The sequence below is a fragment of the Hyaena hyaena genome, unplaced genomic scaffold, assembly GCF_003009895.1.
Source record: "Hyaena hyaena isolate Hyena2069 unplaced genomic scaffold, ASM300989v1 scaffold_24, whole genome shotgun sequence".
NCBI lineage: Eukaryota > Metazoa > Chordata > Mammalia > Carnivora > Hyaenidae > Hyaena > Hyaena hyaena.
In genome coordinates, this window is record NW_024080656.1 from 2064579 (window position 1) to 2131478 (window position 66900).

The 66900-nt window shown below is 42.1% G+C and overlaps 1 protein-coding gene across 1 annotated transcript; it reads left to right on the forward strand.

Annotated features, from left to right (window-relative positions):
- The first annotated feature begins 25136 nt into the window (after positions 1 to 25136).
- Positions 25137 to 59759, forward strand: KLF3 (Kruppel like factor 3). Its single transcript, XM_039226979.1, has 6 exons — positions 25137 to 25542; positions 40111 to 40206; positions 47849 to 48335; positions 49005 to 49155; positions 54159 to 54319; positions 55775 to 59759. Exons 2-6 carry the CDS (start codon positions 40150 to 40152, stop codon positions 55954 to 55956), a joined length of 1038 nt encoding a protein of 345 aa, XP_039082910.1. The 5' UTR covers positions 25137 to 25542; positions 40111 to 40149; the 3' UTR covers positions 55957 to 59759.
- The last annotated feature ends 7141 nt before the right edge of the window (positions 59760 to 66900 follow it).

The following is a 66900-nucleotide window of genomic DNA, read 5'->3' on the forward strand; positions in this document are numbered from 1 at the left end:
GACCATCAAACCTCGCGTTGAGCTCCACAGCAACCTCCTCTCTGACTCCCCCATAGCCTCTCTGCGATTCTCCCTAATCCACTGTCTGCACTTTAGCCTGAACTGTCTTTTCATTTCAGCATCGCCCAGGTGACACCCTTATCAGGGCTCCTCTTTGCTCCTGGCCTAAAATGCCAGCCCCTTAACGCCTGACCCATCTGGGAGCTACCTAGTCGGCCCCGCCCACCTCCACGGTAAGGCTAAGCCCCTCCTCCTCACTGCCTAGGCCACACCCACACGCAGGCATTCTCTCTCCCGCTCCCCGGCCTAAGTAATTCTATTTCTCCTTCTAGAGTGTTCTTCCTCCCCTCTCTTTCACTGAGTTCACTTCTACTCAGCTTAAAAATCACTTCCCTGACCTCACAGCCCAAGCACTACCGTTTCAGGCTTTCAGAGCACCCTGTACTTTCTTTTTTCCTTTGTAGGTTCCCAGATTTGCAGTTACGTAGCTCATTAACAACTGCTTCCACTCTGGCAGGTGAACGCCAAGAAGACAGAAAAGAGGATCTGTTCTGTTCTCTGAAATCCAAGTGCTCAAAGCAGGGCTGATGGGGAGCAGGTGATCAACAAACACTGTTGAAGGGAGGGACAAAAAGGATGTGATTAGAGATCGTTCCTTGTAGGTCTTGATTTTCCTCTACACTTTCCTTCAGATTTGAACACGTTGAAATTATGTCCTGGATACAGAAATTTGCTCTTTCAGGTCATGCTCATAATTTGTCAGGAACCTATTGTGAATGGACTAAGCACTTTTTCAGGAAGAGGGGCGTTGGATGGAAGGAGTGGGGTGGGGGAGGGGCATGGAACACCACAGTGAACGAGGCAGACCAATCCTCTCTCTCCTTCAGCTTAAGTTCCAGGAGGACGAAACAGATAGTAAACATACCAGATGAGTAAATTATACAACATATTTAGAAGGTATAAAGAAGGTATTTAGAAGGTATAAAATGCTAGAAGAAAATCAAGCAGGGTAAGTTGGATGGCACAATTAGGTTGGGGAGACCAAAACAGAGGGGGGTTGAGTGCTCTCATGAAGTTTAAAATAAATCTGAGAAACACCGCAGGAATAGACTGAGCTGCACGTCAGCCCCTGGAACCGCTTCCGCCTTGTGAGAGAGCCACGTAGAGCAGCCTGGAGGCTGCTTGGCAATATCTCCTCTGACGCCATGATGCTTCCGCGTCTTCCTCAAGAACTTCATATATTTGAATGTCACTCTTCTCCCCGGAACCCTTCCTTCCTCCCTGCCAAAGTTGGTGGACCCTTCTTCCAGGTTCCTAAGCCCTTTGTCTTTGTACAGTATCACTCATCTCCTGTCAGGTGCGTTTGCCCCACCAGAAGACAGGAACTTCTCAAGGGCAGGGACCACCAGCTCCCAGCACCCAGGATCTGATCATTCCCAGCACTTGTTAATATAGAAAGTGCTCCAAGTATTTAATGAATGAGTGGATGAAAAAAATAGATGCTGAATGAATGAAGAGAAACAGAATAAGTGTACCTATGGGATTTAGAACCCCTTCAGTTTTCCAGAACTTCTCCATATTTGTGTACGCTAATGTTCAGTGCTTCTGGATCTCAGAAATATTGGAATGGTTACACAAGACTTTCTTTAGAAGGAATCAAAATACTTAGGTAGGAATCATTAGAGGGTTACAAAATCAATTTAATAGATCCTGAAAAGCATTTTATAATTAACTAGAATACATGACAAAATAACAGGATGTATCAAAATAAATAAGGTTAAGAGGTTCTTTGACATGTGACTCCGTTTTCCCAGAACAACTCTAGTTTATTCCAGTTGGATCAGCAGTTATTACCTTCAAAAGTAATAATTTTCCCGTTTTTCACCATAAATTAGGGGATCACTCATTACACTTATTTATGGATATAATTATCCTACTGGTTTACAAAGTGATTACTGTGGGCACTAATGAAAAAAGGTTTGAAAAAGGCTTTCCTGGAGAGGTTCAAACCTCTGAAACTCTGAAGAAGCATCATGAAGGAGAAAAGTCTAGGGAAGAAAAGAATACTGAGGCACACCTGGATACCTTCCTCATCCTCACACTATTCTGACCCAGAGGCAGAACCATTCCATTTTTTTTTACAAATCTGAAAACTAAGGCTCACAGGGCTTTAAAGACCTTGCCCAAGTTCACATGCCATTAAGTCTTAGTGCCAGTGTTGAAATCTAGGCCTACACATTGGGAGAGGAGGAACATTTTGTTCTACACATAGAAAAAGGAAAGTTTTTTGTTTTCTTCCACTTCTTGGAGATCACAACTTTTTTAGCCACATAAAAATGTAGGAGAGGATAATGGAGTACATCACCCACGCTAGTATCGTAAATTTTATAATTTACTACACATCCTTTTACTTTTGAAGTGTTTTGCATTTGGAACTACTTAATATTTTGACTCAGATGGAAGTTCTTAATTACAAACTGAAAAAGTGGGTAAATGTTTGGGAGTGTTGAAATAAGCTTTGCTAGACTAAAGCACAGAAAATGAGCAGTTCTTTGTAGAGTGGTGCATTAGCAAACAGTGCAGGATCTGGAGACAGATAATCTAGGTCCAAATCCTAATAGCTAGGGGACTATGGTCAGTTTTTTAAGTTTCTCTCTGCTTTAATTTACTCATTTATAGAATGTCTACAACCAGAGTACCTACCTCATAGGGTTCTTGTAAAGACTAAACAAGAGACTTCACATATAGCTCTGAACATGCTTCCTAGAATGTGGTAAATCCCCAGAAATGTCAGCTGCTAGAAGAATGAAAACAAGACTACTGAAGCTAAAGATGCTCCCTTTTTACTCTTTACTTCCCATTGGCATGCAGGTGTGTGCCACCTTCAAAGGTCTTCCTCTAGTTTTTCTGACGTCACTGAAATAACCCCCCACCGTGATGCATTGTTTCTTTTAGAGATTGCTGGACTCAGTTTGCTAGTACTTCCCCAAGGATTTCTGTGTCTATGTTCATGGGTCATATTGATCTCATGTTGTTGTTTTTCTTTTTTTCTCTCTCTTGTAACATCACTGCCAGATTTTCATATTAAAGTGACGCTCATGAATTGGGAAGTATTCCATCCTCCTATATTCTTTTTTAAAGATTTTTAAAATGTTTTTATTTATTTCTGAGAGAGAGAGAGATAGCGTGAGCAGGGGAGGGCCAGAGAGGGAGGGAGACACAGAATCTGAAGCAGGCTCCAGGCTCTGAGCTAGCTGTCAACACAGAGCCTGACGTGGGGCTCAAACCCACCAACCGTGAGATCATGACCTGAGCCGAAGTCAGATGCTTAACCAACTGAGCCCCTCAGGTGCCCCAAAGATTTTTAAAATGTATTTTTTTAAATTTATTTTGTGGGGGAGGGGCAAAGAGAGGGAGAGAGAGAGAATCCCAAGCAGGCTTTACACTGTCAATGCACTGTCAGCAGACAAACCATAAGGTCATCAAAACCGTGAGATAAATCAGGAGTCAGATGCTTAACTGACTGAGCTACCCAGGTGCCCCATCCATCCTCCTATTTTCTTAAAAGCGTGTGAGACATTGGTATGTTTCTTTAGTATTTAACAGAATTCATAAGAGAAACCTTCTGGGCCTAAAGTTTTCTCTGTAGGAATTTTTTAAATTTACATATTTAATTTATTTTGGACATATAGGGCTTATTCAGGTTTTCTACTTCTTCAGTCATATTTGGTAAATTGTATCTTTGCCCATTCATCTAAGTTATTGTATTTATTGACATAAAATTATTCATAATATTCATTTATTATCCTTATGATGTCTGCAACATCTGTAGCGTGTCACTGATATTCATTATTTGTGTCTTCTCCCTTTTTTTTGTTAAATGAATCTATCCAAAGGTTTACAAATTGTGTTGAAAATTTCCAACTAGCTATTGGTTTCAATGATTTTCTCTATTATTTTTGTTTTATATGTCACTGATTTCTCTTTATCTTTGTTATTTTCTCTCTTCTATTTATTTTAGGTTTAATTTGGGTTTTTTTCTTGCATTTTAAGGTAGAATCTCAAATTATTGATTTTAGACCTTCTTTTCTAATATTAACATATAATACTATACATTTCCTTTGAGATACTCTTTTAACTATGTCTCATAAATTTTTATATGTGTTTTCATATTCATTCATTTCAAAATATTTTTTTAAATTTCCTTATGATTTCTTCTTTGGCCCATGTGTTGTTTAGAAGTGTGCTATTTGATTCCTAAATATTTAGAGATTTCCCAAATAGCTGTTATTGATTTATAATTTAATTTCACTATGGTCAGAGGAAAAACCCTATGAATTTAATACTTTTAAATTTGTTAGAACTTGTTTTATGACTAACATATGGTTTCTCCTGGTTAATGTTCCAGGTGAACTTTTTAAAAATGTATATTCTGCTGTTGCTGGGTAGAGTACTCTATGAATGCCAATTAGGTACAGTTGATTGATGGTGTCATTTAAATCTTCAATATCCTTGCTGATTTTGCCTTCTTTCTTTATTGATTAGAAATGAAAAGCATTGAATACTTCAACTATAACAGTGGGTTTCTTAAGTGTCCTTTCAGTTCCATAAGGTTGAGTTTGTATTTTGTAATTTCACATACACTTTTAACTATTTTTCACAAAATACCAATGATATATGTGGGTTGTCTTTATTTTACAAGGGAGTAAACTTTCCCTCACAGATTAAATGATTTTCCCAATTCCACACAACTGATTCACTTCAGAGAATTTAAGTGACCTCTGACTCATTCTGTCAGGTTTTGCTTCATGCTATTTTTTTTTTAATATTTTTATTTATTTTTAGGAGAGAGAGAGAGACAGCATGAGCAGGGGAGGGTCAGAGAGAGAGGGAGATACAGACTGAAACAGGCTCCAGGCTCTGAGCTGGCAGTCAGCACAGAGCCCGACGCGGGGCTCGAACCCACGAACCGCGAGATCATGACCTAAGCGAAAGTCAGACGCTTAACCGACTAAGCCACCCAGGCGCCCCTTGCTTCATGCGTTTTGAAGTTCTGTTACATTTAGGATTGTCATATCTCCCCCAATAAATTGAATACCTTATCATTATGAAAGATACCTCCTTATTCCCAGTAATATTTCTTTTTATATTGCATACTTTATCTGATATTAATATAGTCACTCCAACTTTTTTATAATTTATGTTTGCATAGTATATCTTTTCCATCCTTTTAGTTTTAACCTGTCTTGTCCATATATTTGAAGTGGTTTGCTCATACACAGTATGTGATAGAATCGTAAAATTTATCTAGTCTGTCAATCTCTGACTTTTAATTGGAGTCTTTCGACCATTTATATTTAATATAGTTATCAATATGGTTGAGTTTAAATCTACCACTTACTATTGGTTTTCGTTTTGTCTCATCTTTTCTTGTTACTTTTTTCTTCCTTTCCTGCTTCTTTGGAATTAATTGGTACTGCTCGATATTTCATTTTATCTCTACTATTGGTGAGATATATTTTAGTTTACTATTTAATTTTAGTGATTCCTCTATACTTTACAATATGCATTTTAACTCATAATTTACATTCAATAGTATTATACCATTTCATGTGTAACATAAAATCCTTGACACTATAGACTTTCCACTGCTTCCATTCTGTCTTTCAAGCTATTGTCATATGTTTCGTTTCTACACATTTGATAAACCTCAAAAATACATTGTTATTATTTTTGCTTTATACAATTAACTTTTAAAGGAATTTTAAAATAAGGAAACATATCTTTTCCATTTGTCTATATATTTACCATTTCTGGTATTTCAGATTTACATTTTGCTTTTGCCTGAATAATTTCATTTAACATTTCTTTCAGTAGTATATAGCATATATATACTGGCAACAAATTTCTTCCAGTTTTGTTTGTCTGATAATGTTTTTATTTCATCTTTGTTTTTGAAGGTTATTTCCACTGGATAACGAATTCCATGTTGACTTGTCTCTTTGAGCACTCTAAAGGTGTTATTTCATTGTCTTCTGGCTTGCTAAATTTCTGAGGTGAAGCCTGTAATCATTTTTATATCTATTTCTCTGTACTTAATGTGTGTTTTCTCTACTGCCTTTAAGATTCTTCTCTCAACCCTGGTTTTCAGTAATTTTATTATTATGTGCCTTGATTTTTTTCCATGAGTTTTTAAGCTTCTCAGATCTATGAAATACAGTATTCACTGAATTTTGAACTGTTTCAGCCCATTATTTCTTTAAATGTTTTTCTGTCCCTTCTTCTTTCCTTTCCTCATTATGGTAGATCATTTGATATTATCTCACTGATCACTAAGCCTCTTTTCATTTATTTTTTTTTCAACCTTTTTTCTCTTTGTGGTTCATCGTGGATCAATTTAGTTGCTATATTTACAGGTTCACTAATGCTTTCTTCTGAAGTGCCTAATCTGATATTAATCTTATCCAGTGAAATCTTCAGTTAACATATCACAGTTGATTCTTTTTATATCTTTCATTTTTCTTCTGATTATTTTTATATTTTCCTTTAAATACTTATACATAATAATAAAATCTATCTTAACATCACGTCTGCAAATTCCATTATTTTGTCATTTCACTGTTTCTCAACTGATTCCTCTCCTTGTTGTAGCTATTTTTTTCTTGCTTTTAATCATCTCTAGTAATTTTTTATTAGATGCTGATATTGTTATTGTTACATGATCAGTGTCTGTATAGTGTTATCTTCCTTTAAAGAGCATTGGGCTTTGTTTTGGCAGGCAGTGAAATTAATTTTTCCATCAGTTTGATTCCCCCTCAAGATCTGTCTTTAAGCTTTACCTGTTTTTTTTTCTTAAATGTTTTATTTATTTCTGAGACAGACAGCATGAGCAGGGGAGGGTCAGAGAGAGACGGAGATACAGAATCTCCAGGTTCTGAGCTGGCTGTCATCACAGAGCCCGACGCAGGGCTCGAACCCACTAACTGCGAGATCATGACCTGAGCCAAAGTCGGACGCTTAACCGACTGAGCCACACAGGTGCCCCTCTTTAAGCTTTACCTTAAGCTTTACATACTGACTACATGTGGCTATTAAAATGTGACTAATCCAAATTAAGATGCGCTATAGCATAAAATATACAATAGATTTTGAAGACTATCAGAAAAAGAATGTAAACTTCCTCATTAATAATTTTTATATTGATTACATGCTGAATTGACAATAGTTTCGATATATAGGGTTAAGTAAAATATACTATTAATTTTACCTACTTCTTTTTCCTTTTTACTGTTGTTACCAGACATTTTAAATTACATATATGGCTTGCATTATATTTCTATGGGACAGTGCTGATCTAGAGCAGAGGTCACCAAATTACAGCTCACAGGCTGCCCACTTGTTTTTTCTTAAAGTCCTATTGGAACACGGCCACATCCATTCACTTAGTATTGTCTATGGCAGCTTTCACACTGAGTAATTATGATTAAGACCATATGACCTACAAGCCAAAAATAATTGCTATCTGTAAATTTAAGAAAAGCCTTCCACCCCTGGTCCACAGTATCTCACTCAAAGAAGCGTTCAGACCTATTACTAACATATGATTACTTTAGAATTGCCATTGAATGTTCCAAGGATGAACAAGGACTCTTCCCTTTGGCTAACCAAACTTTCTCCCAGCCCATATGTGCCCTGAGATTTATTCAGCTTACAACTCACCAGTCTTTTCTGTCCAGCCTTGTGGACAGAAAAGACTATACACTTGTGTCCTGGTACTCAACAAAGACTCAAGAGATTCCTATACATATTTCGAGAGTAGTTTTTCTACATAGGTCCCTCCTCCCAGAATTCTGTCCCACTACCTCTAAACATCTCAGCTTCCTCAAACCCTGACCTCCATCTTATGAACTCAGCAAGGCTGCCAACATCTGTCTGAGTCCCCCCTTCCTGAGTCCACAGTCTAGAAATTGCTTCCAGGCAGAAAGCCAGGGGAATTACTGAGCTCACTTGTTTGTATCTCTTCATTCAGTAATCATAGCCCTATGCAGACTAGTGTCCAATGTCTGAGGCCGTTGTTTCATATTTTATTTGGCTTTCTAATTATTTATGGTAGGCATTTAAGTTTGGTCCTCTTTGCCGCATCATGCCTAGAAAGTGAAATTCCCTCTACTTATCTAGAACTTTCTAGATAGTGCACTCTGGGTCTTCCAAAGGAGGTTTTCTGACATAGAGAGGTAAGTGCATGACTGCCTAAATAGTTGATGATACACTATATTATTGCTGACCTGGGTTTTTTATGTTCAGGTTATGACAGAAAGGACAGAGATGACTTTATAGGAGAAGCTGAAAACAGGCTAATCTTGGGCTGTGCGTTTCTGAATTCACTTGTGCATTTATATCAGAGGTACATCAAACATACTAGCAGGCCCATAAAGGAAGTGCTCTGACTCTTTTAAAAGCATATGAAAAGCTTAAGAAATGATTACCATTAGCTCCAGATGCAATATTAAGTTACACAGATAGACCATCCATCTCCAGAAGTTTGTCATTAAAAGAAAGACATGATCCAAAATATAGACAGGTGATACATATAGGTAGGTAGGCAGAGAGAGAAAGAAAACAATTCCAAAAAGTTTGTTTTTTACATTAATGGTATTCTGGGTTAAGGAATAGAAACACCACGTAGTTGACAAAAAACAGAACAAAATAAAACCTCATTAATTTTCAGCACCTGATTATAAAAATTGCAGAAAAATGTGAGGAAAGAATCCATTCGTTGAAAACAGGATGAGAAATGATAGTTTAGCCCAAGAGAAGGGAAGTGACTGGGCTGGGAAAGGCATAACATTGAATACGTGAGTCAAAAATAGATTCAAGAATCAAATAAAGAGGAAGGAGGTTAGAGTAATCAAAAGAGAAAAAAGGAGAAGAGAATGAAGATGAAAAAGTAAAGGACTCAGGGCACAATAGTGCCAGGCTCATAGCTGATGCTCAATGATGAATGGAGACATAAACAAATGGATGGATAGATGGATGAATGGATGGGTGGATATAGTAGAAAAGAATAAATGTGGTGGATGAGGGTAAAATTTGATATTGCTGTGGACAAAGAAGGAATCTAGTGAAAATAGAGGGAACTGTAGTGATGGATTTTGTAGGATGGCAATTTATAACTACTTTAAGTGTGAACGAGTTTTCTTCTAGCTAACTCATGCTTAAAACCTCAGATCAAAGGTCACTTCCTTAAAGAGATCTTCTCTGATCACTAATCTAAATTAACTCACCTGTTGGGTTTTTTTTCCTGTCATGGCACCCTATGTTTTTGCTTTATAATACTGATCAAGTTTGTAAACATGTGTTTTTTTGGTATTTGTTTAACATTTGTAGGCTCCACGAGGGAAAGGACTAGATGTTATGCCTTTATTGCTAACCATTGTGTCCTCAGGACCCAGTATAAAGCCTGGCACATAGCAAGTTCTCAATAAATGTTTACTGATTAAATGCACAAATAAGTGCATGAATCCATGAGCCAATGAGTTTGGAACATGTGTAAATGCAGAACTGTGAGGCCGATGCAACCTCCGGAGGACTGAAGCCTATTCATCCAAGGAGTGGGTGTAGTGCAATATAAAATACCCCGGAATAGGAGTCAGAAAGACTGAATTTAACACCTGCCTCTGCTATTTACTTGCTGTGTTAACTAGGGCAAGATAATTTACCCAAACTTCTGTTTTCTGGACTCTTAAATGAGGAAAACATACTCACATGGTTGTTATGAAGGTTGAATGAAGAAAACGTTCAGAATTTTTCAAAGGTTTTCTCCCGAGATGCCTCCCCAAGTGGGGCTGTCTGAAGGAGAAGGGCAGTTTCACATCTCTGTTGAACTAAAGGCACTCTTCAAAACAAAAGCTACTTCTTTAAAATGGGATTTATCTTGAAAGTTCATATAAATTTTGCATTTTATACTCTAGCATATACTTACATTGTTTCAACATTTAAATTATGTTTTAAGCTATCCACTGGTTACCTTATGTAAAAAAAAAAAAAAGAAAAGAAAGTTAAGTACTTTTTTCCCATAGAATAATTGAATAAAATTGATGCTCAATAAAAAAACACCATAATATCTTTTGGTTTTCCATATGTATGAAATGGATAGATTTCCATGCAATGGGCTGCCACATAACAATAGGTCTTCCATAAAAGTGTGCTGAATCTCAATCTGTCTGCCAGAGGGACACAATGACTGAAACAGACCAAGCAGGTAATATGAGAAGGATGCCTTCCATAGGAGAAGGACCAAGGCACTTCCTAGTCTGGAGATGAATCAAAAGGTACAGGTCAGAAGTAATCTGGAACTTTATTTGAATCTAGCCAATCCAAAGGAAGTGATCAGTGCTATAAAAAAAAAAAAATGTAGGATTTATTTCATAGACAGTTGTATATTTACTATAAATAAGTATGGTTATCTATAATAATGTGTTATTATACATAGTAAGGTAATTATAAAATAATGTATTGGATTATTTATAGAGAGAAAAAGATAATCAAAGATTACTTTTATCTTTGTTTTTTTTTTCCTTAGAACCTAATGCATTTAAAAAACAAAAAGTTCCCTCTCTACATTAGCATTCAGAAATTGGTTCTGAATCTGAATTAACCACCAGCATATACCCTACACATGCAGGCATGGCTCAATTTTCATTCTAAGGCTTTGACCACTGAAACATTAAGCACAGTCCCACTAAAGCAAACTCCCCTAGGAACTAATGAGGTCTGCCCTCAGTTTCCTCATTGCAAAGTTTGGATAACAATACTGACCTCATGGGCTGGTTACAGCACTAAATGCAATGTTGCACATGCACATGCCTGGTGCAGGGCCTGGCACGCAGCAACCAGGATTCCCCAAGTTCTAGACTTTATTCACTAGTTTGTCATCAACACCCACTTGTTATGGGCTGAATTGTGTCCTTTACAAAATGCATTATGTTAAGTCCTAATCCCCAGTACCTCAGAATGTGACCATATTTGCAGATAGGGTCTCTACAAAGTTAAAATGAGGGTGGGCCCTAATCCAATATGACTCGTGTCACTATAAGAAGAGGAAATTTGGAGGCACCTGGGGGGCCCATTCGGTTAAGTGTCGACTTCAGCCGAGGTCATGATCTCACGGTTCGTGAGTTCAAGTCCCGCGTCAGGCTCCATACTGACAGTACGGAGCCTGCTTGAGATTCTCTCTCTCCCTCTCTCTCTCTGCCCGCCCCCCACTTGCATGTGCATGCTCTCTCTCAAAATAATAAATAAATAAAAATTTTAAAAAAGAAGAGGAAATTTGGATTCAGATTAGTATAGAGGGAAGATGAGGTGGAGACACAGGAAGACGGCCACCCACAGGCCAAGGAGAGGGGCCTGGAAAATGTCCTTTCCTTGCGGCCCTAACGAGGGACCAGCTTGGCTGACCCCTTGACCTCAGATTTCTAGTGTCTATATCTGTGAGAAAATAAATTTCTGTTGTTTAAAACCATCTGTAGCTGTCCTAGCAAGCTAATACACCACTAGAACCAAAGCCCCTTGAGGTCAGACATTCTTCTCATGTTCTATGTTGTGCCCCCAGTACCCCTATGAAATAGTTGTTGAAACATTACATAAATGCTCAGTCCTGTGCTTGGCATGAGATATACAACAAATATTTTTAAGACTGAATTATTTTAGTTTCCAAACATCAAATCCAGGTATCATTTGAGAAAAAAATAGTTACATAAATATATTTACGTAAGCGTTGTAAAACTTTAAAGAGTAAATCACACTTGACAAACACCTTAATCGGAAAGGGCAAAATCAGGGCGCCTGGGTGGCTCAGTCGGTTGAGTGTCCGACTTCGGCTCAGGTCATGATCTCGTGATTTGTGGGTTCAAGACCCACATCAGGTTCTGTGCTGGCAGCTCAGAGCCTGGAGCATGTTTTGTATTCCATGTCTCCCTCTCTCTCTGCCCTTCCCCCACTCATGTTCTGTCTCTCTCTGTCTCTCAAAAATAAATAAACATTAAAAAAATATTTTTAATTAAAAAATATATCACTTAACTTCCTCATTCCAATTGCTATCTTTGTGTAAAGCACTGCCTCTGGTTTCCATTTCAGACTAAAGTTTGTGAGGACAGGAACCTTGAAAAATACTTAATTCTGCCCCTATGTAAGTAGGGGTCTGGCAAATATTGTAAATACACTTTTAATAAAATCGCTAGAAGACAGCATATCAGCAGTCGCACCCGACGACAGCCCTGACACTATGAGGAGCCAGAGAAGGCACTGGCAAATCCAAATCTCTTCTAACAACTTGGGCACAAGTCCACCGCAAGTGGGAAATAGAGAATGGTAATGACATAGTAGTGGTAACTGGACCCCCAAAAAGTATAGCATCTTCACTGAAATCAATCTTTATAATAAACATCCTATTTTTTAATAATGCCTATTTAATTCATGCTGGGAGTCTCTTTTCCAAGGATTCTTACTATTCTTTCTTCTGGATGTTTTTCGTTTGAATAGCCACCTACCTCAGAAAACCAAATCAGCAGCAGAATGCGGAAATTTGTTAGATCTCTGCCACTGTGGGCTTTGGCAAACAGCTCGAGTGTGCTTGTGTCATCCCAGGGAAAAGAAATACTGTACAGAATTAATTACTTGTTGTTGCTGTCATTGTTGTTGCTTAATGTCAGTGATTTTTCGGATTCCCTTGATACAAAACATGAGCCAGTATAAGGAAGTCTTTTCTCTCGATTTAAGGCAAAGCCTTTAGGAAAAATGAGTGTGATATTCCTTAAGTTGCTTTCTGATCACATGGTCTCATCTTCATATGACCTTTAAATATCCTATTGGATTCAGGCAATAATGGTAAATACAGATCATTGGAAGAGGGTCCTAATCTCACAGATAAGCATGGATGTCATCATCTTAGATACTTTCATAACCATTCCTTATTTAATCCCCTGTCTAACTTTCTCTCCATTTTTATGTAATCTAAAGAGGGCATTTTGAATGGAAATTTTAATTACAATATTTTAAATATAATATTAATTATAATATTTTCCCTGAAAAATTAGGCTTAATGCCAAATACTATCTTAGCAAAGCTTATATTTTCAGGAAGATAACTCAAAGATACTAAAGCAAGTAATATGTAATAAGGTATAAAATATAAAATTCAAATTAATACTGTATAAATCAGAGTATAGGCATTCTTATATAGACAAATAAGTTCTAATAAGAAAAAAAGTCATTTACGTTGTCAAGGAAATTAGTTGTTGGAATAATATAGAACTGTCTGGTAAGTATAAAGGGTATATCAGGAGCTGTGAAAACTACTTAACAACTACTGGAATTCAAGCTAACTAGAAATACAAATTGCAAAGGGAATTTGGAGGCAGGAGTGGTAATTCCAAAGTATAAAAACAATTTTTTAAACTTTTTTTGGAATATTTATTTATTAGATTCAAAAGGAACATTTTAATTATACTCCTTTAAAAAAAAAAAAAAGCCTAATAATACAATACAAGTTTTCTTTAAAATAAGCTAAACAAAGTTTGCTTTCCTTCCCTAGTTTTTAAAGACCATGGAACAGGAAGGCTGTTATCTAGACTTGAAATAACATAATCAACAGTGTTATTAGGGAGGGCATCAGACATAGCAATCACTGTGTCTGAATTAGGCAATGCACCTTCGTCAGGTCATCTGTACCAAATGGTTTAGATTAAATCTGGGATTTTTTTTTTTAAGGGTATAAGTGTACTTTTGCTTGAAGTACAGAAGTAAAAAGAAATGCATTAAGAAGCATGACAAATGTTGTCATCCAAATGGCACAACTCATTTGCTACTTCAAAGTCCTGAGGACCAGACTTTTGACAAAGTACTTCCAAAGGCAACAGAACAGGGAACGCCTTGAGATACTTGAGGGGAGGGCTGGGAAGCATACAGAGATTCTACCAAAATCATCTCTCATAGGACATGGTAATAAATCCTCATCAAGACCTTCCCTGTCAGCACTCCTGGGTGGCTCAGTTGGTTGGGTATCCAACTCTTGATTTGGCTCAGGTCATGATCCCAGGGTTGTGGGATCGAGCCCTGCATTGGGTTCCACACTGAGCGTGGAGCTGCTTAGGATTCTCTCTCTTTCTCCCTGTGCCCCTCTTGCTCTTTCTCTAAAATAAAAATGTAAAAAAAACATTTTTTTAAAAGACCTTTCCTGTCTCCTCTTGAATCTTCTTGGGATCTTCTTCACGATGCCCTCATCTTCTGGGGCACCTGGGTGACTCAGTTGGTTGAGTGTCCAACTCTCGATTTCAGCGTGGGTCATTATCTCACTGTTAGTAGGTTTGAGCTTTGCATCAGACTTGGAATTCTCTCTCCCTCTCTCTCTCCCCCTACCCCACTTGTGCACTCTCTTTCTCTCTCTCTCAAAATAAACTTAAAAAAAAAAAGATGACCTCATCTTCTTAGCATTAGGTAAAAGAAAGCAAATTGTAGTTGAGAAATTGGCCAAATAAGCAAACACGGAAAGGAGAAGAATTGTGTGTGAATCTGGGGTGATCTTAACTTTTCAGACATCTACAAAGTATTAGGAGAAAGGAGTTAAGGAATATACCATCACCAGTTTCTGATTCTTTTGAGTCTCTGTTTTTCTTATGTTCAGTACAGAAAAGGAAATGGATTAGATAAATTAGTGTGGAGCAAAAGTTGAATTCAATCAGTTGGAAAGTGTTTTCCTCCTTTTTTAAAAAAACGAATGTTCTCTCCTGTGAAGATACTACGACTAGGCAGAACTATATATTCAGTGGTACAGAAGACTTTTTTATGGTGCTATTCTAAACATTTCTTTAATGCTTCTCCAAACCTGCAAGACTTAGGTGCTGGATTCCAAAGTGTTTAACAGCCAATAGGCCATTTGCAACAATACTGAGCAAAACTGAAATGCAAGTCTAAATAGTTCATATAGAATTATTGACAGGCCAAAATGTTCTTTAAAATTAAATGAGCTAAAGATTATACCGGTGTAAGTATAAACATGATATACATTGTAGATTTTTCTTCCTATCATAACAAAATAATTTTCAATAGGCAAAGATCACCAGAAAAAGTCCTGTACATAAATTCAAAGCTGCCCATATTTTCTTGTACCTGCTCTACTCTTTCAAATTTCCTGGAAATACAGGGTCTTCAAGACAAGGTAGGGGAGACACACACTGGAATGCACATGACACACACTTTAAAGGTATTTGCAATAGAAGAAAGCACAAATCAATGGATAAAAATGCAATATATGGCATACGTCCTTTGGTATAAGAACACATAAAAATAGAAATTTAAAATTAACTGACTGAGGGAAGAAAAACATGGCTAGAAGCTGAGAGGGGGTGGGGATGGGGCGGGGGACAGAGTCAGGGAGACAAACAGGATGCTGGGACGTGAGAAATAAGGGTGGGGAGTAGTGGGCAATCTCAAGAGGAACTAACAAGGTCTGTTGCTTATAGTTACCCAGAAAACTTTAAGAACAATAACAGACAAACAAATGTAGCTTAGAAAGAAATCTGAGAGGAGCTAGAACCCCAATAGCTGAAAGGACACAGTGTCCCCTGTGATGATGGTGCTTCGAGAAGCTGAAGACAGCCTCCCACATATTCACATCCAGTACAACGGCTGACACTTCTTTTTCCCGCTGAATCAACAGGTCCTGGCAAAGACCATGGCGAGAGGGTGAGTGGACCTTGTGCTCCAGGAAGTATGTTTCTATCTCTTGAGAAATAAGAACTTGGGCTCTACTCAGTCCAGCTTGCTGGGTTTTCTATTTTTATTTTTGTTTTTAACTTTTACTGTTTGGGGTGGTTTTATAAGTAAATACATATTATTTTGAGTACGGATTCCAGTTCCAAGAGCCTGCACAGGTCCAGCTCTTCAAGCAGCAGTTAAAAAAGTTAGAGTCAATAAAAGGAGCTGTTTGCCTTCTCCCACTACCCTCCCCTCCTAAGAGCTCCTCCCTTCTCACCCCACCTTCCTTCAAAATTCACAAGCCCAGAACCACACCTCTGGGTCCGGGGCACTTTCCAGAGCTCCTCCTGCTAATTGTGCTTGAGGGCCCACATTTAATCGTATACAACTTGCACATTTCTTTCTCGGCTCATTTCAAAAGCACACTTCTTTCTTATCATGGAAGAAATATATGTTCATTAAAGAAAAAAAAACAGAAAAGTATTGAAAGGCAAAGAAAAAATATCACCGTACTCCCTACCATTTTGATAGGACCATTATTATGATTATAATATTGTCTTCAGATAGCAAATCTTTTTTTGAATTACAAGGGTGATAAAGAACTCTCTACTGTTTGTACGCTCCTACCATATGCTGACTTCTCCCCACAACATATCAGCAAAACTTCTAAAGCATTCATTGGTAAGGGTGGACTGGCTTGCCGACTTGAAAGGCTAAGGAATGAAAGGGTGAAGTCTTCCTCCGTGGGCAAATTCTAGCGAAATCTGTGTAACTGTGCTTTGACACGAGGGAAGCGCTTCAGTCTTTGGGGTTTGGGGTGTAGACATGCAACAGACTTGGAATGAGCAGAAAAAGGAAGGTGGTGAGGCCACTTCCCTAGAACGTAACTCACACGCCCTCTCTTTGCTAGCTTGGCTACTCCTGCACCCAATCAGACGTACAGTAAATGTTTAGCCCGTACTTACTGAACTAACTTAAATCCAGGACTTAAATGCCAAGAATTTTTCCCCCGAGAGGAGAGGGTTGGAAACATAAAGAGCCAGGCTCATTCCAAAACCAGCTGAAAAATGGCAAGTAGTTTATGTTACTTTGTGGGTCCCCCATTCGTTACTTACTCTGCCTCCCAACAAGGAGAAATCTAGGTAGTCCCCAACTTGGAAATAAGTTACATTTGGGGCGCCTGGGTGGCTCAGTCGGTTAAGAGTCTGACTCCTGACTTTGGCTCAAGTCATGATCTCATGGTTCATGAGATCAAGCCCCACATTGGTCTCTGTGCTGACAACGCAGAGCCTACTTGGGATTCTCTCTCTCCCTCTCTCTCTCACCCCTCCTCCAGCTCATGTGTGCACACACTCCCTCTCTCTCAAATAATACTTAAATAAACTTAAAAAAAGAAATTACATTCCACATCTTTATACGTGTAGGTCATTGATTTGGAAATTACAATTCATTTCCTTTGAAATAATGTAATAAATAATATTTAAAATCCCTGACAACCTCCCAAAGGGGGATTTGAACTCTCAATGAAGCAGGAATAGTATATTTGCAATAAAAAGTAAAAAAATGAAACTATTGACATATTTTACTAGTAAAATAACCAATAAATGATCCAATACAAATGATTATTTTTAACTCAGAATAATAATGATTGAAGGAAAGCAAATTTAACAATAGAAAAAAGAACCTGTATGTAATCATTCTCTCTTGATTGCCATCATTCACCAGTTTCTTAAAGTCCTTTTCTCACGGAATGAAGATGTGGCCTGAGGGCCGAGGTCTTACTCTTGACCCTGTGTCTGGCCATAATTCTGAGTAATTGCAGGCTTCATGAACCTGCTCAGTACCCCAGTCATTCTTTCCCTTGATCTCACCACCCTCTCTTGTCTCCCTTCCCGAGGATATACCCTGAGCCATACCATCTCTGGTACTGTGCCACTTTTAAATGTTAGGGCCACATGTCCCCACTTCCTGCTTACCTCCTAACCTTTCAGGTCATTCACCATGTTATTCCCCATACACCCTCTCTTCAACCTATTTGAAATGCCCAGTTCACTTATCCTTTGGCTATCTCTCTAGAGTCCTCTTCTGTTTTGCTCTTCAACTTAGATCCCAAGATCCAACATTTCAACTATTTTCATACCACTGTCTTTCAATTGCATTGTCCTGCCAAACATAATGCAGGACAATTCCAATTGCCCACCTGTACTAGAAATGCTGTGAACTCCTGGAGGGATGAGGAGTTGGGGGTGAGGGAGGAGATCATACAGCCAGTTTCATATTTATTATAACTCCTAGTCACCTGAGTCCACCTCAATACTTCCTGGCAAACTGAAATTGAATGAATGGATGGATTGATGGATCAATGGATAGATAATATTGGTGGAACTTGTAGAGAAGCCAAAGAAAGTCTCTGGACCCTTTGTAATGCTTTTGAGATGGATGACCCTTAGTCTAGCATTTCTAATTTTATTTCAAAACATATTGTTTTGCAATCCTGAGAAAGAACAAAGTTAGAGGCATCACAATTCGTGATTTCCAACTATCTTACAAAGTTATAGTAATCAAAATAGTATGGTTCTGGAATGAAAGAGACGCACAAAGCAGTAGAACAGAAATGAAAGCCCAGAAATAAACCCACACATATATGGTCAACTAATATTTGACAAAGGAGCCATGATAGTCAGTGGGGAAAGAAGAGTCTCTTTAAGAAAAACAATGTTAGGAAAGCTGGATATTCACATGCAAAAGAATGAAATTGAACCCCTATCTTAGCACCTCTCATAAAACTTAACTTGAAATGGATCATAAACTTAAATGTAGGGATGCCTGGGTGGCTGTTAGTTAAGCATCTGACTTTGGCTCATATCATGATCTAGGGTTTGCCAGTTGGAGCCCCGATGTGCCCTGCTGTAGGTGAAGAGCCTGCTTGGGATCCTCTGTCTCCCTCCCTCTCTGCCCCTGGCCCTCACTCTCTGCCTCTCTCTCTCAAAAATAAACAAACATTTAACAAACAAACAAAAAAAAAAAACACTTAAATGTAAGACTAGAAACTGGTAAACTGGTAAAAGAAAACACTGGAGAAAAGCTCCTTGATCTTAGTCATGGCAACAATTTTTTGGATGTGACACCAAAAGCACAAGCAACAAAGGTAAAAATCAACACACGGAACTGCATCAAACTAGAAAGCTTCTTCTCAGCAAAAGAAACAATCAGCAAAACGAAGAGGCAATATACAAAATGGGAGAAAATATTTGCAAACCATCTATTCATGAGGGGTTAATATCCAAAATGTATTAGAAACTCATATAACTCAATAATAAAATAAACAAACAAACCATCCAATTTTTTAAAAACGGGCAGAGTCACCTGGGAGCTCAGTTGGTTTAGCGTCTGACTCTTGGTTTCTGCTCAGGTCATGATCTCCCCGGTTCATGAGATGGAGCCCCACATTGGGCTCCATGCTGACAGCTCAGAGCCTGCTTTGGATTCTCTCCCCATTGCTCGCTCGCTCGCTCTCTCTCTCTCTCTCTCTCTCTCTTTCTCTCTCTCTCCTACTTCCCCAACCCCTCCCCCCTCAAAATGAATAAATTTAGAAAAATGGGCAAAGGACTTGACTTGAATAAACACTTTTCTAAAGAAGACATCCAAATGGCCAAGAGGTATGTGAAAAGATGCTCAGCATCACTAATCATGAGGGAAATGCAAATCAAAATCATCATAAGATGTCACCTCACCCCTATCAGAATGGCTATTATAAAAAAGACAAAAGACAAGAAGTATTGGTGAGGGTGTGAAGAAAAGGGAACCCTCCACACTATCAATGGGAATATAAATTGCTATAACTGCTACAGAAAACAGTATCATGGTTCCTCAAAAACTTTACAATAGAACTACCATATGATCCAGCAATCCCACTTCTAGGTGTGTATCCAAAGGAAATGAAGTCACTATCTCAAAGAGATATCTGTACTCCCCTCTTCATTGCAGCATTATTTACAATAGCCAAGATATTAAAACAACCAAAGTGTCCAGTGACGGATGAATGGGAAAAGAAAATATGACTACATTTTCCAGCACTCATTTTCCAGCCATTAAGAAAGAAGGAAATCTGGGGCACCTGGGTGGCTTAGTCGGTTAAGCGTCCGACTTTTGCTTAGGTCATAACCTCGCGGTTTGTGGGTTCGAGCCCCGCGTCGGGCTCTGTGCTGACTGCCAGCTCAGAGCCTGGAGCCTGTTTCAGTCTGTGACTCCCTCTCTCTCTGACCCTCCCCTGCTCACGCTCTCGCTCTCGCTCTCTCTCTCCTAGAAAAAAAAAAAATTAAAAGAAAGAAGGAAATCCTTGGGGCGCCTGGGTGGCTCAGTCAGTTAAGTGTCTGACTGTGGCTCCAGTCAGGATCTCGCAGTTTATGGGTTCGGCCCTGAGTTGGGCTCTGTGCTGACAGCCCATGGAGCCTGGAGCCTGCTTCAGATTCTGTTGTCTCCCTCTCTCTCTGCCTCTCATCAGCTCCCTCTGTGCGTGTGTGTGTGTGTGTGTGTGTGCGTGTGTGTGTCTCAAAAATAAACATTTAAGGTAAAAAAAAAAAAGAAATCCTACCTTTCGCAATAACATGCATAGACCCTGAGGGCAACAGGCTAAGTGAAATTAGTCAGACAGAGATAGACAAATATTGTATGATGTCACATGTGAAATCTAAAAAAGTCAAACTCATAGAAACAGGCAGTAGAATGGTGGTTTCCAAGGGTTGGGGGGAAATGGGGAGACATTGGTCAAAGGGTACAAACTCCCAGCTACAAGATGAATAAGGTCTGGGGATCTGATGTACAGCATGGTGAGTATAATTAGCAATTTTGTATTAGATACTTGAGAGCTGTTAAGAGGATAGTTTTATATGCTGTCACCACACATACACACACACACACAATACTAATTATGGGAGGGGATGGAAATATTCACTAATCTTATTGTCGTAATCATTTGCAACATATATGTGTATCTGACCATCATGTTGTACGCCTTAAACTTCCATATGTTATAGGCCAATAATATCTCAATAAAGCTAGCAGGGCCAAAAAGAAAAAAGAAAAAAATTGTATGGTTTTGTTATCCTTTAATGTAGATGTGTCTATGTTGCTCATCATTTCTTAAGCACATGACACTTTCCTGTCTTCATAACTTTGTCAAAGGAAAAGGAAAAACTTTCCTGGGGGAAAGAATGGGAAAGCTCGGAAAGAGAGTGGGAGAAGGAGACGGAACCTCAAGAATATGTCCGTGAGGAGTGGAAAGAGACCTCCTGAAACAGAACTGAGGTTTCCAGTGGCTGGGGTCCACCAAGCTCTGAACCCGTTGCTACACGTTGCTATGTAGCTGTCGGCCCCGAATCAACAAATGCTTTGGGGACACCTTCTATTTACCAGACACTGTCATAGGAGCTTGGGAAATAGAAGCAAACAATACAATGTCCCTGCTCTCCTAGAGCCTAGGTTCTAATGGGGAAGGAAAGGCACCAAAAAGATAAAAATGAACAAGAACCACTAGAGAGAGAATGGGAAAGGGAGGGATATTTTAGGTTGTGTGGCCAAGGAAGTCATCTCTGAAGGTGTAATATTTGAGCTGAAAACTAATGATGAAAAATGAGTTATCCGTGTGGAAATGTGAAGCCTTGATTTCCTCTTATGCTTACAAGATAACTACCATAGCTTCAAGAATCATAACCTCACATAACTCCCAAAGCAGGTGTGGGGGTTTATCCTTGGAAGAGTTTTCTTTAATCAGAATGAAAAATAAGCCCCAGCACACCTCCCTTCATGTCTTCCTGGCCAGAACTAGGTCATACATCTACTCTCCAGCCAGTCACTGGCAAGGGAGATTGGGGCTGCAGCGACTGGTGGGGGGCAATGAGGCTGGGGCCAGGGAGGGGTGTCCTTCCCTCAGCATGTGTTGCCCCAAACCTAAACCAACGGACAAGTGTGACACAGCTACCACGGGACCACACTTGAGATATTTCGTTGATGCAGGAATGTTTGGAACACCTGAGGCTGTGCAGGCATTGTGCTAATGTTAAGGATAAAAAGAAGATCTAGGCACCACTTTTACCATCTCGCTCTACTGCTCAAAGGCATTCAGGGAGGGAAACTCTCTCCTCCCTCCTCTTCACTATCTCAAGGGGACAGTTCATGGCCACTACCACCCTGAAGCCCGCCACTCTTCTCTCAACTCTTTAGTTCTGAATGACTTCTTCCTAATTCATAGCTGACATTTATTCATTTTACAAATATTCATTTAACAGGTGGGCCACATAGATACAATTTTGCCAAAAAGACAATGTCCATGACCTCACAGAATTTCTATTTCAGTGCCATTGGAAAGTTAAATAACTAAGTATAAGAAAGTGTTACAAGAAGTGAAGCATGGGTGCTATCAGAGCACCAAGAAGGGAGGAGCACCTCCACTCATCCAAAGGTGGAGTGAGGGACAGTGGTAAGAGAATATACTTTTTGTTGAAAATGTCATTTAAGTCAATAATTAAAGGACGGATAGAATGTAGACAAATAAATGGAGGCCAGGAGTTAGGGGAGAGAGAAAGAAAGTTATTCTACCTGGCAAAATTAGCATGTGCAAAGGGCCAGAGGTGGGGAGAGTGAGTTGGAGAGGAAAAAAGGGGAAAAAGTTCAGTGTTGCTGGAGGGAAGAGGGGGCTGGGGAATAACCGGAAGAGAGGAGTTTATAAAGATAGTTGGAGGCCAGGTCAGCACGAGTAGTAAACTCTTGGACTTTATCCGGAGGGAATGTAAGGAAGAGATCTACACGTTTAGGTTTGCGATTTAGAAAAAGCATTCTTATTCTTTTGCTCCACTCTCTTCCCCACACTTCAGTCCCACTACGAATAGGGTGACCACCAAGACACAGTGGCAATAGGCTGGATCAGAGTGGCGGTCCAGGAGTGGGTAGTGACTGAGGAGGTCCAGGATTAAGTGAATGACAGGGCTCTGACCGGCTAAAGGGAGGAGTCAAGGATGACTTCAGGCAATACCTGGACAGATGGCAATCTCCTTCACTAGATCCTTCATTTTTGTGCAAGTTGTGTTGCAGCTGTCTCTCACAGGGCATTGAACACAGTGTGTTCATTAACAGAACTTTTTTTATGACTTTTCTCCCTCCCCCACCTTCCATCTCGAAGCCGCTCCCTACTTATCTTGGATCACACTTCTCTCAAACCTAGTTCACTCTTCTCCTTTGGGTCCACACCCACATGAACAGCACGGTTAATGTGCTTCAGGTTTTTACCACTCTGTCCTTTGAGCAAAGCCTGTGTTTTTTGAGCCCCTGCTATGAGCCAGACACCAAAATACAAAGTGATTTCGCGGGTCATCACTAATACGGTTTTCCAGCCAATACAAACCTAAGCCATACAATCAAACATGTAATGATGTCAGCCATCAATAAATTGCAACTGGTAATGGACATGAACCCAACTTACTTTCTTGCATTTGTCCATTATTTATTTTTAAAAAACCCTCCTCATTCTTTTACATGTAAATATTAATCTTGAGGCACCTGGGTGGCTCAGTCGGTTAAGTGTAGGGCTCTTGATTTTCTTCCGCTCTCAGGTCACGATCTCATGGTTGGTGAGGTGGAGCCCAACCTCAGGCTCTCCAAGGTAACAGCAGGGAAGCCCACTTCGGATTCTCTCTCCCTCTTTCTCTGCCCTTCGCCCACTCACGCGTGGGCGCGGGCTTGCTCTCTCAAAAAATATGAAAATAAATAAAAAATAAAATAAAATAATTAAACGTATAGGACAGCAGGAAGGCACATGAACCAGTGTCAGTTCTGGGCGTTCTCCACGTGGTCTCTTATGTGCATTTCTTATAACACGCAATTTCACTACTTGAGGTTACCCGGTATTAATTTTATAACACTGCGTAGCTGCACGAAGGGGCTCGGTAAATACTGTATCTCTACGTTTTAAGTAGTACCATGCCTGGATGGAGCATCAAAGCGAGAATGGTGAACTTAAAGGGCCTTTAAAACATCTTGAAGCAATAACAAGCCATACACTGAAGCAGGGCGTTTTTAAACACTACACAGGACTAAAACAATTGAACCAATTTGTCCTTTGTTCTTTTTATTGCATTCTTTATTACATTAATACTGTTTAAAAGAAATTCAAAAAGCATTAAACTCGGGGACTACGCTGCTCCCTCCCAGGGGCCCGGCTGGGACAGCAAGGAGCACTTCCGCCGCCGCGCACCGAGCTCGCTGCTCGCGCTGGGTCCCAGGGAAGCAACGCGAAATGAAAAGGTGGCCGGGCCGAGCCCTCGGCTGGCCCCGAGTTGTCCCTCCGGGCGGGAGGATCCGGACCGAAGTTTGCCAAGTTTTCACGCAGGCCTGGCTGAGCAAATGCCGCTGCTACCGGTTGCCTTTTCGCTCCAGTGGCGGGCCCGGCCCGTGGGAAGTTTGCCTGAGGCGTCTCCGGGCCTTCAAAGAAGTCCTGGGGGGAGGGGGATGCCACCGGGGCCGCCCCTCCGGGGGGCAGACGACGAGGGGACCAGGCACCCCGGGTACAAAGAAAGAGCGCTCTAACAGTGTGTCAAATGACCTTGGGAACTAGGGACCATGTTAGGGTTTAAGTCATCCCCACCGCCCTCCCCTTCCCCGCCGCTCTTCGGCCCCGAACCCGCCTGGGCCCCCCACCCCCCATCCCCCACCCCGTCCCGCGCTCCTTCACCACCGGTGCCTTTTTCTGCTTTTTCTTTAAGAGGGCTGCACGCTCTCGACCCAGGAGGGGCCGCGCTGGCCGCGGGGCCCAGCCCTTCCCGCCGCGCCCGGGGCCGCCCTTCCCGCCGGAGCCGGCTGATTGATGGCCCGGCCACCCGGGTTCCCCGCCTCGGCTGGCCCGCGCGCCCGGCTGTGTGTTTTGGAAGCGGCGCAGCGGGCTGCAGCCCGGTGACGCCCGGAGCGGGCAGCGCCGCCCTTCCTTCCCCCCGGGCTGGGGCGGCGGCGAGGCGGCGGGTCCCGAGCGGGCGGGGGACGGAGGGCGCAGGGCGCAGGGAGGGGGCGCGGGCGGGGACTCCGGGGCGGGGGCGGGGGCGCGGGGCCGGGCCGGGCCGCGCCGCGCCGGGCGGGGGGCGGGGAGCGGGGCACGGAGGGCGGAGGCTCCCGGGCGGGGGCCGCGCCGCTCACGCCCAGCCCCTCGGCCGCGCCGCGCCTCGCCGGACAGGTTGGGCCGGCGGGGCGGCGCCCGGCTCGGGGGAATAATGAGTGTCTGTCAGGCCGTCCCCGGGTGACTGGGCGGGGCGGGGCGGAGGCGGCGCGGGAGGCGGGGGTGGCGGGGGAAGGGCGCAGGGCGGGGTGCGTGTTTGCGCGAGTGACTCGGCCGACCCCTCCGGCGGCTGCCTCCACCCAAGTGGGTGGGGACCCGCCCAGCCCGGGCGGCCGCGGCGGCTCCCTCTCCCCTCCCTGACCCTCCCACCCCGGGTCCCAGCCTCTACTTACCCCGCCAGCCCCGGGAGGCTCGCAGAGCGAGCGGCGCCGGCGTCATGTGACTGCCCGGAGTTGGTGCCAGGAGCCAGAGGGGAGCCAGGAGCGGAGCCGCGCGGAGCCGGGGCCCGAGCCGGAGCGCAGCGCGAGCGCCTGCCGCACGCGCGCCCGTCCGCGTCCCTGTGCCCTGCGGCCGCCACCGCCACCGCCGCCCGGGCTGGCGCGCTGACATTACTGCATTCGCGGGGTTCAAGGCAGATCGGATCCGGGCCTTTATTTCTCGTCTGCAGCGCTCAGCACCGCGCCTCGAAAAGTAAGTCCCCTCTCCCTCACCTTTCCTCGCCCCGACTCTTGCTGTCTCCCCTTTCGGCTCGTCCGGTCTCATTTTTTTTTTCTCTGGGGGGCCCGCAGGGAAGGGGCTGGGGGGGGTGCAGCGAGGGGGTGGGGGCGCCTGTGGGCTTGGGAAAGTGCAACAGCTCCTCGCAGCCGGGGGTGGGGGCGGAGGGAGAGGCGACGGGGGAGGGGGAGCCCCGGGTTCAGCGGTTTGAAGTGTTGGATTCGAGGGAGCCACTGTGCGGACCCCGCGGTGTGGGGGACCGAGACCGGCGGCGCCCGCCGCGGCCCCGGCGAGGGCGCGGGCGGGGGCTCACCTGTGTGGTCTCCCGGCTGCCGCCCAACCGCTCGTTCGCTCCCTCGCGATTCCCTCCAAAGCCCCAGAAATCTCGGCGCTCTCCGCGTGTGGCAACGTTGTTTGGAGAAAGGTAGCACGGAGGCCGCGCACTCCTGCTCCTCCCCCTCCGGGTCCCCCACCCCCCGCTCCCGTGCCCTCCCCTCCCCGCCCCCCGCCGCCCCCCTCTTCGGACGGGGCGCGCGACCGCTCGCCCGCCGGAGCAAAACTTGGAGCAGCCTCCCGGGCCCTCTGGGAAGAAACTTGGGGCCGTGGGCACTGAAGGCGGCATCCCATTCTCGGTCCTGGAGCCCGGGAGCTGCCAGGGCGTCTGGATCCTCGGGGGCAGGAGAAAAGGAGCTGGCCGCGTTTCGAGAGTCCTCCTCGGGGGCACGGAGGGAACCTGCCGCAGTGCCTGGAGCGAGGATTGCAGCGAGGCTGGAGGCGGAGAGCGCCTTAGGCAACTGCCTGCAGCGTTAGGGACTCGAGCTGTGTGGGGACCGAGGCTGATCCCTGGACCTGGACCCTTGGGATTCGCTTAACATTTCAGAGTGGCTTTCTTGGAGATGGCAGATAATACTTGGAATTGTCCTAGCCGCTTCTTTGGCAGATATCCGGGAGGACCTTCTGCTTTAAATTTTACAGCAATACACAGCAATAATAGATGGAGAACATGTAAACTGGACTTATTTTTAATAAGTCAGGTTAAACGGAAATTGGAAATTGCACACCTTCTTGTATTTCACTAAAATAAACGTTTTACACTAGATTTTTTACTAGCTCAGAATGTATTTTTTCACTACTATCACCTAAGATGCTTTGAATATATTGATTATATTCTCACGAGAGTCTGGTATTTGGGGAGAAGTATGTTAATGGTATTCTGACTTCATTTACATTTAGTATCTAATTATTAGGCAAAATCTAGTAGGGGAACAGGTCAGTTGTTCGTTATAGGTTTTTCCACTGAGCATTTTTCTACCTTTTTTCTTTTTAAATTTTTAGTGCTTTCTGTTTGAATTTGCGCAGCATTTTTGTAAGAAATCCTTCTGAATGATAATCCGCCTAACCAGAGGGAAGACTTGCTTCTAGAGGAAAAACAATCTGAGAACGTTAACATCTCCAAAATTTTGCAGATTACTGTTTTTTAAACAGAGTGGACAAATGAGTTTCTTCTGGCTTGAATCATGGAGTGTGTTAGTTGACCTTAGCCTGGTAACAGAAACGTGAAATGAGATGTTTGATTAAACTCCCTAGAGAAACTGATATCTCAATTTCTACAGTCAGTGGGGTCTGCAGCAGAAGTATTAGAAGAAAAAGCCTAGTGTACTATTGTGAGTTCAGTAAAGATAGACTTTAAGGAACAGTTGGTGTTCATGAAGGAGAATGCAAGTATAAAAATCTTAGTGTGAATAACAAAGAGTGGTAGCTGGTAAGACCACAAAATCTTGTCAGATATAAAACATGCTATTGTTTTTTCACTGCAAAGTTTCTAAATTAAAACCCAGTCTTCTGGTTGCTATGGGCACAGTGATGCCTTTTTTTTTTTTTTTTTTTTTTTTTACCTGTAGTTTTGTCTACACACAGATTCTTAAATCTCTGATCATGGAAACCTGAGTTGAACAGCCCTGGCTAACTAACAAAATAGACATAATAATGGGGGAAAGACTATGAATGGATTTTACTATCTTAAATATACCTAAAGGAAAATAGACATTTTAGGATATCTTCTAAAAATCGATACTCTGTTGTAGAGATTGTGTAACACTTTGGGGTTAAATGAAACACTTTTGGGGTGACTCTAGATATCCCACGCTGTGTCTAGGAATTTAGTTCTGTAGATAAGGGACACTTAAAACTGGTTCAGTTTTCAGGTATGTGGGATAACCCAGTTGTCATCTAAATTCTTTAATAGTGCTCTCTTCATTTTCCTCGGGATGCTGAGGCTAAACAGTAATCATTACCCTACCCCAGCATTTGATCATGGCTAGGGACCAGCCATTGGGATGGGGGAGAAAGAGACAAAAGAAATGGGGAGGGAGGCTGGTGTTAATTAGGAAGGTCTCTGCTGCCTGAATATGATAAAATCACATGTTCACTTATGATGTTTACTGTATGTGGAAGCTCCTATTTGTAAATAGGGCAGGTCCCCTGTATAAAGCTGGTGTTATTATTCACACCCATAGAACAAACACCTCCACCCCCCTGTTGTCTTAAAAAACTCCAGCTGCTCATGAATATAGGGTCAGGGAGGGCCGGCTAAATGTTTCTCTGTGCTTGCTCTCCAGTACAGCCAGCAGAGCTGTTTCCTGTTCTTTGTTTCAAGGCTGGGGTTTGCGTCATACATTCCAAGTGGCATATGTGTGCTCTTTCCTGTTTCAGGCTGTTTTCTGGTAGATCAGTAGCCCAGACCAGGCCATGGTCCCTGCCCCTAAACTCCTGATCCCCACCCAGGGAGTTATCATGTCTCTACACACTTATGATTGCTTAAGATGCCTGTGTTATGTCATAATGAGGAGTCAGTTAACCTTTTTACATATACCCTTTGCTCCAGTGTGTTTCTATGAGTGAATAAATACTTGTACCTTTTTAAATTTATCTTGACCAGACTGCGATCTTGAGACGTTTGTGTACAGATGGGCTAGAAATCTAAAGGAGGTTGCATTTATTTGCTTTTCATTTCTTGCTTTGAGGTGGGTAGGCTGTTTGTTGGGAGATAGGCATTTTGCCCTGAAGCTGTCAATTTTGGAGGGGGGATTACTACCTTAGGGTTTAGAAGACCTCGCTGATCTTGTTCACAAGTAACACTGGAGCTCAAGGCAGAGGAGCCTTCACTGGATGGAGAGTGGAACCAGGCTTGGCAGACTAGGCTTTTAGAAAAAGTATTGAAACAAAACACACAAGATATATTGAGAAAAGCCCAGGATCATTCTTTTAAAGACAAAGATGTGAGCGCTAGGATAATTTTCCTGAGGACAAAGATGTATTCTACATCTGATTTCTGGCCTGTTTTAAGAATAAAAAAGCCCAGAGAAAGGGAGAACTGGAAATTAGAAATTCATTTTAATGATAGTTTGGAAAAATTTAATCTTATATTTTGAAAACAGAAGAACGCTCTTGTTTTTATTGTTGTACATCACCAACTTTCTCATAATCCCACTTTTTTTGGGGGGGGGGCTCTATTCTGTCATTTGTGGGAGAACACATTTCTGAGTTAACTCTTCAAAACCTGCTGAATTTTTCTGTTGGTTCCCCAGAAACTAAGTTTTAAAGAAATAGTTGGATAAGAACACTAACCTGCAAGTTTCTTTTTAAACTTCTTTTTGGATTTTCTTATAAAATCAGAAGGAAATATCTACAGTGTTCTCTAATGGAATGAATTCAGAGTTGCTAAGGCAGCAAAGCAAAATCCTCCCCCAAATTGATGAGTAGCACTTTGGTTTTTAACTTCACGTGCCACTACATACATTCTTTATGTATAAAGGGAAATTTATAATAAGATATTAGGAAAGCTACTATCAATTAGAAGGCTACTAACGACCTTCCTTGAAAAAAGATGGGGAGTTTTGGAAGCTTTCAATAGGATTTACTCTTTCTCTTTTGGGAGAAGCAAACTTGAAATATTAAGCTGACTTGTAGAATAAGAGGCCTTTTGCAGCCAAATCTGTAAGTAACCCAAATTGAAGCAACTTTTTCAATTTTAGCTCCAAAGCTATTAACAATCCCACTAGATTTGGCCGACAGAATTATTATTTGGCTTACTGCAGCTTCATTCTTTCCTCCCCATTTGGGGGGAGAAGGAGGTGGTTAGTTAATAGACATGATTACGGTCTAATGTATTTGATCAGGAAAAAAAACCCTTGCAAGCTTTAAAGTGCTAAGGCTGAACAATTTGGAAGAATTATACCAGTCTGATAGTTACTATAATTGCAAAAGGAAAAAAATGAGAATAATCTTTTTATTTCTTGACCATGCAAATCATTATTCCTAATTTCATTCCATTTTATTTCCATCTCCCCTTTAGATGCTTGCCTTCTTAATATTTCCAAATCAACATTTTTGCTATAAAGAACAGCTTTCTTAGGTGGTATTTCTTACTCTATTTTCTTCACACCAGTTGTGTTTAAGAAAAAATAAATATACTCAACCTTATCCTTGAAATACTAGGAATATTATTCTGGAAATTGGGTTTTTTTCTGAAGTGCTTCATATTTATTGGTTCTAGGTTCAAAAAAAAATTCCCTAGAGGCATAAAACCAATGATATCTGGTTTGCTAATGTGTAATGTTCTGGTCGAAATTCATCTTAGAGTGAATTGCAGGAGGACTGTGGTGCTTTTTAAGCATTCTCATTTTCAAGCCTGATCTGTCCCTTTCTTAGACCCCAGTTCCATCTAAAGCAGTAATGCCAGAGCTCGAGACAGGAAACCAGACAGCAGTCTGCCCTGATAAGGGAGAGCATTGTCTGAGGAGGTAGCTTTGCCCGCCCCCCCCCCAACTCTCCTTCCTTGAAATTTGGTAGTAATGAAAAAGGGACACAATGCTATAGCCACAGTTCTGCCCCAGAACTTGGACTGTTTTCTCCCAAAGCAAAAGTATCCTTTTAATTGGATCTATGCTTTTTCTGGAATGTTACCAGTTCTGTGGAACATTTAAAAATATATATACTAAAATCTGTATATTCTGTATCCCTTGGTCAGGGTGTTCAGTAGTAAAGTTCATTTTCTAGCAAAACAGGTTCCTGGAGCTTTTTGAAACTCACTCTATTGTGTTGGCTGGCTGCATACATTATCATTTCCTCCACCTAATTATTAAGGGGAGCTGGAGACTGACTGTGGCAAGTCAAGTGGCCCTTCTGCCCTTGCATTCTGAGCAAACCTGGGTCTAACTCTTACCCTGGTTTTTAGGAAGGGGGAGTGCTTCCCGAGGCAGCCCCCTGACCAGAGGATCCTCGAGGTTCCAGCTTAGCCTGGGACATGCTTAAGGGGGTTACCAATCTCTGGAAGGCCTGGGGATCTCCAGGGATGGCCTGGGGCTAGTCTCAGTCCAGATCAGTGGAGTTCAGCCAAATCTAGACATAAGAGACCAAGTGGACATTGAGGGCAGTGCATTCTACCCTGGAGAGCGACCTGTGACTGAACTACTGGTTTTTTCCCCTTTGGCCTGTACACCTTCGGTCTACTAACTACTGTGCTTGGGTCTAATCACCGAAATCCACTCCTTCAGCTCTTCTTGTGCTTTACACCCTGCTACCTTCCAAAGCTCTGCACCCCAAAACTACTTTCCTCACCAAGTTCAAGTTCCTATTCTGCTCCTTCCTCCAAACAAGGGAGTTTTTCCTCTCCCGAGCCTCCCAGACTTTTCACATCAGCTTTGCGAGTTAGGTTTTAGAAGATGCTCTTCAGGCTGCACCTGGTATACAGTCACCGTGAGGCCCTTGCCCTTCTTTTTATCCTCACGTGTAAGAAGGGTAGTTGGACATCATTCATTTATTCATCTCACAAGTATTTATTGAGCACCTACTCATTAGAGCTAATCTGAAATTATGTGCAGTCATTATTATCAGTTATGCCACAGGATGGAGTAGGTCCCGAGTGATCTAACCTGAAACGGCATTTTGAAATCTTAATTACCCTCTGGAACCTCCCCACAGCAGTGCCTAACCTGGGCCAGCAGGCACTGCGCACGTCCCATACTCTCTGTCCCCGGGGAGTGACCCCAGTTTGAGATGACTTTCCTTAAAAGTCGGTCTCATGGCCTGTCCTCTGAAGCAGAGCAGAAAGAGCCCTATGTGTGCGGGCAGACGCGGCTCTGGTCTTGGCTGCAACCCCAGCCAGCTCTGCGAATTTGGGCAAGTCATTTCACCTCTGTTCCTCCATTTCCTCATTTCTAAAATGGGGATGAGGACCTGACCCTTCCACCTTTGTACAGTTATTATGAGGATTTCCGTATTTACTTGGGTAAAGCTGCCAGGTTTTTTGTTGTTGTTTTTTTTTTTTTTCTGAGCAGTTTTATGGACCAATTGCAGGTGCACTGGCTAGTAAGAATAATAGCCTAATTTGGGGCCTTCAAAACGTGTCTTTTGATCTTATGTCCAAACGTGCACACTAAGAGGCAGGGGCTGGTGGGGGGAGTTGAATCACCACTACTGTAAATACTCCATCTCTGCGTGCCACATCCCTCGTGACAGGGGTATGTGTTCGCAGGAATAGCTAGCCCCTGGTTGATGTTTGTGGTGTAACGTTGTCCTCTGCCTGGGGAGCGAGCAGACTAGGGTGCCAAGTTCACCAGTTTTGAAGTCAGACTGCTTAGGGTTCAAATCCTGGCTGTATAACTTAGCAGCTACATAACCATGGGCAGATTGCTCTACCTCTCTGTTCCATTGTTCTCATAAGTAATGGGAAAGTAGTACCCACCACCTGATAGGCTCTCAGTGACACAGTCCATGTAAAGAACAGCAGTACCTGGAGATGGTCAGTCTTGAAGACGGTGATCATCCTTGATCACAGGAAACCTGTGACATCACCTAGCCCCTGGCTTTCCTTGGTCAATAGAAGTATCCTTAAAAAAAAAAAAAAAAACCTACAAACTCTCTCTTCCTCCCTCCCTCCCTCACACACACACACACACACACAATTGTCTTTTCCCTCACTCTTTTTTTTTTCCTCTTTCTTCCCTCCCGCCCCCCTTTTATTCTAGTTTTTAAAACGGAGGGTGAGAGACCTTGACACTAGATTTGTTTAGAGGCTCTCTCTGGGTAGGTAATAAAAAATTCTTGGAGGATGATACTAATAAGGTCTTTGGAGGACCCCTAATGGGCAAGTCAAGGTTAGGAGCAGTAACATTTTTTAAGGAAGTTTGATTTAACAAGTTTCCTTTCAGGCGAGGCCCTCTCACCCCTGTTACTTATTTAGGGGAGATTCCAAGTGTCCTCCAAGGCAAAAGGAAAAGCAAAGCCGCAGAGGTCCCACTATGGGCTGAGTGCTTTTACAGCCATTTCGCAGGCCTGCCAGAAAACTTCCATCTGGTGAGCAAGCCTCGCCTCCTGTGGGGACTCTGGAGGGCCCCCCCCCCACCGTTTGCCCCCCAAAGGAAGTGTAAGGCACTCCTTCAGGTGCTCTGATCCAGGCGGTGGTCTGAGACAAACTATTTAAAAGACCCGCCCATCCAGGTAAGAAGGGGTGGCCTCAGATCCACTGGGGAAGCAGTCAGCCGGCTGCACAGCACAGCGCAGGGAGGGCCTTGAGCTGGTCTTTGAAGAATTAGGAGGATTTAGATAAGCCGGAAGGGGACGGGGCATTCCACACTGGTTGCCCAGCATCAGGGCCAAAAATGAACAAAGGCATGGGGGTGGGGGGAACAGGGTAGCCAGCACGAGGGGCGCCTTGAGCACGGGGCAGCTGGTTAGAAAGGGGGTGCGGAGCGTGGGCGCTTGGACCCGCGCTGCATGCCCTGGGGGTCCCTTTGGAGGAAGGTTGTGAGCTTGGGCAAGACTGGTGAGAAGACGGCTTTGAGAACTGTCGGTGGCAAGATCTGGATGAATTGGAAGGACAAGGAGATGCGGTGGGGAGACCAGTGGAGGGAAAACCCAGTAGCACAGTCTTTAGGCGGTGAGGGCCTGGCTCCCAGTGGCAGTAGTAGGAATGGAAAGGAAAGTTGGTGAGGAAGAAGACTTGAAAGATGACCTCTAGGTTTCCATGGTGAATGACCAGAAAATAAGGCAAATGGGCTGGGGGGGGGGGGCGGGGGGGGCGCAAGGGCAGCAAGCAGCCTTTCTGAGGCTCCAGGAGCAAGGAGAAGAAAGATTTGGGTTTGGGACACGTTGAATTAATTCTCTCACATAGCAGTGGTTCAAAGTGCTTTCCTCTTTTCTCTTTTGTTTACTTTTGAAGGGAGAGGGCAGTTTTAGCTCACGGTTTCAAATCCAAAGGTTTGGTGGCTCTGAGAGGTAACATTTTAAGGGAGAATCCTCAGGAGCTGAGGGAATTACCTCCACCCTGATGGTTGTTTCTGGTTATTTTTAAGGTTCCAGCCATCCCTGCTCAGGCCGGAATTTCCAGGAACTGGCTGCTGACCGAAGCCAGTTGGTCCCTCCCAGCCTCCCACTGCCTCCAGGGTGGGGCCCCATGGGTGGAGGCCCCTTGGGGTAGAGTGGGGTGGGTCTCCAGTGATAGGGCACCAGCGAAGAGGCAGAGGAGAGGCGGTGTGGCCTCACGCAGCCCGTCTGGATTTGATTATATAACGCTTCACAGAAGAGAAGTGTGAGGGCCGAGGCCAGCCTTGGAAGATACGCACACTGAAGGATTATTACACATCGTGGGCATTTTTCAGTTGATCTTGAGTTGCCTGGCCTTGAAACTAAAACACGGAATTGACAGAGCACATGAAGGAGGAAAACAACTGTGTAACCTTAGTAGGCAGAACGATTTGCATTTGAGAAAATTTCTTTAGGAAAGGTGTGGAATGCTCCTAACCAGGTAGCATTGAACTTGAGAGTTTACCTGAAGGGTATGGGTTTGGGTTTTCCTGGGCTCCCACCCCTGCTTCCCTGGGCCTCCGTCTGGAACTGTGTAGGGATTTTGCTTGGTTGTTACCTTTGCACCTGTCCTTATTTACATGCAAAATCAATTGCTTCACTCGGTCTTTCCGAAGTACAGGGTGTGGACAGAATCTTATCTGAAGCCATGTCCTGTTTGGACAAGTCGGACTCGCCTTGGCAACACTCCATAGGGTGGAGCAAATGGGTGGAGGCAGGAAAGTAAAATTGGGTGGCTTGTTAGCAGAGAGAGGAGAGAGGGCGGATTGTTTGCTCTCTGGATCATTATATTTAATCTAAAACTAAATAATTAACTTCTTTCCCATTTACAAAACATTTTGAGGCAGAATAGCTCAATCTCATTTGTGAGGGGCAAAGATTTAGAAACGCTCCATGGAATTTTTTCCTTTCAATCCAACAATAGAAGACTAAGGTAGGTGAAAATCAAGCAGGGATACGAAAACAGGGGGCACATTTCCGGGAAGGTGCCAGCATCTGGCTGTTCTGGAAGGAGCCTCCAACTTAAAAGTGCCTTCTGAAATCTGTCGCCTATACTCCTGGCCATTAAATATTTGATTCCTCTGGAGCTATGGAAGAGTTTGGTCACAGAAGTGAAGAAAGTGTTTTTTCTGAAAGGAACTTCAGCTGTAAGGATCCCTGCCTGCCTTTTTCTTCTCCTGACCAAGAATTAATTACACACACACACATCATACACACACAATTTTTTTTATTTTTTATTTTTATTTTTTCTTTTATCCCCTGCAGTTCCTTTGGGGAGTAAAGGGTGGGGGAAGGCAGTGCACTTCCTCCTTTAACGTCCAAACCCTTGGGAGACTTTAAGGCACTTGCAGATGGTGTCGCACTTTGGTTAGACTGTTTCTCTCCCTACACCTTGCTGAGGTCAGCTGGGAAACAAAGATTACTCCAAGCGGGGAAGAATAATGCAGGGACCCTTTGAGGACCTGAGGAAAGAGATACGGAAAGCCCCCAAAAGGGAGAACGTCAGCTGCAAATTTTGCTATATCACAAGAAACTTTGCTTGAGACACACACATTCTTTCTCTCTCCTCTCTCTCTCTTCTCTTTCTCTGTCATGCTTCTAAGGAAGGGGCAGTCATTTATAAGATTGTTTTTGTAATAAAACTTGCTCTAGCTTCAAGACAAGCTACTTTCAAAGGAAGTTTGGTGACATCATAGTCGCCTCTGACATTAAGGGCTGTGTTTATTTCTAAGCTTCGCACCCCATTTGTGCCCTCATAAAGCCACTGTTGAGGTAGGAGGGTGGTGGAGGGACAGGATAGGGCTGTGAGAAGGAACTATATTGCAGCTGACACTATGTAAATGATTCATGAAAGCTTTTCAATACATAAATCAGGCATTCTTGCATTTTGGCAAAAGTCCGGCCCTTATTTTGACTTCTGAAAAGTCCGAAGTGTAAGTAGAGAGAGTGAAGGGAAATCTTTTTCTTCCTTTTGGGGGAAAATGCAGTTGGATCAGCCCTTCCCAGCAAAATAAAACCGAGAAGGTGACATTGTTCCAGTTATGGAAAATGATTTTGGCAAGTTAAATACAACTAAGATGGAAATGTATTAATGATTGGAAAATAGTTGTTGGACAAAAAATAGAACTACATTTGGGGCCTCCTTATCTCTGGGATGCCCACATAAAGTGGTTAACAGAATTCCTGGGCCTGCTTAAAACCCCCACTGGTTTAAAGACCCCGAGGTTGGCAAACTCATTTTACTGCCTTTGTCCTTAGGCTCTAATACCTGTTGTAGTGCGCCACCTACTGGTTCTACTTAAGACTGCGGTCAGTGTTGAGAACGCGATTTCCTACCGCACTTGTGTTTTATTTAGCCTTCTTTTCAAAGGAGGGCTGTATCCCCGGTGCATGAGTTCCCCGTGTGTAACAAAAGCTACTAAGTTCTAATTCTTTCAGTGCATAAATGACTTCTCAGTTATATGGAAGGCACTTTGGAGACATTGCAGCCACTCTTCTGATTCTGGACCAGAACCCAAAGACAAGGTCAATGACAGTAGCCAAAGTGGTCTCTTCAGAGATAGGACAGTAGTTAAAGAGTATACATTTTCCTGCAAATCAGTAAACAGAAGCCTGATTTATGCTAATGTGCTTGATTCTCTTCCTAAATTTGGTTTCTCTCTAGCTTAGCTTCCCTCTTGTTTTCATTAAAAGTTTTAATTATAGAAGTAATACATTTAAAAATTGGCACAGAGATGTGTGTGAAGTTGCCCCACCCCACCGCCCCTCCAGAAAGGGCTGTCTTGTTAACAGTTCAGAGTGTGCCGTTTTCTTTGCGTGTCCCTCACCTTCTCTTGTTCCGTATCCTGTGGCTACCACTGAAAGTATAGTGAGTCATTTTAGAAACAACCAGATTGGGAGCACAGTGCTGGTTAGATGTGTAGACGGAACAGTGAGCAAGTTTGCTTCTTTGTGCAGTGATATTTGAATTCTGCACAGACTTTTATTGTCCAGTGATGCCTTGGTCAGCTTAGAGTCTCAAAATGGGATATTCTAATTCTACCACTCACTTTTCTTTTATTAGCTGAAATATTTCTAGAATGAGAAATATCCCTTCCCCTGCAATCGAGTTACTCATGAGATACAGTTCTGAACAAATAGACGTATCTTTACAATTATTTTTTAATAAAATAAATCACTTTCATCAGGGCAGATGCTTTCTGTGAGACTTTACTTGTAATCTCTTATGATTACAAGTCTCATGATGCATTAGTTTCCTTATATTTAAATAAAACGTAAAAACTTAAAAATGCAAGTGATTTAAATAATGTCTTTAAATTGTAAGAGATGTGGTAGGTTAATGTGTCATTCATTTCTAAATGGATTTAGTTGTCACTGCTATGGGCATTAGAAACGTCATGAAAGGCTTTATGAGCGAAATGGTGGGGTTAGAATTTGACCCAGAGCCCATCGTCCTGATTCTACTATGCCCTCTTACTGGTAGTGGAGGGGTAAGGCACATGCTGGGAAGCTATTGCAGAGTGCAGTTGGGAAGTGACAAGGTCACCACGTGACCTCAGGCGGGATGTAGGCAGCTAGTCACTTTTGAATAGAATTCACTGCGAGTTTTTTTTAAAGGTAGAAGGGACAGATCTCTAAGGCTAGGTCTGTTAGCAAAGAGGCAAATACTTGACGTTGCTCTAGAAGTTGGAACCAACAGATTCAGCCCCATGTACACAGCATGTGTATCCCAAACCTGTGCACATATTTGTTGGTATCAGCTATTTACAGTGCAAAGAGTTTTGTTTTGCTTTAGATTTCATTTGATCTTCCTGAAACATTACAGGCAAATGTTACATGTCTACATTTTACATGTGAGAAGGGTTGTCTGTGGCAGGTATAAGATGCACATCTCCTGCTTGAGTCTGGAGAACAGAGCTGTTTCACTATGCACCTGAGAATAGGACTGCTTTTATTTAGAAGGATTTGCATCAAGATACCCTCTGGAGTGGATGAATCCCTATCCCTAAGAGTAAATTAAATTTAAAAGGCTTGGGGGAACTGAGGACTGATGGATGGGGGGGGGGGGGGGGGGGGTGGGGATGGAGGAGGGCACTTGTGGGGATGAGCACTGGGTGTTATGTGGAAACTAATTTGACAATAAACTATTTGTAAAAAAAAATAAAATAAAATAAAAGGCTTGGGGGAGGGGTGGCCAGCCAAGGGTCAGGGCTGCTGAATTACCTGACCTCATTGATGTAAGCAGGAGATCTCACATCTTTTGTCTTCGGTCTGCTGTGAGGCACTGGACAGCAGTTCTCAGAACCGTATCCATGTCTGCAGCTGCTAGGCTGGGAACTGGTTAATAATAGATCCCAAGGCACAAAAGGGGTTTTCATCCTTCATTATGAAATCATCCATTTTTCACTGGCTGTTGGGGTTTGTTTTTGCTGGCATACATAAGAGGGTATTAGCACCATTGATTTGAGCAGCCTGGTATCAAATTGTGTTCACAGATTATAATACATACTGTGATGCCGGAAAATAAAATTCGAAGTCAGAGCCTTATGTTGAGTTAATGACGATACTCACGTGTTGTCATGAGACCCAGAGCAGTGTTTCTTCAACAGACCAAGGGAGCCCAAGAATACACAGTATTACTCTTATGAAGGTTTCGTAGTGTAACACATCGCGCTGGGTACGGCACGCTACAGTACTGCTGTCACGGAGGTAGGGGGTTCTAACACCGAACTACAGGAGGCAACCTAGAACTAGAGACTTCTGCAGCTTTTTCAGGCAGAATGCAGTCTGGAACTTAATTCACTCTCCGACCCAAACCAAAGTGGTGCAATAGAGACCTCGCCTTTAACCAAAGCTCTGAACCCTTGAGCCAGTTTGAGTAGAGGGCGCCTGAAGCAGGTTGTTGAAGATCTAGGTAGTAGATGGAAGTGAAATGCAGTTGTATGTTGAGCGGACTGAATATCTTGTCTTGTGGGGAAGGGGTTGGCTTGATGTAGATTAGGTGCCGGAAGTGAACTAGTACAGAACAGAAGGGAAGGATAACATGAGCATTACAATATAAGAGAAGAGTAAGGCCAGACAGGACTAAGATGGACATTTCCTTTACATCAAACTAAAGATTGGCTTATTTCCCAATGAGGAATTGGAGTGAATACAGACTAACAGTCTTCATATATAAAAAGTGCTTAGAAAACAATAGGCAGGAGGAGTGGGAGGCCTCAAGACCTGAATATAGGCATTTCTCTAGAGGAGACATGCAAATGCTAAATACAGATGGAAAAGATTCACCTTTAATAATTATATCCATTTAGAATAAAAATAGTTTGCCATTTTAAAACAAACTAAGAAAGCTTTTATTTTTTTAAGTGGTAATACACATTGCAGGTGGGCATGTTGGGAAATAGGTTTTATTTTATCCATGGAAATAGTAGAGCAGTTTTGCTCCTGGATGATCCGTCAAATGGTTTGGAAAATATACGTGCTTCTCATCCAAGAATTCCCCTACCTAAAATGTACCCTACTTAAGAATGTTCAGGAGGACGTGAGTATAAAGATACCCACTGCCATCCATCATGTTGAAAATTTAGAGGCAATCTAAGTGCCCAATGAAAAGGGATAACATAAATAGAGTGATCTGTTCGCACAGTGGCCCACTGAATTTGATGGTATGGAACCACACTTAATGAAAAACATTTGCCCAATCAACGGTCAAATGAAAGTGTGGAGTATACATATTATAATCCATTTAAAAACAAAGATATTAATGATGGTTCTAGGTTTTCTTTTAGCTTGTCTTGTTTTTTCTTGATTTTTCTGTAATGAACGTAAGGAAAAATGTCTCATGTTCATATATCATGTGAACGTCTGTTAAGTTATACAGCAATCTTAAGCAAGCTTGGCTGCTCAGAAGGGCCTGTGTGTATTGTTCCAGAAATGTCAGGGTTTATGTACATGAGGTAGAAATGCCAGTTGGCTCTCATCGACTTATGACCATGGAATCTGGTTTTACTTATATAAAATGGCATCTTTCGTAGGTAAGGAAAATAAATTCCAGCCATTCTGGGGCTGAGGGAGAGGAAGGAGCAGAGAAGGGGCTTGAGGAATATTATGTTTTATTTTTACTGGTTTATATTTAAGGTAACCTTGGCATTTATTTGGACACCTTGTTTTGTCTTCTAGGCCAAACACCAGAGCACCTTAGAAAGCTTAACTAAAAGAATGCTCATGTTTGACCCAGTCCCTGTCAAGCAAGAGGCCATGGACCCTATCTCCGTGGTAAGTTTTCCAAAATTGAACACCTCTTCTTATTTATTTATTCCAAGTGGCAGGAACATTATTGTGTGTTGTGTTATTCCTTAAAGCTACTCATCCCTTGACAGGCATTTGGTAAACAAACTTTTCTCAAAGTCTCAGAGAATAAGCGAGACAAATTACCCGCCACCCCCAAGCAACTGTGCATCCTTGAGTAAATGAGATCCATATCTCCTTAAGACCTGTGCCCCATGCTTCTCAGGGTGTGATCAGCACCGAACTTGGGTCACAGGCAAATCTGGTCACGACAGAAGTAGATTTACACAAACTCCTCAGTTGCCAGCCTTTTTAGTTTGGGCTCTCGGGATTATTGGTTTGGGCCAAAAAAAGTTCAGCCAGACTGATTTTAAAAATTAATGTGGGGGCACCTGGGTGGCTTAGTCGGTTAAGCGTCCGACTTCGGCTCAGGTCATGATCTCACGGCTCGTGGGTTCGAGCCCCGCGTCGGGCCCTGGGCTGACAGCTAGCTCAGAGCCTGGAGCCTGCTTCAGATTCTGTATCTCCCTCTCTCTCTGACCCTCCCCTGCTCATGCTCTCTCTCTCTCAGAAATAAATTAAAAGAAAAAAATTAATGTGGATCTGGGGATGTTAAAAAAAATCCTTAATGTTTGTCATGGTTAGGAAGCATTTTCAAATGTACTTTTATGAGAAGTCTGCATCAAGAACATGATTGTTTTGAGGTGTTTTTTTCACTCAAGATCACAACCCCAGTTATATAGAAAGAAGAATTTCTTGAGAATGTTTGTGAATGGCCCTTTTTTTTAATACTGGAAGAAAAAATATTCCAATTTGTCTCATGTGTGTATTCAGCATGTCCTTCACAGAGCTGATTTAAAAAGATGAAACCTAAAAAAAAAAAAAAAATCCTCATTCCTGCATGTAAATGTATTCAGAATAAAAAGCTTTGCTTAAAACCCGTTGACAGCAGCTAGGCTGAGCTGTGACTGTATGAGGTGGCTGAGGAGAATCGAGCAAAGGAGAGAACTTGGCGGTGAGGATGGGATTCCTTTCCACTTGGGAGAGCCTGGGGCCAGGAGGGAACCTTGTTCAGTGTCTCTGTCAACACCTTTGTGCTAAGCCAGCCCCTCGGTGGGCCCGGTCCTTCTAGATGCTTCTCCCCGCAGGTGGCCAGGATCTTGGCCAGGTGTTTCCGTAGGTGCGGCCCTGGTGGAGACGGGGCACCGGTGAGAACAGAAAGGGGGTCCCAGGACTTCCAGTCAGGGAAGTAGGGAAGTAGGGAGAGTAGGGAGAGTAGGGAGAGTAGGGAGATCTGGTGGAGGGAATATGAAGTAACAAGACAGCGCTCCCAGTGGGCCTTGCCCTTTTCTTCCATGGGCCTGGAAAATAGTCACAAGGGGGAAAACTTGGCCTGAGTCATGCATCTGAAGGTTGGTAATGACACGCTTGCAAAATTAGATCATCCTTATGCATTGGCTGCTGAGGCTCCTGCCAAAAATGTTTATACAAGACACAGGGGTCACTCGGAGGCCCTTGGAACTGAGTTGCCATGGATATTACTAAGCCAGTGAAGTGTTTACCGCTACGTACAATGAAAAGTTAGGTCCAAGTGGCTTTAAGGAAATAACATTTACATTCCGGCATGATAACTGGATAACCAAGTGTCTGAATGTGATAATAACCGAGCAGTAAGAACTTCATTAATCAAAAAAGTAAATTGACTTCTGATGTTATTTGGTGCTGTCACCATATTCATCAACCCCTTACACCAAACGATTGCATGATCATGTTGGAGGAAAATTGAGGTGTAAAATTTCCCTATTAATTATATCCTTGAAATATGAATAGGTTTTTACTACTGGAGAATATGATTAATTCTATAAATGATGCAGAACCATCTTTGCATTTAATATTCAGTACACTTACCATGCTTTTAATCAAGCATGAAAATATGGTCCAAGAGCCAATTTAAAGCTCAAATGAAGATCCACATTGCTAAGTTGGTGTGATATAATTAAGTGTAAGGAAATGCACTTGACTGAAAAAAAAAAAAAGGAAATAAAATGAATCTGAAGTAACAGTTATAATGCTGTAACTTATAAATACATGAAGTTAAGATATGTAGAAGTATCTTTGCAATTAATGGTTTCTAGTTTTCAACTTTCAGCCAGCAAGCACTTAGGAGATTTAATTAGATCATTTCACCAAGAGTCAATGTCAGTTCTTACAATGAAATTTCTTTTTCCTGCTTCAGCAAAACCTGAGTTAACAGAAACATTCGGGGGGTGGGATGTTGCGATTATTTTAGTTAACAAAATTAAATAAAAAGCTTTTGTTTCCACTCTGGAATCTTCAGATTTTATCTTCCCTGACTCTGTAGGTGGAGTGTGCTAAACCTAATTTGTTATTCCTTTATTCCTTTTTTTTTTTTTTTTTTTTTTTTTTTTTTTTTTTTTTTTTTTTTTTTTTTTTTTTTTTTTTTTTTTTTTTTTTTTTTTTTTTTTTTTTTTTTTTTTTTTCTAATTTCACCTTTAACCTGAAGGCTGATTACCTGTTTGGCATTTTGCTCCAGTTTAGAGGAAGTAAGGAATTGTCATTTCTCTCTTACTGAAATATAAGCCTTCAGTACAGTCTTCTGCTAAACCTTGTGCTTGGAGGCAAACCGTAAGTCTTCGGATCGTCCTATTAAAATTTGCAAGAAGGGGGAGCAGAGTAGAGACCCTGGGCTCTACTCTCTGCTACTTACTATCAATGCAATATTGGCAAACCACTAGCAGCTCTCGGAGCCTCTTTTCTTTTTAATTTGTAAAATTGGAGATGATAATATATAGAATGCAAGATAGCATATGACTATAGAATGCACATGTAAAAGAATTACCTTCTTGAAAGCATTTGAATACATCTTCAAAGAAGGTTGAAAATTCATTTAATTCAGGAAGTGAGAAAGAAAACAAAGTTTTAAAAAGTATTTTCTTTTATTCCTATAGGAAGAGGACTTTTGAAGAAAGAGGGTTTTTTTTTTTTTCCTTGTAATGAAAATTGTCCCTCTAACAGACTCCTTCCAGGTTGAGAAGTACGTGAAATCAGTAGTGGCTCTCTTCTGTTCTAACAGAAACACATGACTTTTCTGAGTCTGGTAGAAAGAGAGCTTTCCGCTTTTGTTTGCATAGAAGGGTTTGACATTTGCTGTTTCCAGAGTGTTTGTTTATAAACGCACCACGCCTTCCTGCACTGGGAACCCCACCCTTGGTATGAAGATTCCTTTGACTTGCCATTGCCCTGGCACGGATATTCACTCTTTTTTTTTTTTTTTTTCCATATTAATGAGCAGTGAAATAGAGACTCCATCCATGTTTCGTGCAGTCACTCCATCCACTTAAACTGTCTGGTGATGGAAAACTCACCCAAACTATTCCCAATAAAACAAGAAGCAATTGGAACTCTCACTGAAGTACAGAGTGATAGCTTTGAAACATCATTCAGACCCTGTGCTTTTTTCCCCCCATCACAATTAAAATCATCGTTTTCGAGAATCGAAAGAGTTGGTACTATCCTTAGTCTTGACAGTGGTACAAACTTGCTCAGAGGGTGCATTAATTTACTGCATTCATTCATCAAGTGTTTGTGAGCACCCAGGCCAGGCCCTCATCTCCCGTTCTAATGAGAGGAAGCGATCCACAAACGAATTACACCTGGTGTGCGGGTTGAACAAGTGAATGTCTGTTACAACTCGGAAAGTACAGCCCACGCCCACCCCTAGTGAGGGCCAGAAGGTCCCGGAGACCCTTGCCAGAGTCCTGTCTGCATGCTGCTCTGCTCCAGGCTGTCAGGCCTCTTTGGGTAAGCAGTCCGCATCCCACACCGCACCGGGGCACTGGGTCAGTGGCCCAAGGAACCTTATCTACTTCATCAGCACTTGCCTCTGATTTGGCTGTGGGGCTAGTGCAGCACTTATTTGCACTGCTTTGTTAGAAGACTGGAAAGGTCTGGAACAGAGCAGAAGCAGCTATTACCAGGGTGTACTCAGCCAAGGCTCACACCCGCAGCAAGCCCTTGGATGGGTCCTTATGCTGAGGAATCCGGATTGTTGCAGGCCGATTGTACCAGCTTGTGTGCTCTACCCGAGTAATGAGAGCAAACACGTCCTGTAGAAGGTTCTGGAGAAACCACATTTCTTATCCCTTTTAGAAGGCAGTCAGACTGGAGATAGTTAATTGTGTACTCTGTTGTCTATCCAAATGTGTTTCCCTCTTTTTGGCCCCATTGCCCTGCAAACACCGCCCATCACTTCGGAATGGGGCACAGGAGGTGGGGCGCATTCACTGGAGAGCACACTCAGCAGAAATGTGCATAATGTTTCTAAAACTTGGCTTTATGTGTGGCTTTCTCTTTCTTTATGGCTTGGGAAACCTGAGAATATTATTAAATTTGCAAATCTCCCAGGTTCTAAATTCCTACTTTCCTTAAATTCACCCCACAGTTAGAAAAATCCAGCAATGACAGCAATAAGGGTGTCCTCATTTTGCTTTCTGTTTAACTGCCAATAACTTGGCATTAAAATCTAGGTCATAGGGAGGTCTTTGAGGAATAGGGCTGAAAATAAGGGAGCAGCTACATTTTGGTGAGTACAGGCAATTGGGAAAACACTGCTTTCCATTTCCTAAGTTTTAGTTTCTAGTACCAGAAAGAACTTTTGCCCTTTTGAGATTTATAGAAAGCAAGTTGTCCTTTAGAACCAAGAGAAAGCATTCCCCTCCCCCATATTTAATTATTTCTTTAAACCCTTATTGTACATACTAGATTTTTTTTTTTTTTTTTTTTGGTTAGTGAATCTGTGCCTCTTCACATTCCTTAGTTTAATATTTAAATGTAAACAGATTTCATATTACTATGGCTATATGTTTGGGTCTCTCACCTTATGGTGTATTTACATGTGCCTGGTTCTAAAGAAAGGTAGAAATAGTCTTTTCCCCTTTTGAATCTTGATACAGAACCCAAAGCTGTCTTTAAAAACAACCATTTATATATTTTGCATTTCCTGATGGTATATCCTTCAACGTCCTTGTTTTTAAGCAGTATTATTAGTGAAAATTCTTTCCCCTCTTAAATTGTACTTGAATGATTTACCAAATTTTAATACTAAAAACTAGTGGTTTTATTCTGTATCTCTTTATCGTTTACAGCCATGCTGTTCAAAAGAGGTCTATGCACCTAGGGCCACTCCCCAGAAATTCAGAATCTGCATTTTAACAAGATCATCTGGTGACTTCCTGCACAGTAAAGTCTGAGAAGTTTCAGATTGAGAAGTTCAGGTCCATTATAGTGCCACTCCTTGTCTAGAAAGAGAAGGGACCTGGAGCACCACAGTGCGTGTTAAGCTCCTTATCTCATTGAATCCAGTTTTAACCTCACAACCTCCTAGGATGTCTGGTGTTCAGTGTCACCTTGGCGATGTATCCTCATGGCACCTGCGCTTGTAGTATTTAGTACTTTTTTCTGTCCTTTTCTGTAGAATTGCTTTCTTAACGTAATAAATTTATTTTGAAAAGGAAGTTTATATCACTACTGTAAAAAAAAAAAGGGGGGGGGTTTCTTGTGCATTTAAATAAACACGTAACCATTTTAAAGCACCGTGTATTCTTTGTGTACTATTTGGAAGTATCTTCACCACCCCCAGAGACGTGCACCATACTGCAGGAATCCCTACTCTAGGAGATTATAGAGATTGCATTGCCAGGGTAAAGAAAGGACAGAAGAACAAAACACAGAGCCTTAACGATGAGAAAATTGACTTCAAAAGCAGATAAAGACAAATACTGCCCAGTCCTAGTCCCTGACCCTTAGGCCTAGTATGCCTGGGAGAAGGGAGTTTTAGAAGCACCTCTGGGGATTCTGAGGCACAGCCAGGTGGAGATTCACTTGTGGATTTCCAGAGAGGAAAGGATGTGATCTCAGTAGTAATCCCAGTAAGAAACCACTGCTGACCCACGGTTATTTACAATTCGCAATAGTGGCCACTGGGGGACTGGGGTAGCCCAGAAATTTATCATGCATTTAATTAAGCTGCATTGGTGGGTTTTCTTGGTTGCCTCATGAAAAAGTATTGCCTCCGAATCTGGAATGCATAGGCTTTTAGAGCTGGAAGAGAGGCGTAGCATGTTGCTTATCACTTTCACTATAAGGTATTCAAATACAAGTAGTTTTCTGCAGATGGACTTGACATGTCCTCACTAAAACTTGCAGTTTCCCTAACACCTATGAGTAAAGAAAATAGCTTATGTTGAGTTTAATTTTTTAAAAAGCATCCTACAAAACTTTTTTTTCAAGTTTAAGTCTAGTGGGGGGCGCCTGGGTGGCTCAGTGGCTTAAGTGTCTGACTCTTGATCTCAGCTCAGGTAGTGATCTTGTGGTTCGTGAGATCGAGTTCTGTGCTGGGCTCTGCGCTGATGGTGTGGAGCCTGCTTGGGATTCTCTCTCTCTGTTTCTCTCTCTCTCTCTCTCTGTCCCTCCCCAGCTGGTGCTATCTCTCTCTCTCTCTCTCTCTCTCTCAAAAAAAATAAATAAACTTAAAAAAGTTTTTTTAAAAAGTAACTCCAATGAATTCCCTGGCCAAGGATCACACCCATAGTAATAGTACACAATGATTATGACTGATTTGTATTTAAAGCTGGTAGTGTTCCGTTATTCTGAATCCATAAGAGAGAAAGGTATTTAAAGATAAACTAGGCCAGTTGTGAGACAGATCTTAGTTTTGGAGGAAATAGACTATTTTGATGTGGGGGTAGCAAGGTATAAAGGTTCAGACAACTGGGCCTTTGTGTGCAAGTCAAAGTCACTTCAAGCATCATGTGACCTTATTTGTGTCATATTAGCTGTTTCTTACGGTTCTGTGTCATGCACAAATTTGGAACTCAAGTTACCTTCTATAGCTTCATTCAAACTGACGGAATGAGACCACTGAATGCCTTGGGGCTGGGTATATAATTACACTGTGGTGGGTGGCCTTCAAACCATAGGTGGGGAGGACGACTGACCGTCCTGATTGCCTGAGACTGCATGGTGTCCTGAGATGGAGAGCTTTTATGCTACACACCATCCCAGCCAAACCAGGACTGCTGACCTGCCCAGGCTCGGATGGTCAGCAGCCAAAGCCCCTCCAAAGGCACTGCTGTGCAGCCCCGGTTCTCCATATTATCCACAAGTGTATTGTGAGACTGTAAATGCCCTGCTGCTGAGTTGAAGGATGGAGAGCATTTCCTGATGACCCAGAAGCTCCATCAGCCAAGCAACGAAGTTCGTTGGCTTGGCTGATTGTTGGTGAACCCCAAAACTGACTTCTCCCAATAACGGCCACAAGTCTTCTGGTTATAACTTGTTTCAGAATTTTGCCAGGTATCAACATCAACCGTAACATTTGACATGGGAATCATCTTCGAGTTAAATTTGAGATTTTTCACGGTTATCCCATTAACCTTACTGTTTACTAGACGAGCCCTCCTGGCATTTTCGAGGGTCAGTATATATCTAAACTGCTTATGGAGGTCCACGTAACTGAGAGTGACTTCTTGTACATTTTCACCTTAGTTCACGTGTCAGGCCAATGCACCTGTGTCACTGCTTATATGTTTCTGTTTCTCCTTCCCGATAGTCATACCCATCTAATTACATGGAGTCAATGAAGCCCAACAAATACGGAGTCATCTACTCCACACCATTACCCGATAAGTTCTTCCAGACCCCGGAGGCCTTGTCTCACGGGATGCAGATGGAGCCAGTGGACCTGACCGTGAACAAGCGGAGTTCGCCGCCCTCTGCAGGGAATTCTCCTTCCTCACTGAAGTTCCAGCCCTCGCACCGCAGAGCCTCGCCCGGTCTGAGCATGCCTTCTTCCAGTCCACCCATGAAGAAGTACTCGCCGCCTCCTCCGGGCGTGCAGCCCTTCGGCGTGCCGCTGTCCATGCCCCCGGTGATGGCCGCCGCCCTGTCCCGGCACGGCATCCGCAGCCCCGGGATCCTGCCCGTCATCCAGCCCGTCGTGGTGCAGCCAGTCCCCTTCATGTACACCAGCCACCTCCAGCAGCCGCTCATGGTCTCCTTGTCAGAGGACATGGAAAACTCAAATAGCAGCATGCAAGGTAAACGTCACTGGGGACAGATCTGTGGCCCCCGCCTAGCATTCAGGGTCTCCGCCCACGGGCTCTGCGGGGCCACAGAGGAGGCAGAGACTAGCCCCCCTGTCAAGGAGCCATTGCCCTTAGAGCCTGCCTGCCTGCCTGAGGCATTTCCTTTTTGTTGGGGATAGGGGGCAAGTGTTGATACTGGAAGAGCTCCCGGGAATCAGGCTGTTTAATGAATGCCATGAAATGATTACTTTCACTGCGTAATTGTCGACTTTGAGATAGTAAAAATCCTGACTTCTCTTTTGCTTCAATGAATGCCAACAAAAAAAGGCATTTATTTAATAAATGACTTTGATCGTGGTGATAACTAATGGTTACTAAAAGCTGCCTTGTGTACTGGCTGGAAGCAGAAGACTATAGGGTTAAAAGGAAATAACCCAAATTCCTAAGGAAGACCTCTGTGGGTGCTGATGTGCTCAAAGTCCAGCTTCCTATGCACGCCGCTTGCTGGCAGAATAGTTGTCAGGGGAAACAACCCCCCACAGATTTGTGTCTGTTATAATTTTGCTAAAGGTAAACAGATACTCCACACATCAGTGTTGTAGATAGAAGCTTGCACTAAACTTTTAAAAGCTGACATTGGTCAATTGTACATGGAGTGACTTTTCTATTTTTATTTTTTAGTACCTGTAATTGAATCCTATGAGAAGCCTATATTACAGAAAAAGATTAAAATAGAACCTGGGATTGAACCACAGAGGACAGATTATTATCCTGAAGAAATGTCACCCCCTTTAATGAACTCAGTGTCCCCCCCGCAAGCACTGTTGCAAGAGTAAGTATGTTCAGGTCCACCGGGCATTTGTGTAGCAGCGCGCATCTTGGGACCTGGAATGGAAGCTCAGTCTTCCAACTCAGGGTGTGGTGTGGCCTGCCAAGGACACCTTACAGTAGGGGGCAGCGACTGGAAAAATGGGAAATCTCCACAGGCAACATGTGCCGCCATATGCACTGTCTTATGACATTTACGCCAAGTTTACAGTCAATTGGTTGCTCGTGATTTTGCCACCTCGTCAAGCAAATCATTTTTATCTTTTTTTTTTTTTATCCTTCCAGACTGTATATAGTTTTCCCATAGTCTCAATCCCACTATGGATTGAATTTGGCATTCTAGATATTCTACTTCAGGTTGGATCATGAAAACTTTATAGGACACACGTCATCCTTCCAGTTGTTGCTTCTAATACCGTTTCTATGAAGGGGAATCAGAAGCCCAAAGAAGTCACTCCAAAAAAGGCCTGGGACTAGTGGTGGCAACAGAAAGTTGTCCACGTAGCTCAGAGAAATTCAGCGTTGGTGCAACCCACTATCTCTGGTTGAAAATCACATCTGCCCTTGGAATGTTCAGTCTGCTTTAGAACTGCCATCCAGTAGGAAGGCTTCTGGATTGGTCTACATCCAAGCACTGAACAGTAGTTTGTGTTAGGTCTAATTTGCTATAATGTGATGGTGTCATACACAAGCTAAATAGCATCATTGATGGGATTGGCGACAATAGATGTCCTTGCCTTCTACCAGCAATTACACTGGAGGCTGTGTGTGTAGTAGCTAAGAAGGTGACCTTTGAATCAGACATCCTGGATCCCAGCTATGCTCTCCATCATATGTATGACCTCAGGCTTGTCACTTAATCTTGCCTTGTTTCCTCTTTATTTTCATTATTGACTATAATTATTTTTCTTGTAATTGTCTTGTGCTATAGCTCTTTGAGGTTGGATTTAATGACCAGCTTCCTAGTACAAAAGCAATAGTTATTGTTTCCTCCAGGTCCCTTCTATCTTCTTACTCCCATATCACTTTTTTCCAACCTGAAACAATGTTCTGCCCACCTTTCTACGTCATCTTTTCCCCTCTCCCTGACACAATTCTGCAACAGGATGTGAATTGTCTGGCTTTCGAACAGTTATTTTCTGGAACTTAAAATATATTCTAGTTCTGTCCACAGTCAACCCAAGGAGGTGCCTTCATAGTAGGTCATGTTAATTGCCCATTAGACCGAATCATAGTTATTTGGGGGGAGGAGGAAGTTGTCCTTTACTCTGTGATAGGCGAAGAAGAGAATGAATCCTATGACCAGCCACATCAGCAGGGAGAGAGTGTGTCTGATGGACTTGTGCATTATTACCTTTGACAGTTGCATGATGCACCCCCCAATGAAACTTTCCCAAATGTTTTCAAAGGAGTTATTTCATTCCCCCAGAACTAGCATGTGGGAGTCAGAGCAAATGGAGAACCGATGAGCCAAGATGTTAGATAACTTGCCTTATAATCACACTGGGAACAGCAGGGGGCCCTGGGCTTGACCTCCCGCCACCGGATGACTGTTCTTCCTGCCACGCTGTCCATATCTAACCAGTGCATCCAGCTCCTGCTCTCAGGTGAAAGGGAACACAGAAGGACTAGCCAAAATAGACACATCTTGTAGACTGAGTTACCTCCTTCTTTATGATGCCAGATGTCTCTGGCAAGTTAACTAGCAGCATGACTTGCACGTGTCATTGTTCCCATACAGGTGATGGGAAAGATGCTGTAAAACTAAATAGAGCCACGTGCCCACAGAGAGAGGAATCTATTGACTGAAGAAGGGTTATTCCAAAGTTGAAATTATTATGAATTACATTGTAAAACATTACAGAAGAAAAATACTTGCAGGCTATATATTCTGCTTCTGAAAAGAAAATACCTTTTTTCCTTATTTTAAGTTATATTCTTTTGATGATCTCAAGCTCCGTGGCTTTTAATGACTAATGAGTAATATGCTTATGTTAATGTTGACCTAAGAATGCATTTTGGTCCTCAAGAAATTCAGACTAGCCACAACTGGGACGTGTACTCTTGAAGCAGTTCTCTCCCAGATGTGATTAAGTAATGTCTTGGAGTGTGCCCAGTAGCAGCCCACATAGGAAACCAGCTAGCCAGGAAAGAATCAATTGAAACCAAGCGGCTAGTACCATTGCGATGAGGCAGGCCCCATAATATTTGCCTTCTGAAACCCTTCCTTGCCAAGGGTGGAACATAAAATGCACTCAAATGGCTATCAGCTTCCTTTTTTCTTTCTATCTTTACATATGTGAAGTGTATTTAGAACAAAGAGCTTGAGGATCAGATTTCCCCCATGTAATTGTATGTGTATTATAGCAAACTTAAGAGGGGTCGGCTTAACTCAAAACAATGACCAGGTATCTGACACGTAGTAGCTGTTCTGATTTCTTGGTTGTAATGATCCCAGACCACCTTTTTAAAAGTGGGGAGTACAGAAAGTGAGGTCTGTAGACCCTGCTCTCCAGCCGCTGCCTGGACCAGTATCTGACTCTTTAGATACAGGGCTGTCAGCCACCATCAGAATGATGCTACCTCTCAAGGTAGATGTCAGCTTGAGCAGAGATTTCCTCTTTTGGTGTTGGGACATCCCCCCAAAAAACTCTTCATGAGATTCAACAGCTGTAGGAGCAAAGTTTGCAAATGGGTTTCTGAACCCTAAAATATTAATAGGATCATTTAGTAGATTTACATCTGGAACAGATGTTATCCTGCAGTGTGTTGTATACATTACACACAACTTCCTGAGATGACATTATCATCATCATCCCCATTCTACAGAGAGGCACAGGGAGGATATATACGTTGCCTGGGGTCACAGGGACTTGCAGTGACAGAGCTAAGATTTGAGGGGTTGGAGCACGCAGCCTTTTAACATGCCTTTGTATGCAAACTGAGCTGGAAAAGGCAGTCATAACTAGTGCCCAGAAACTGTTATAGACATGTTCCCAACCCAGAAAATCTAATAATTTTAGATTTAATAATAAATCTAAAGTCACCTGGGATACTCTCTCGGTATCCCAGAGGCTTAGGAGATACATTTAACCGTTCAGTTTTTTCCCCCGAGCATTTTATTTCCTGAAGTTTTCTTGATGAAGATGAAACGTTTCAATCAGTGGCGTTAAGGTTGAAAGTTAAAAATAAACCGACAACCCTTTTCTTTTTATTGAAGGATTTTAAATTAACAATTCAGCTTTATAAAAACCATATGTGTCCATAGACCTGTCACTCCTCTATTTTCTCTCTTTGTTTGTACATCTATATAAATGAAGTCCTTGTCCGCCTGCCCTACCCCACTAGTTCATGTTCACCTCTCCATGTATCTGAACTTGGGCCATTTTATTCGTCTGTATTGCCCCCACTAAACATCAAGGCAGGAAGGTAAAGTGATACTCAAAACCGATGGTTTTCTTTGCTACTAATAGACATGAGGAATAATTAAAATCACTTAAAATCAATGCACCTTTTATTCTTTCACTTACTGCTTAGCATGTCTAGGAAAGTTACTGATAAGGGAACATGTATTCAGAATTTTACCAAGATAAAAACAGGTTTCATTTCAGGACCCCCCTTTTGATTTTTATGGCGAAATTTTATTAGCCTTTTTTATTCTCACAAGCGTTTGTGCTCCTCAGTTTCCCTTTCTCCTTGTCCAGGCTTGTACAGAAAATTCATGTTATTTGGAACATTTTGACAACTTTAGATTCAGATTTATAAGACGAGTCTTTCACTACTGTTAGAGGCCAGTTCCATAAGCTTGTAATGTATCAGGCAATTAGTCATTAGGAAAGCAGATGAACAGATTAGAATTTTTTAATCGCTGACATTAATCAGCAGAGGAAGCCTGAGAAAGCTTTACAGACTTTCCCCAGCTCTTCCCCAACTGCCTCTCCTCTCCCCAGATTCCCTGAGAAAAAGAGAAAGTTGAGAGCAATGGTGTTTGACATGATTTGATTTCAGACCCACCCTGGAAAGGTGAGCCGACACAGGAGCGGGTCTGAGTGAGCAACTGCAGAAGTCTGCACCAGGTCCCCCCAGAGCTGGGGCTGCAGCACTTTGGGGTCTCTGTCAGGGCTGAGACACTTCCTTGCCTGACTGCTAGTGCCACCCCAAAATTTTCCCTGAGGCAGGAATAACAGTACCCGTAAAGGTTTGAGGTTGTGAAAACAGCAGTGCTGTTATTATTTTCTTTTTTCTTTTCTTTTCTTTTCTTTTCTTTTCTTTTCTTTTCTTTTCTTTTCTTTTCTTTTCTTTTCTTTTCTTCTCTTCTCTTCTCTTCTCTTCTCTTCTCTTCTCTTCTCTTTCTTTTCTTTTCTTTTCTTTCTTTTCTTTTCTTTTCTTTTTTTGGAAGAGCCAGAATTTGAAACTCAAATGTGAATTGGTCATCTTTAAGAGAAGCTAATTGCCAGCTATGTAAAGGGTAAAATGTAGATGGAGGTAGATGGAGTGGGGGTTGCCTAAGATTTAGGAATTTGACCTTTCTCATTTTTCCCTAAAGAGGACAGTCATGGAAATCAGGGCCACCTGGGAAGAGACATTGACAGTGCTCGGCATGCTCAGAACCACAAGAGACTAGACCTAGGCACCGAGGGAGACTCTCCCAGCTCCTGCATCTCCCTCTAGCGTAGCACCTAACCCTTCTTACTGTCATTACTTATCTACATGTCTGTCTCCCCCTAGAGTGTGAGCTCCTCGAGGGCAGGACCCCTGTTTTTATTCATCTTTGTGTCCCGGTGCCAAGCACAGTGCCTGGCTCATGGTAGGTGCTCACTCAATGTTTGTTGAATGAATATAGCAGTGCTTCTTGGGTTGATCAGCTAATTTCTTTTTGTTTTTTTTTTGTTGTTGTTGGGTTTTTGGTTTGTTCGTTTTTGCCTAGTGTCGTTAATGCCTTTGGTAGACTGAAGAAAAGGAAGAGCCTTTCACTCAATATTTTACATTTAACATTGGCTTTCGTAGGAATCACCCTTCAGTCATAGTACAACCAGGGAAGAGACCTTTACCTGTGGAATCTCCGGACACACAGAGGAAGCGGAGGATACACAGATGTGATTACGACGGATGCAACAAAGTGTACACTAAAAGCTCTCACTTGAAAGCGCACAGAAGAACACACACAGGTATCAGAAATACAAGCCTCACTTCATCTTTCTTCCTAAGAAATACTAACATGGAATGTTAAGAACAAACAGTCTAGCTTTCAGAGGTTATTACAATGAAATTGTTCCAGGCATCTTGAAAGTTAGCAGAGTTGTCTACATATACCTCTGTTCATCATGAAAAGTGAACTTTCTGATGAAGGGTTTATCCTTATAATAAGTTAGAACTGATTCAAGGTTATCTCTGTAATGGTGGAGTTCTGTACTCTGTGTTTAAGGGACAGAGAAAGGGATGGAAAGGCTGCTGGAACAGAGGGAAAAGTACTCTTAAGCATGAACATGTCTCCGCAAGGATGTGGCCTTCATGTGGGCCATCATTTAGCAAATGTACATTATCAGATTCACAATGGCAAAACCCAGTGTTTTATGTAGAACAAACAAATGTAGCGGTTTATAGAAATAGAATTCAAATGGAAGACTTGTTGAAGGAAAGAAAAGTAAAGATATTTGGGTGATTCATGTCTTCCTAAAACTGAGGGAACTTCCATACTGTTGCCTGCCATATTTGTTCTGGGGTCTTTTTATTCTGTCTGGTATTGACTAGAGACCATGCAGCCGGATCTTACCAAAAAAATCATCATTTAAAAAAAAATACAGTTCTGAATATCTCATTGAAATACCAAGAAATGTCAATCCTTAAAATGTCTAGAGAACAAAGGATAGTAAATGGGAACTAATTTGTGATGCCCTTTTGCCCACTAACATGTGAGATTGCCACGAACAACCTTTTCATTTGTAAGGATCTTCATCCTGGCTCTCCCAAAGATTTTCCCCCAAGGGTCCCCTGTTCCTCAGCTGCCCGTTACCATCATCCCACAGGCCAGGGCTGGAGAGACCCGGCTTCTGACAGGGTAGGGAGGAATTACTGTATTTTTAGTATGTCTGAATTAGAGCATTATACTTGGGCATAATTGCAGTGATGAAACAAACGACAAGATGCTAAAATCTCTGCCCGGATAGAGACTTCTCATTTTTAGGAACAATTGAAATAGTAAGAGAAGTCCCACAAACGCTAGCACCACATATAACTAAGCACCTCAGTAGGTTTAAGACTTGGAGATAAACAAATACAGATCACCAGGTATTTCCTAAGGTATTCGTCCCTACTCTTGAGGGCAAAACTAAAATTATTTGCTAGCTCCTCAGAATGGATTTCAGTGGCTTTATGCTTTAAGAACTCTTAAAATCCCACTCACCCCCTCCCACCGCCCCCACTTTCTTTTTTTGGCAGAGTGCTGGTAAAGTATTAAGAAAATTAAGCTATTTTCTTGTTTGTCCTGTAGTGGTTTCCGGGGCACTGTGTTCTCGAGGAGCAAATAGATGAATTACCTTAGAAATACTATTTGCCAAGAGTTTGGGCTCAAAAATCTTAGCTTCACTGTTTTAAGCTCTTTCTTTCATCTTTCGTTTTTGCAGGAGAAAAACCCTACAAATGTACCTGGGAAGGATGCACATGGAAGTTTGCTCGGTCTGATGAACTAACAAGACATTTCCGAAAACATACTGGAATCAAACCTTTCCAGTGTCCAGACTGTGACCGAAGCTTTTCCCGTTCTGACCACCTTGCCCTGCACAGGAAACGCCACATGCTAGTCTGAATGCCTCCGTCCCCTGCCTCAGCGTGGCTCCCCGCTCTCCCGGCTCTCTCTCTCTCTGTCCTCCTTCCCGTTATCTAACTCATTTTTTACATGTACGTTTTAATTTTGATTCAGCTGGTCTGAATCTCTGAATTTATATCATTCAAACTTCCATATGGTCAGTAGTAGATATTCTCTAATCCTCCTCTCCTTACCACGGGTCAGACCTAAAGAATGTGAACACTTTTTTTTTTTTTTTCCGGGGATGCTAAGCAAACCCTTCTTTACAGATACGTTTAATGTAACGAGAACAAGGGAACATGTAGACTTAAAATAACCAATTGTCAGTTCCTCCATGTATTTCTCAAAAGAATGTCAAAGTAAATGTGTTAGAAATGTAGTATCCAGCCTGCTGATCCTTGCCAGGGACGTTCGTACCTCTGTGTCTTGTGCTCGCCAGCAAGGAGGCTGAACCCTTTTCACAGATTTCCCAGAAGTGCAGCAAGATTGCAGGTAGGACAGTCTGCTCGTCCACTGTCCTTCACAAATCCCGCTTGTGCGCTTGGATTTAGCACTTCATCTAAATTAAGTCCCCTTCCACTCCTTTGTGCCTGCAGCTAGTAAGGCCTTTCCAGCCCTGGGGATGAGCAAGAGCTGCCGACTTGTGTGGGTGATGTCTGCCAGTTCAAGGCTGGGTGCTATACTTGCAGGGCACGGAGGCCGAACGAAGGGGCATTGGTCAAGGGAGAAGCAGCAAGGGCAAAGGAGGGAGCCGGCCGTTCCTCCTGGGCTGGGGCGTTTCGTTCAGTGAGGTTTCATCGTGTGGTTAGCTGTGCCGTGCTCTCCCAGAGCGGCCGGCTCTGTGTTCGGCTGTGTAGAACCACACAGCAGAGCCAGATACTGGTGGCGTTATCTGTGCACCTGTCTCCATTCCTCCGATGTCCTTAATGTGGGCCATCAAGCACTGGATAGTAGGGACACAAAAACACTTGTCCAGTAATGCTAAGAAAAATCTTCCAGATAAGAATACGGATGGCCTTCCTTTTACCCAGCCTACTCACAGCTTTTTTTGCAAACAGGGAAAATACTGAGTGGTAGCTGTATTCCCATATCAAATTAATCATACAGCTTTTATACAGAAACTCTTCTGTGTGAACTGTAAGGTGCCAAGTTGGCCGTCATTTGTGTTTGTGATACATATCATAAAGAAGTATCTGCTAACGCCGTAGTAGATTCATTCAATTTAAGACCCGAGTGACACTGTTTGTAAATGTAACTAGTTATAAAGCACACATACCTTCATTCGGGGGACATATTTCTGAAAAATAAAGAAAACCACAGTTCAGGGATTCATATATTAAAAGCTCAAAAATTCCCAAGCATTTACTGTTAAGGAGCTGGAAATCAATCACTGTCAAGTATCCCATCAGAAGAAGCTGAAAATGACTCGTGTTTATGTTAAAGATAAATAGCGCTATTATTCGGGGAAAATTTTTTTTTCTTTTTTTCAAAAGCTGGCTTTTGAGCACCATAGTCTAAATGCCAATAAAAATAATTCATGCGTAGAAATATCATTGGTCCTAAATTTGAAGAAAGTGGGCGACGGTGGTCAAATGTGGGTGCGTACAATGAAATGCGCCTTCAGCCCTCCATAAAGGGTGGAAGAGGAGAGAAGAATGGAATCCTGAAGATTCAGCCCAGGCACAACACAGGATCCAACATAACCTTAACTGGGAGGAATTCGCTGTTCAATTGTTTTTAAAACACCAGTGAATGAGTGATTCTGGAGGCCTGCAAATCACGCGGGGAGCTTATTTTGACGGCGCTATGTTGATAAAAGTTAGCTGTAGGGACTGCACCTAAGAGGTCCCACTCATCAGCCCTCTGAACCAGCTGAAAGGATGTGTAGTTGAGAGACGCAAAGTAATTTGTTACCTTCTTGGCACTTGGTTTTGATTTTCTTCTTCTTCTTATTTTTTTTTTTTTTTTTTTTTTGGGGGGGTAAGCACTGCGGAATTTGTTTAGAATATTAAAACATCTTAATTGGGCTTTTTTTGTTTGTGTTGTTGCAACTATGACATGAATTGAAAGATTAAAATGGCTCTTGGGAAAGTAGGTATTGTCTGTACTGTAAATGCTTAGTCACATTCATGCCAAAGTGTTTGTTTCTAGAAGTGGCTCCTTATAACACCCTGAGAATCCAGTTGGAATGCAAGGAACTTTGTTGGTTAACGGAGATGACCAGATTATGTGTTCCAACCCATAGAGAAGGTAGGGGGAAAAGGCAAGAAAGGGTAGAATTGATCACCTTTGAGTAATTAGCTTTGAGTGTGAGTCCAGTTAATAGAAAGCTTCTTAGGTTCTCATGAAATTAGACGTGTTTGTTATGGCATATTGAAATTTTGTTCAAAAGAGCAAGCAAGACCCTGTGAAGACTTGCTTAATAGGTTGTGTTAACAGTTCATTAACAGATCCATTTTAACTCTGAAAGAAAAGGCAACCCAGAGAAGCCATTCTCTGTTCCCATGCTGGTCTGTATACTTTAGTTACCAATTGGCTCTTAACCAAATTTACTTTCCTTTTTTATATATATTTGTATTTTACTATGATAGTTGAGAAATTTAGTCTCTTAGACATTTTTAGCTGTTATTGTGGAAGACCTCAAATACAAGATAAGATGCCCTTGAACATGTGGTTTTAATGATGTCCCATGCTACTATCAAAGATGGTTTTAATTGCAATATTTTAAATTGATGCGAATGATCTGTAAACACGAAGTTAGTGTTGTGTAAATTCTGTTAGAGTTTCTTTTGATTATTGTCCAAGTGTCATCTTGGGGAAGTCAGAAAAATTAAGGCTGAATCCATCATACTTTAGAGTTCTAAAATGTGAAGCTACATCATAAATGGGCATTAACATTCTAAATCACCTGGTATGGAGAATGTGTTAGCATAGCTATGTTCAGCTAAGGAATTGCTAAAGACATGGACGTTTCAAGAGCCTTGGAACAGATTTATAGGGAACTATAGATGTAAATGTTTATTTTATTAAACACCCATCTGCACTATCAGTGTTGCACTAATGTGGAATCTGAAAGACTTTATTGCTGATACTGTATATCTGCACGTCATTCCTGATTAGATTGTTGTAAGGACAATCTCAAAGATCTAAGATTTTAAAATAATTTGGTTTGAAAATATACAGTCATCTTGAAGGAATTGCTGTTATACATGAAGTTGCTCAGAGTTGTCTTTATTCTCTTCTTGGTCAAGGTTAACAGTTTCTAAATGATCGCAAATTCACATAAATAATACATTTACAAAGCCATTTTACATGCATTAGACGAGGGCTACAATAATATTACGTTTTACAAATACTAGCACTTTTTTTTTTTTTTTTTTTGCTGTTATGTACTTAGTGTTAGAGGGTCAAAATAATCTTTCCGCTTAGCATCTCTTAAACCATACCTGCAACTATAGCAGGATTATTACATTTACAGTACTTTAATACTTGTATAAACTATGCAGAAATTTTTAATAAAGTGTAATATATTTTATAAGCTAATAAGACTGAATGGGTAAAGGTTTTTAGCATGCATTAGTATACTTGCAAATACTGAAACATTTTGGTAATCTTTCTTACTAAAGATGTGAATGTTTAATGTACCTTCTCTGTTTCTACTCTGTAGTCCAATGGGAATTCAGTAATGACATTTTGTCATGTCAAACTGTGAACATAAATTTGTACTGTACAGTCCTCATATACTATATACAGTATGCAATATATGTATTATATACTTGTTAATAAAACCTTCAGAATATTAAGTGTGACCATGTGATTACTATACATGCAGTGATCCCTAAGACCAAAACTTAGCAATGTAACATGTAAGAGACAGCACTTAGAAAGTTCAGAGTGAATCATTCTTTGATGGGCAATTGTTGATGGAAGGAGAGAAAAGTCTAATGGGGAAGATGAACTGAATGAGTTAACCTAGCTCTGAAGGTATGTCCCTGGTTTTCTGGTAGGAAAGTCTGCAGCAGGAAGTCTTCAAAGCACAAACCATAAACTTGTAGACAACCCACCATGAACCAACAAACTTACTTGCTGCATTCTTGGGATATTTTTTTGTCTGGACACCCCCTTTCGTCCAACAAGGGTTTTCAGTGCCTTGTATTAAAAGATACAATGTATAATACTTTACAATTTTAAATGAAAGATTAGGATTCATAGGTTGCGGGGGGGGGGGGACAAGACAGTAATTGCATTAAATAATTCTGGGTAAACATTATTTTTCAAGCCTTCAGTAAACCATATCCATGGACACTGCTATGTCCTCAGCATCCCAGGAACAACAAATAGTTTCTGTTGGGGATTTAGAGTTCTTGTTTAAAGGAAAACGGAGGAGCACCTGGGTGGCTCAGTCAGTTGAGTGTTTGACTTTGGCTCAGGTCACGATCTCATGGTTTGTGGGCTTGAGCCCCACGTCAGGCTCTGTGCTGACAGCTCGGAGCCTGGAGCCTGCTTCAGATTCTGTGTCTCCCTCTCTGTTCCTCCCTTGCTCGCACTCTGTCTCTCAAAAATAAATAAATGTAAAATAAATAAATAATAAATAAAAGCTGGATCCTTAGCACTACATACTATTAATTTTTAAAATTTCAAAAAAGAAAAAAGAAAAAAGGAAAATAGAATAACCTCTTACCTCCCCCTGAATGTAATTGAAACTAAGATACTGGCTTGTTTGATCCCTGAGCACCTACCTTGAGTCTGGACTTCATCTTAGTGTAACTTGAAATGATGTCTGGCTGACACTTATTACATGACACCACAGCCTGGAGTGGGGATGGAGGTTGGGGAGAAGCCTGAATTCAAACTTAGGGGCACTCTATCAGGTTTCTCCAGGAAACTTCCCTGCTTTTACACTCAGATAGCAAACTCAAGGTATTACACATGACCGTTACATCCCAATGGAACATTGGCTTGGATTAGTCCAGGTGATTGGCTATAATCCTCCCACCATATTTCATGTATGAGTGACAAGTCATTTGCTGAGTTCAAAAGCATACCAGTCCTTCTAAGGAGATACTATGTGAAAGCTGGATTCTGTCTGCAGGAGTGATCAGAATGGTGACAAATGCTAACAAACCAAATTCTTTGAGGAATGGTTGAGTAAAGCATGTTCAACACACACACACACACACACACACACACACACAGATGCATGATTATTACCCAATATTTTAAATGCTGTCAGGATGAAGAGATTAGGAGACTTCCTGGGGACAAGTTACCAATTCTAGGGTGCCTAAGAGGAAAGAAGTAACTCCGTTCAGGGAAGGACAAGTTGAGAGGATAGTAAAAACATCTACATAGAGATGTAGAAGTTAAACTGTTAGAGACCTGAGTGACCTGTATATATGTACAAAACAATGGATTGCCCTTCAAGGGTCCATTCATTTTAGGATGTGTCAGCTGAGCCTGTTACCTTGTCCTATACATGACCCACTCATAATCAGGGTGGTTGATAGTGGTTCTGTATACATAGTAACCCCTAAATTAGAGTGGTACATGCTGTAAGTTAGAATTCTTTTTAAATCATTGCCAACTGGCAGTTCTCATTGACTCTAGACAGCTGTATTGCTGTGAGTACTGGTTTTGCATTCCCTATGGATATCCTGAGTGGTCTGGGTTAAGGATAGAAAACAGAAACTGGATCTTCAGGTTCCTAGGCCATATGTCTCACACTTCTTAAGACTCAATGTGTCAGTCAGGGTTTCCCAGAGAAAGAGAACCAGTAGAAAACATATATCACATGAAGAGATCTATTATGAGGAAATAGCTCATGTGATTATGAAGGCTGGGAGGACCCATGATCTGCGATTTGCAAGCCAGAGACATGGAAAAACCACTGATGTAATTAATTCTAATCAAACGGTTCCAAAACCAGGAGAGCCAGTGGTGTAAATCCCAGTCCAAGAGCAGGGGAAGACCAGTTTCCCAGCTTGAGCACACAAGGAGGAAGCAAAGGGTGAATTCCTCCTTCGTCCACCTTTTTGTTCTAGTCAGGCCCTCAATGGATTGGATGATGCCATCCACATGGGGGAGACAATCTACTTGACTAAATCTATAGATTCAAAAGGGTTAATCTCCGGGCACCATGGTGGCTCAGTCAGTTAAGCACCCAACTCTTGATTTCGGCTCAGGTCATGATCTCATGGTTCTTGAGATCAAGTCCCACATTGGGACCATGCTGACAGTGCAGAGCCTGCCTAGGATTCTCTGTCTCTCTGTCTCTCTGTCTGTCTGTCTCTCTCTCTCTCTGTCTCTCTCTCTCTCCCTTTCTCTCTCTCTCTCTGTTTCTTGGTCTCTCTAAAAATAAATAAATAAACATTTTTTTAAAATGTTAATCTCATCCAGAAACACCATTACAGACACACCCAGAAATCATGTTTAATCTGGGCACTCTGTAGCCCAGTCAAGTTGACATAAAATCAACCATTATGTTCAGGAACTCCATCAGACTAAGAACTCAGCCTCTAGAGAAGTCAGAGAAGAGGCCTTTGAGGACCTTCAAGGTTTGCCAATCTGTTCCATATCTCCTCCTGCAAAGTCCAACTGCTTCCCTGCCAGCTACATGCCTCTGGCTGTGCTCAGGTAATCCCTCAACAAGCTTAACTCCCACCACACATCCAAACCAGCTTCTCCCACCTCACCTTCAAGCCTCTCCTTCATGCTATGCAGCTTGACCTTGCCTTCCCTGAAGTCATTCATTACACTCTAATTATTGGTCTAAGACTCCCTTTCCCACCAGAATGAGAACCCCTTGGACTGGGGTGGGACTTGTTCACCTCATACCCTCCACAGAGGCACACACAGAGACAACATCTTCAGATAGCGCTTGACAGATTAGGCAAATCTGAGTTCTGGTCCTAGCTCTGGCACTAACACTTTTCTCCACCCTTCACATCCAGTTGGCCACCTCTAAAACCTCCCCTGAGTGTACACTGCTGGTTCCTTGCCCCACCCCAGGCCTCTGGGACTATCAGGGGATAGTCCTCAGTCAACATCTCACTCCAACCATCCTCTCCACACCAGCCACCAGGACAATCCTTCCAAAACAAAAATCAGATCATGTCATTTTGGTTCTTGTTAATTCAGCCCTATTCCTTTTAAAGCCTCACCTATAATTATTAAACTTTTTCTTTTTCTTTTTTCCCAAAGAACTCTCAAACACTCTCTGAATTCTGACTTTGAAAGGTGCACAAGGTATTCAGAAAGATATTCACCAAACTCTTACTCACCTTTCGAAATGGCACTCGAAAGTTACCCTTCTTTCGGGCTTTCTTTGGGTGGAAGCCCTGACCCCTGCAGAAATATTCTCTCCCTAAAATCTTTTGTGTCCCCATAATCCTTGTGTTTTCCTCAATTATTAGCACTTAACACTCTGCATTGTCAGTTTGCCTGTCTGCCTCCTTCCTTCACTAGATTCTAGAACTCAGATTCTAGTTAAGGTGTGCAATGTCCGATCTCAGGCACAAAGTGGTACTTAGGGAAGGCGTGTTGAAGAAGTAAGTGGGTAATAGTAGCTAACATTAACGGAGCATTTATAGTATGCTCAGCACTGTTCGGGACACTTGGCAAGTATTAATGATTTATCTACCTCTTAACACTGTAAGGCATGTAACTATTATCATTCTCTGTACAGATGGAATTTGAGGAACAGATTAAGTAAGTTGCCCAAGGTCACAGAGATAGGCAATGGAAGAGCCAGGTGCTAGTTCAGGCTGTTTAACAAAGAGAGAGAGTCTGCTCTCTTAGCTATTACACAAGTTCTGCTCTGGGTGACCTCTGGGCCATTTTGGTGCCTTCTCTTAAACTGTCACCCACACGGGCTTGTGTTTGCTTATATGGAGCCATCTTCTGGGATGCCCCCTACCATCCTGGTCTCCTCGACTGGAAAAACACTTCTAATTCTTCTGACATTACACAGAAGAACTCTCCAAGTCGTAAAGGTGGAGGACATTTCGCTGATTTCCAAAAATGGGGCTTGATGACATTTTTTTAAGTGGCCAGGTATATTAAGGTGTCATTTAATTAAGTAAAATTATTATTTTTAGTGTACATTCCAATGAGTTGTGACAGACATGTACAGTCATGTGGTCACCACATTTGAGACATAGAACATAAATACAGAGAACAAACTGGTAGCTGCCAGAGGGGAAGGGAAGGGGGAGTGGACAAAATGGGTGAAGGAGAGTGGGAGATACAGGCTTCCAGCTATGGAATGAACCAGTCACAGGGATGAAGGGTGCAGCTTAGGGAATATAGTCAATGATACCATAATAGCGCTGTACGGCAACAGATGGTAGTGACACTTGCAATGAGCACAGCATAACATATAGTTGCCAAATCACTATATTTGTTGCACACCTGAAACTAATGTAACTGCATGCCAACTATACTCAATTTTTTTAAAAAACATAGAACAATTCCATCCTCCCTAACAGTCTCTCATGCCCCTTTGCTGTGAGTCCTTACCTGCAGGCCTATTTTGTTTCCCTGTACTTTTGCCTTTTCAAGAATGGACTGTAGCCTTTTGGGTTTGGCTTCTAGAGCTCGGCAGTATGTGAGATTCATCCATGTGGTTATAGGTATCAAGAGTTGGTTCCTTTATATTATTTAATATGGAGGTACCACAATATGCTTATGCATTCTCCAGTTGAAGGATGTTTGGATTATTTCCAGTTTGAGGCAATTATAAATAAAGTTGCTACAAATATTTACATAAAGACTTTTGTGTTAACATAACTTTTCCCTTCTCTTGGACAAACGATTAAAAGTAGGATTGCTAAGTTGTGTGGTAGGTAATGTTGAGCTCTGTAACAAACCATTCAGCTCTTTTCCAGAGTCACTGTACCATTTTGCAGCTCAACCAGCAATGCAAACTCTATAATCTCACCAGCACTTGGTACGGTCAAGGGTTTTGTTTTGTTTTCTCCATCCTAATGGGTGGAATGGTATCTGATTGTGTTTTAAGTTTCATTTTCCTCGTGACTTATGATAGACATATTTTCATGTGCTTATTTGACATCCATATATTTTCATTGGTGGAGAGTGTTTGAGTCTTTTGCTCATTTTGGGGGGCGGTTGTTTGTTTTCTTATAATTAAATTTTGAGAAGTCTACATGTAAGAGCTAGTTTGCTAATATTTTCTCCCAGTCAGTGATTTGTCTTTTCATTCCCTCCACAGTACCTTTGAAAACCAGATGTTTTTAATTTTGATGAAGTTTATCAATTTTTTTTCTTTTATGGATCACACTTTTTGCATTCTATCTCTAAGAAAACTTTGCCTAACTCAAGGTCACAAAAATTTTCTCCTATTTTTTCTAGTAGAGGTTTTGTAGCTTGGGGGTTTTACATTTGACTCATTGGGGGTTAACTTTTGTATATAACATATGAGTCAACGTCCATTTGTAAAAATGTGAATGTACAATTGTTCCGGCACCACTTTGGAAAAGACCAATCTTTCTCCCTTAAATCGTCTTTGCACCTTTGTCAAAAAATCATCTAACCATACACATATGGATCAACTTCTGGACTTTGTGTTTCACTATTCTGTGTGTCCATCCTTTCACGAACACCACATGATTTTAATTACAGTAGCTGAAACTGAGACTTCCTGTATAAATCCCTGGATATGAGTAAACACAAAACACTTTTGGAAGAACATACTCATAACCCACGACACAGAGAAAGCCCTCCGTTGATTTACAAAGCCAAACTAACAAAACACATAAGGAAATATACGCTAGATGCAAGAGTCAGCTGTCCTTGCAAAACGGCACAACACAAGAAGTTTATGTGGTGCAAGTGTCCAAAACAAACTATGAAATAAGTACATTGAAAGACATAATAGAATTAACTGAAGCTCTAAGAAAAGGGTCTCTGGTTCTAGTCAACTTCTCAATAAGTGCCTTCCACTCTGTTTCTCCTGCTAATTATAACAGAAAACTAAATTAAGGCACAGAAAAGAACTCGCAGTAGACTCTAAAGGGTGAAGAGAAGATGGTGGACTAGCTAGAGAATTTAGGACTTGCAGGAAAGCACAGCAGCAAATTCCTTGGGGTTGTTTTCTTTTTATTTTCCTGCCATATAGCCTAGTCTGGGAGCTAGAACAGCTCACATCCTGGAATCACTACCAGGTAGAAACAGAAAGAGAGAGAGAAAGAAAAAAAAAGACCCAAGGAAAACCCACTCTCTTTCAACAAAGAACCAAGAAGCAGATGGGTCTACAGGATGGAGCCTTTATGACCATAACTGTCCAAGTGTAGGCAAATACCGTAAAAGACACAACGCTCCTCCATTGTGCACCATGCTGCAGAGTCTGTAGGATGGAGTCCAATCCCCATCCTTTACTCTGCACTAAATGAATGTCAGCATAGAAGTGGCTCCCTTTACAGTGGTGCAATGGCAGCGGAGACGATGTGGGGGAGCCCTGATGACAATGCCCACCCAGCTCTAAGCAGCAAAGAAGCAGCATCCCCTCCCCTTTCCAACTAGAGAGTTGGGAGGGGATTTTAGAGAGAAGGGAGCAGAAAAAAGAGAGCTTCGAATCTAAGTATGAAGTCCCCAGCTCATCACTGAGTGAGCCCAGCATTACACTGACCATAATCAACAAAGCAGAAGTTTTGAGAACGAACTGCCATCCGGAATACCCCCCAGGCTACAGACTGGCCCCTCAGGCATGCACAGTGGGGCCAGACAGAATAGCACTGCAAAGGTTCCAAAGTTAAATGAAAATGTTCATAGCAGCACTCTCAACAATAGCCAAATCATGGAAAGAGCCTAAGTGTCCATCAACAGACGAATGGATCAAGAAGATGTGGTTTATCTATACCATGGAATACTACATGGCAATGAGAAACAATGAAATCTGGCCATGTGTAGCAACATGGATGGACCTTG

What these genes read in the sequence shown, in the direction of transcription:
- KLF3 (XM_039226979.1), top strand. Translation starts at nt 40,150, where the DNA reads ATGCTCATGTTTGACCCAGTCCCTGTCAAGCAAGAGGCCATGGACCCT. An exon ending in CCGCAAGCACTGTTGCAAGA is followed by an intron (nt 49,156 to 54,158) that starts GTAAGTATGTTC and finishes TGGCTTTCGTAG; the next exon opens with GAATCACCCTTCAGTCATAG. An exon ending in GCACAGAAGAACACACACAG is followed by an intron (nt 54,320 to 55,774) that starts GTATCAGAAATA and finishes TCGTTTTTGCAG; the next exon opens with GAGAAAAACCCTACAAATGT.